The sequence below is a fragment of the Cynocephalus volans genome, chromosome 8, assembly GCF_027409185.1.
Source record: "Cynocephalus volans isolate mCynVol1 chromosome 8, mCynVol1.pri, whole genome shotgun sequence".
Classification (NCBI taxonomy): domain Eukaryota; kingdom Metazoa; phylum Chordata; class Mammalia; order Dermoptera; family Cynocephalidae; genus Cynocephalus; species Cynocephalus volans.
The window spans coordinates 25,041,605-25,111,251 of record NC_084467.1 but is presented as its reverse complement, the minus strand read 5'-3'; the positions used below and the strand labels follow the sequence as shown (position 1 = coordinate 25,111,251).

The 69,647-nt window shown below is 45.7% G+C and overlaps 1 protein-coding gene and 2 pseudogenes across 1 annotated transcript; 1 reads left to right on the top strand and 2 right to left on the bottom strand.

The window, feature by feature from the left end:
- Positions 1-11,079: 11,079 nt before the first annotated feature.
- On the bottom strand, positions 11,080-11,461 carry LOC134385013 (large ribosomal subunit protein eL31-like; annotated as a pseudogene).
- Positions 11,462-22,028: 10,567 nt separating this feature from the next.
- On the bottom strand, positions 22,029-31,945 carry TINAGL1 (tubulointerstitial nephritis antigen like 1). The gene is made up of 12 exons (XM_063105156.1): positions 31,879-31,945; positions 31,032-31,349; positions 30,065-30,128; positions 26,293-26,385; positions 25,985-26,099; positions 24,779-24,902; positions 24,543-24,693; positions 24,244-24,433; positions 24,096-24,141; positions 23,709-23,832; positions 22,679-22,724; positions 22,029-22,566 (listed from the first exon to the last, which is right to left on the bottom strand). The coding sequence occupies exons 2-12, from the start codon at positions 31,339-31,341 to the stop codon at positions 22,426-22,428; spliced, it is 1,404 nt and encodes a 467-aa protein (XP_062961226.1). The 5' UTR covers positions 31,342-31,349; positions 31,879-31,945; the 3' UTR covers positions 22,029-22,425.
- Positions 31,946-46,993: 15,048 nt separating this feature from the next.
- Positions 46,994-47,479, top strand: LOC134384099 (large ribosomal subunit protein eL29-like; annotated as a pseudogene).
- Positions 47,480-69,647: the final 22,168 nt, after the last annotated feature.

Below are 69,647 nucleotides of genomic sequence, written 5' to 3'. Positions count from 1 at the left end.
TTGAGTCTCTGAATTCAAGTAAGGGCTGTATGTGTCTAGGAAATCCAATGTATGACTGCGTGTTGGTGTCTGACTGTGCATATGGGTAGGGGACAGGCTGTGGGTTGATGACTGGGGTTACTCTGGGTGGGATGTGTCTATATAATTGTTGATTTGTCCCTGTTTTTGGTGTTTGTGTTTACGAGTAATGTGTGCGTGTGGGGGGGGGATGTCTCTCAGAGTGGGTCTGAATGTGCAACTGTGGTTTTGGCTAGGACTGGTCTCCCAGGGTCTGCTCCCATGGCAATGATTCATCCCTCACACAACCCCCCCCCCCATCTAGAGCTGCAACTGTTGGCTCTGTAGGGGCTGGGGAGGGGGCTGCAGCAGGTGGGGGCGATGAGAGGCAGATCATGTGGGGACATTCAAATGACAGCTGTGGCAAACAAGGTGCAGCCCGTGATGCAGAAGGTACAACAGTGTGTGTGTCTGCGTGGGTCGTGGGCCCCAGCTGAGCTCAATGCAACCCTTGCTTAGGACCCAGCCCAGAGCTCAGAGCTCCATAACCCAGGGCCTCCCAGACACCCTGGGTTGGGGTGAGCAAGGGGCTCCCCCGGTCCCCCCAGATCATTATACATGGGGTGCACGTGTCTGTGTAGGGAGGGAATCATGGCTGAGAATCCCCCTCACCACATTGTTTCACAGAGCCAGTCCCACCTCCCCTTACCAGGGATACCAATTCCAACCCTCCCTTTATCCCTTGGTACCCCAAAGATGGCTGCTCCCCAGGATCATGAGTGATTCCTTAAGGCAGCAGATCTCTCTTCATCCCCTATCAGACCCTGCTCAGGCAGGAGGCCCTGGGCCCCCAGATGCCTCTGGTCCTGAGTCTGGCCCACTCAGTGATGGCCTGAGAGTGGGAGAGGCCAGTTATTTGGCCTATATGGGCATGAGGGAGAGACCCTGGGTGTATGCTTAGAGGAAATACAGGGGGGTCAGTGAGCTCTGGAAGACCCACAAGGAGCTGTGGTTGTTTGGTCTTTGTGCAAAACAGCACTGGACTCTGGCAGCTCCTGGCAAAATGCCTGTCCCAGGAAAGGGACCCAGGGACCTCAGTTCCCCCATCTCCAGGCTGGGCCCTCAGCCCTGGTGCCTCTGACAAGAGAGGGCTGGCCTGAAGCCTTTGCTTTGCCCAAACTGTCTGTCAGCTTGTGCCCACATGACCTCTTTCCTGGAACCAGCCAGCCAGCCCCAGCCACGTTGATCTAATCTTGAGCCTCTGAGCCACAGGTCCCTGTCACATCCATCTTCAAGTGTCAGCTGGGCACTGGCCCCAGGTGCCACCTCCCCCTCCCTTCTGATTCTGATGTGACTTACAGTAACCTCTGTCTGGCTAGGACTAGAGTAATTGAAATGTAATTGGGTTTTCAACTTGCTGCTTCAGACCTGAGGGTTTGGATAGGAAAACTCTGGGCGGGGCAGAGGTGCTTTTTAGAAGAACGTTGATCAGAAAACAAGCAGAGGCATGGGGGGTAGGGGCGTGAGGGGAGCGCCAGCAGGGGCGGGGCTGTGGGCTCTGAAAGGGGGTTCCGAGGGCTGAGTCTAGGGAGGCCACTGAGGCAGCTGTGGTTTTTTGGTTCTTGTGCCAAATAGCACTGGCCTCTGGGAGGTCCTGGCAAAGAGCTCCTGGCCGCGGGAGGGACCCAGAGATTGCATGTCCTCTGTGTGCAGGCTGGGCCCTCGGCCCTTGTGCCTCTTCTCCTTGGGCAGGCCCCTTCCTTCAGGTTCTAGGTAGCTTGAAGAGGACCAGCATCCACTGGGAGGGTGGGGGCCCAGGGCCCAGAGCCAGGTATCCTTGGTGACTTCAAAAGCTAGAGAGCATCTTTGAGCCAGGGCACGAGCAAGGGAGGAAGGGCTGGAGACAACGGCTTTTGTCTGTTCACTCCCCAAGTACTCACCCAACACACATTGATGGCCAAGTAGGCTATGGAGATGGGCCCTCCTGGTTAGGCTGGGGAGACCCTCATGTTGACAAATGGACAGGGATGGTATGAAATGCAGTAGAGAGGCAAGGTGGAGGCAGGGTGGGGGGCAGAATGGGATTGGGACCAACAACAATAATGCACATGAACCCAAAGGAAAAACCAAGCAACACCCACAGTACGTTAAGTCTAGTATTGACAGGAGGTCAGGAGCACAGGCTTTGGGGCCAGAAAGACCCGGCTTAGACTCCCAGCTCTGCTGCTTACTGCCAGGTGATCTCAGGCTAGTCATTTTCTTTACCTCTGTGATAGGCTGAATAATGGTCCCTAAAGATGTCCACGTCCTAATTCCCAGAACCTGTGACTAGGTTCCATGGCAAAAGGGACTTTGTAGATGTGACCAAGTTAAGTATCTCGAGATGGGGATCCATCTGGATTGTTCAGGTGGGTCTAGGATAACCACAAGGGACTTTCCAAGAGTTATAAAGAGGAGATATGTTGATGGAAACAGATGTCAGAGTGATTCCAGTGCTGGAAGGGGCCACGGGCCAAGGAATGCAATGGCCTCTAGAAGTTGGAAAGAGCAAGGAATGGATGCTTCCCCAGCGCCTCCAGAAGGAACGCAGCCCTGCAGATTCCTGCTGATGTTAGCCCCATGAGACTCATTTTGGACTTTGAACTTCCAGCACTGTGAGAGAATAAACTTGTGTTATTTTAAGCCACTAAGTTGTGGTCATCTGTTATGGCAGCAATAGGAAAGTAATACACCCTCTCTGTGCCTCATCTCATTGGTTATGAGACTAACAGGAGCCTTTGTCCTCTATAGGGTTGTGTGAGAATTCATCAAGACTGGGCAAGTGTGCAGAGTAGCAGGTCTGGGGCACTATCAAGGCAGAGACACACAATCATACACCCAGTATTTTAAAAATAATTTAATATTTTTAAAAATCAAAGTGATCATCATGGGAAGAATTAGGACTTTGTTAGGTATCCTTATGCCTGACTTGTCACTGTTTTTATTTTGAGTCATGTATTGGTGCTAGGGGGCTGCTAAGGATCTAAATCTTAAAATAATCAACAATATTAGCAATAAACAATGATTGTAGTAAATGTGTGCTGGTGTGGTTATTTCAACACAGCAATACCTGTGGGAAAAGAAAAGAAAGAGAAAGAAAAAGAAGGAAAGCGAAAAGAAAAGAAGGAAACAAAAGAAAGGAGATGGAAAAGGAAAGGAGCGGCCTGATCTTCCTGGGAGAAGTGTGCGGGTGTGTGGCAGGAGAGGTGGGGCGCTGGGGGGTGTCTAACAATGACCTGGATCATCAAACGTTTGAGGAAAATCTCTAACAGGACAGAGAAAGACCAAGATAAACAGAAAAAAGTTCCATTCCATGGGCAACTCGGGATGGGTCTTGAGGAATGAATAGGAGTTCACAGATGCGCATTGAGTGAGACACTCTGGGCAGGAGTGGGAGAGGAGGAAGGGGCAGTATTTTGGGCAGAGGGGATGCACTGAGCACAGGCAAGGAGTGTGGTGCAGTTTGGATGTGTTGTCCCCTCCAAAACTCATGTGGAAATGTGATCCCCAATGTGGCAGTGTCGGAACTGATTGAGTCACGGGGTGGATCCCTCCTGAATGGATTAATGCTCTCCCTAGTTTGGGGGATTCATGAGTGTGTTCTCGCTCTGTAAGTTCCTGCAAGAGCTGGTTGTTTAAGAGACCCTGGCACCTCCTCTCTCTCTCTCTCTTGCTTCCTCTCGCCATGTGATGTGCTTGTATCCTCCGGCTCCCTGCCATTTTCCACCATGAGTAGAAGCAGCGTGAGGCCCGTGCCAGATGCAGCTGTCCCAGAATCGTAAGCCTAATAAACCTCTTTTCTTTGTAAATTACCCAGTCTCAGGTATTTCTATTATAGCAACACAAATGGACTAATACAGGTTGGCGTGGTGAAAGGCCTGTTCTGGGGCCACAAAACATGCTATTTTGGCTTGAGGGTGCGCCCATGAAGAGAAGCAACGAGAAGTAGAAAGATGGGTGAAGGGCTGGCCTTGAGTGCAGGCTGAGGAGCTTGGACTCAATCCATCCCAAAGGCAGTGTCCAGGAGGGTTTAAGCCAAGTGCAACTCAGACAGGTTGGCAGTCTTGCCTGCCAACTTAAACACATTTGATATTAATAAAGAATACATTTTCCTTGAAAATATTCCAACCACTCAGAAAATAAAATAAGATCGTTACTTTTAATTATGTAGAGGAGCTATTGACCCCTGTATTAGAATATAGCTACCGTAACAAAGACCCCCTCAAGTAACAGTGACTTAGAAAGATGAATATTTCTTTCTCTCTGCAGGACATCCAAGGCTGGTAAGGCAGCTCCACAGTCATCAGGAAGCCAGAATTCTGTCAGGATAGAAGAGCAGCAGGGTTATGTGCGGATTGTGGTGCCACGCTATCTGGGTTTAAACCATGAATCTGCCACTTATCAGCTGTGTGACCCTGGGCATTCTACTTACTTCTCTCTGCTTGGGTTTCATTACCTGTAAAATGGGTTTAATGTAATGCCAATCTGTGGTAGGGAGGATAATATTCCCCCAAAGATGTCTATGTCCTAATCCCTAGAATCTGTGAATGTTACCTTAAATGGCAAAAAGGACTTTGCAGAGTGGCTAAGAATTTTGAGATAGGGATATTATTCTGGATTGCTGGGATGGGACCAATGTAATCACATGGATTCTTATAAGAGGAAGGCAGGAAATTAGAGTAGTAATAGGAGATGTGATGATGGAAACACAAGATTGTAGTGATATGAGGAAGGGATCACAAGCCAATGAAAGCAGGTGACCACTAAAGCTGAAAAAAGCAAGGAAATGAATTCCCCCCTGAGTCTCCAGAAGGAAGTAGCCCCAGCCAACACATTGATTTTAGACGTTTGACCTTCAGAACTGTAAGAGAATAAATTTGTGTTGTTTTAAGCCACTAAGTTTGTGGTCATTTGTTACAGCAGCAACTACATATGCTAACTACATGTAATTAGCATATATAAGGGTTAGCTAGCATTATTTATGGCAAAACTCTTGGCCTGGGTCAGAAATGGCTGGTCACATCCATATTCCAGCTAATAGAAAAGCACATCACTTCTGCTTACATCCAGTTGGGCTGAATTTGGTCACCTGAGCACAAGTAGCTGGAAGGGAGATTAGAAAATATAATTTTTCTCTGGGTAGCCATTTCAGCTGGTGCCCAGCAGACATGTAAGGGTCCTATGACTAAAGGAAGAGGGGAGGAGGTTATTGAAGAACTGACAGTGTCTCGGCACAATTTCTACTGTGAAAGATGAACAGTTTAGCAAAGGTAACTTCCCTCCAGAGTTTGGTTAAATATGCATTTTTCCGGCTCTTCTTTCTCGTGCCGTTCACTTTATGCAATATCTCTTGACTCCCCACTGGGTAAGATGAGACATCCTTTATCACTCTTGCCTTCCCTCCTCCTAACTCGTCTTGCTAAACAACTACATTTGCATCTATTTCTGTACCCATAATTAAAGTGTTCTAGTTCTGTGTTGTCTATCTCTGAATTTCAAATGTTGAAAATCAATAATGTGTTTTTAAAAAATCTGGCTATGTAAACCTTATTCTCTGTGAAGCCAAGTAGCATCTTGGGTGTATTAGTCCGTTTTGTGTTGCTCTAACAGAATACCTGAGACTGGGTGATTTACAAAGGAAAACGAAATTTATTGCTGACAGTTTCTGAGGCTCGGAAGTCCAAAATCCATCTGGTGGTGGCAACAGTGACCCAGGGGTCTCACACTGCAAGATGGTGGAAACAGAGAGAGCAGAGAGACAGACAGACAGACAGACTCTCCTCTTCTTTGAAAGCCCTCAGAACCACGCCCCTGACCATTGTTTCTAATCCATTCACTACCGCACGGTCCTACAATCCAACCACGTCTTCAAGTCTCTACCTTTCAATTGCCATAATAGGATTTCCCACCCTCTTAACAGTCACAGTGGGGGCTAAGTTTCTAATACATAAAACTTGGGGGACACAATTCAAGCTTCGATCCACTCCATTGGGACCCATAGAGAAGGAATTATAATCTTCCCATTTAAATGCCACATGAAGAGAAATGCTCCAGGCTTCAAGTTCAAGTGTATTTTTCTACACTCCCTCAGATACTCAAAATCATGTTACATTTTAATTCACTTCATATTTAGACCATGACTTTCTCATGTGACTTTTTGGTATCCTGGAGTTTCTAATTTCTTTTCTCTTTTCTTCTTGAGAGAAGAAACATGTGCCATTTAAATCAGGTCATTAAAATCTTCCAGTTTCTTAATTACATTATTTGTTGAATGAAGCCCATTTTCTTCTTAAAGACATTCTTCTCCAAACCCTCTGACTTCCTGTTCTAATTTTGATTGATGGCTTTATGGACCTTTGGTATTTCTATTCATTGGTCTCCTGGGTTAATTCCACTCTTGTGAATCCGTTATGTCTCTTCCTTGGATTATGTCTCTGTTTTGTTGGAGTATATCTTCAAATAACATTTTTAAAAGGGGTGCATGGAAGGAAAGCTTTCTGAATCTTTGCATGTCTGAAAATGTCTTTAACTTGTCCTTATACTTACCAAGTGGGGAGAATCAACCAGCAGCCTTAAGTTTAGGGTACGTGTAAGGGGGACAGATAGGGAGACTCCCCAGGCTCCCACCCTGGGCCAAGATGAGGAGGGATTTTCTCTAGACACCAATGTTCTTGGGAGGAACTCTAGTCTTTATGAGAAAGATCACTCAATTCCTTTAGAAAGCAGCTCTCTCTCATTTTTGAATCTGTCCCCCTCTCTGTATGTTCCAGATGTGTGTGTGTGTGTGTGTGTGTGTGTGTGTGTGTGGTGGGGTGGGGGAGTTGGTGGCTGACACTAGATTGTTATTCACTAGATAGGCCTTTACTTGAGTATTTTCCAAATTCTGGTTATTCTCATACCTCATCTCAATTTTTGCCATATCTTCTTATTACCTTATTATTATTTATTTATGGTATTATTTTTCTTTAAATTGATTATCCTAGTCCTACACTATAATCTGCAAATTTGGAAGTTTGATGTTACATCTTTTATCATTCATAATTATATAGTTATATTTTAAAATCTGCACTAACACATATCTATTACGATAACAGAGGTTTATTTATCTACTCCTAAATATCAACCATAGCAAGGGGGCACAGTCACCTTATTTTGGGCAACATTTCTCTAATTATTTACCTTATTGATTACCCTCTCCTCAGTTGCCTGAATCTTCTCTCTGTATCAGCTTGTTTGGGGCTCCAGGGGGAGTCTCCTCTAAATAGTCCCTCTCCAGGGCCGGCCCGTGGCTCACTCGGGAGAGTGCGGTGCTGATAACACCAAGGCCGTGGGTTCGGATCCTATATACAGATGGCTGGTTGGCTCACTGGCTGAGCATGGTGCTGACAACACCAAGTCAAGGGTTAAGATCCCCTTACCAGTCATCTTTTAAAAATAAATAAATAAATAAATAAATAAAAAATAAATAAATAGTCCCTCTACTCCTTGCCCAGATTCTGACACACTAGGAAAGAAAGGAGTAGAAATAGAAGACAAAATATCACTTTTATTATTGATGACATAAAGTGGAAGGTCTCAGCTTGGGGTAAGAGCTATGGCATCTGCCACCTGAGCCTCTGTCATGCTTCACTGCCTGGTGAAGGGGTGGCTTGAAGTGGTCACATGGAGTGAATGCAGAGCCTCAGTCATGCCTCTCCCATCCACTCTCAGGGTCCTGGTATGTCTGGCCACATTGATGAAGTGGTTTATCCATGGTCATTCAAGATAACCAGCTCAATGGAGAGGTATAACTTGCTTGTAGAAGGAAAGATTCAGTTGTAAAGATGTCAGTTCTCAAAATAATCTATAAATTTATTTCAGTTTCAATAAAGGGTTAAATAAAGGGTCTTTAACAAATTAATGTTTTAGAAACGTGTCAAGCTTACCCTAGAGTTATATGAAAGAACAAATAGCCAAGAGTAGCCAAGGCAATTTTGAAGAAAATGAACAAAGTAAGAAGAATCACCCTCCACATATCAAGACTTATACAGGTAAAGTAATTAAGACAGGGAGGTCTTGGGAGGAGGATAGATGAATAAATGGTGGGGGCAGAGGGGTGCATAATCAAGAGCTCAGAAACAGAACTGTGCAGACCAGAAGTCGGCCCACGTCAGAGATAGCATTTAAATCAGCTCCCTCAAACAAACGGTGGTGAAAAACTGGCTTTCCGTGTGGGAAAAAGGTAAGGGCACCCCAGTGTCACCCTGTTAACAAAACTCCCAAGGAGTCACGCTGCCATGACTGAGAGCCAGTTAGAAACAATAAACCATAAATTTAGACCCCAAGGACTTCAGATATTGGAATTATCGGATATAGAACATAAAATAATTGTGTATGAAAAGTTTTAATAAATATGATGTAGAATTACAAAAATGAATAATCAACAAGATAATATAAAAAATGATCAGGTAGATACAAATACAACTAAATAGAGACACTAGAAAGGAAAATATCATGCCGAAATTTTAAAAAGAAAGAAAGAAAACTGAGTGACTGGGTTAAATATTGGGTTAGAAACAGCATAGTAATAGCCACAAGCTGGAAACAATCAGATGTCCATCAATAGGGGAATGTATAAGTAAATTGTGGTATTTATTCATGCAATGAAATAGTAAGCAGCAATGAAAACAAATAAATGATAGCTATCCATAATAATAAGTCTTAAAACACAATGTACAGTAAAAAAAAAAAAAAAGCATGACAAAAATAACACACACTATATTATCCTATTTATATAAAATCCAAAAACAAGTAAAAATAAATCTTTAGGCATGTACACATAGAGGGCAAAGCTACAAAGAAAGGCAAGGCAATGATTACCATAAATTGGGATAAAGGTTTCCTCTACAAGAGAAGGTAAGGGATTATGATGGGGGATATCCAGAGAGCTTCTGGAGTGCTGACTATCTACTTTATGACCTGGGGGGGTCACACGATGTTTGCTTTATAATTATTATTTAAGTTGTTTAATTATATTTTATGCATTTTCTCACGTGTGTCATATTTTGCAATAAAAAGATTTTTAAAATACAGATTAGATATAGTTGAAAAGAGAATTAGTGAGCTGGAAGAAAGACCTGAATAAATTACCCAGAACTCAATAGAGAGAGACAAGGAGATGTAAAATGGGAAAGAAAGTGATGTGATGAATAAAATAATAGGAGCTGACATATTATTATGTAGAGTTCCAGAAAGAGGGAATAGATAGAATGGAAGATGGATGAAAGACAAGAAGCATAGACATTTTTACCTAGACACATTGAATTGAAACTGGAAAACACCAAAGCTAAAGAAAAACTATTGATAGCCAGAGAGAAAATATAGATAACTACAAAGGAGTGGTGTTTAGGGTGGACAGCAGACTTTGCAACAATGCCACTGAAGCTAGAAGTCAGAGGAATACTTTCTCCAAAATTCCTAGAGAAATGGTTGACTTTGAAATGTGTACCCAGTAAAGACTATCATTCAAGAATGAGGACTAAAGTCATTTGCAGATTAAAAACACATAGGGTTATGACTTAGCAATTGCACTCTTGGGCATTTACTCCTGAGAAATGAAAAATTATGTTCACAGAAAACCTACACATGAATGTTCATAACAGCTTTATTTGTAATAGCCCCAAACTATGACAGCCACCGAAAATGTCCTCAATTGGTGAATGGTTAACAAACTGTGGTACATCCATATCGTGGAATACTACTCAGCAATGAAAAGGAAAGAGCTATGATACACATAACAGCTTGGATGAATCTCAAGGGAATTACGTTGAATGAAAAAAGCAAAAGCCAGTCTCAAAAGGTTATTTGTACTGTATGATTCCACTTATACAACATTCTTGATATGACAAAAATATCATTCTTGTAATGACCTCTAAGATCATAAAGTAGATGGAGAACAGATTAGTGGTTGCCAGGGGTGTAAATGTGGGGGAGGAGGGAAGTAGTTGTGGCTATAAAAAAAGTAGCCAGTTCCAGTGATAGACCTGTTTGTATCTTGACTGTGATGATAGTCGCCCATTCAACCTGTGCTAAAATTGTATAGAGCTAAACACACACACGCACACTCACACACACATATGTGCACATACATGAAACTGGTAAAATATAAATAAGATCAGTGAATTGCACCAAATGTCATTTTCCTGGTTGCTCTATTTTACTATATTTATGCAAAATGCTGCATTGGGAGAAACTGGAGACAAGGTATAAGAGACCTCTGTATCATTTCTTAAAATTGCATGTGAATCTGTAATTATCTCAATATAAACATTAAAAAAACACCGTATCCTCTGACTAAAATACAATTAAGAGTTAATAACAAAGAGATAAACAATTCCCACATGTTCAGAAATTTAAAAACATACTTCTGGAAGCAACCCAAATGTTCATCAACAGTCAAATAGATAAATAACTTGTATCATACATTCATACAATGGGATGCTACACACCAAGGTACATAACACACAGGCACAGCCATTGTAATAGGCAACAACATGGACAAAACTCACAGCCATAATGTCGAGTGAAAGAAGCCAGAAGGAATAAACACTCAGTAGCTCCATTTGTACGTGGTGACAGACTTCGGAATAGTGGTTACTTCTGGGGAGATGGGGGTGGCTATTGACTGGGGTGCTGAAAATATTCCATGTCTTGCTCTAACTTAGGAAATAAAAAAGAACAGTAGAATAAACTCAATGAAAGTCGAGCAAAGGAAATGATGAAGGTAAGAGTAAAAATAAAATAGAAATCAAAGATCCAATTGAGAGGATTAATGAGAAAAAGTTGGTTCTTTGAAAAGATTAATAAAATAGTTAAACCTCTGAGGCTAATTTTAAAGCACAAATTAATAACTATTAAGAATGAAAATAATATATCTTCAGGTCCAGGAGAAATCTAAAAAGTAAAATCAGAACAATCCGAGCAACAATTTCTCTAATGTTATTATTTATTTCTCATTTCCTTTTATTTTTTTGCTGTTTTATAACTTTATTTGACCATCAGCAGTTAGTTCTCATCCACAATGACTGTCTGCAGATGTTTGAAAGTGTAACAGGTACATTGGTAACCAAACTGCAGAGCTTGTTAGGGGAATCTCCGTTGTCATTACGTTTTCTAGACAACTGCAGGTGGATGTGGTATGGGACCTTCCTTGTTCCTTTGTCACAGACAGCTTTGGTGAGCCTGGTATCCACGTACACATCTGGAATACCCATGTCCTTGATGGCAAATCCCTGCATCTCTTTGAGTGCCCGAGGGGCATGCTTCTTGAAGCCCACGGTGTGGACACGATTGTGAACATTGGTGTTATATTCTCGGGTCACCACTGTGTTGACGGCAGACAGCCCTTCTCCTTGCTGCCCTTCTTGGAGGGAGCCATCCTGAGAGACCCAAGTTGGAAAGGAAGTCATTTCCATATCTTAAGTCAGTTTTGATGTTATATTTTACAGACACTTATTAATTACATATGCATTTTTGAATTGATTTGCAGAAATTTGTTTCTAATAATTAAAAAAAATCTATCTATAATTAAATCCTCCTTTTCATTCCTAATATTATTTGGCCTTCTCTTTTTTTCTTAATCAGTCTTATGGGAATTGTGTCTATTTTATTAGTCATATGTTTCATTGATCATCTCTATTGTTTATTTGCTATTTTATTGATTTTTCTCTTATTTTTATTATTTCTTGCTATTTGAGAGGGGGAGGGTATTATTATGTTGTATTTTCTTGATTTCCTAAGTTGGATGCTGAACTCATTAATGTGCAATCTTTATTGTTATCTCATTTACATATGTATTTAAGGATATACATATCCCCTCAAGGATTGTTTTATTTTCATTCAGATTTCACAATATAGTGCTTTCACTGTAAGCCAGTCCCTAATATTTTCTATTTTTCTTTGTCTTATTAAACATTTGCAGGTATAATTTTAGTTTTCAAACATTGGGATATCTTTTTGTTATGGTTTACTCATTTTATTGTATTGTGATCAGAGAAAGTGGCCTATAAAATATCAATTCTTCACTCTGTGGGCAGACTTGCTTTATGACCTTGAATATCATCAACTTTTGTGTTTCCTTATTGCATAAAAAGAATGTCAATTTTCTGATTGTTTGATCAAACTTCTTAACTTTGTTATTCAATTATTTTACATGTTTACTAAACTTATGGCTGCTTGGTTTAGTATCTATGGAGAGAAGAAAGATAAAATCCTTGGGAGGATTATGGATCCATCCTCTTTGGAATTGTCTCAAGTTTTGCTTTACATCAGGAGTCATCAAACTACAGTCTGTGGACCAAATTTGTAAATAAAGTTTTATTGGAACACAGCTACATTCTTTTGTTTATGTATTGTTATGACTGCTTTCTCACTACAGTGGCAAGGAGTAGTGGAGACAGACACTGTATGGCCTGCAAAGTCTAAAATATTTACTATCTGTCCTTTTTGCGGGAAGTTTGCTGTCTCTGTGTTATACAATCTGAGGGTTCTGCCAATAGCTTTAAAGAAGTTTAGGATTATGTCTTCCTTATAACATTTTCCTTGTTAATAATTTTTAATGATCCTCTTATTCATAATGATCCCTTTTGACTCAAAGTCTATTTTGTCTGATATTTAGAAAGTGACATCAGATTTCTTTTGCTTACATACGTCCATTGGGAATGCATTTTAGCCGCAAGTAACAAAAGCCAACTACAGTAGCTGAAACAAACTGAGATATATTTTCTTTAAATAACAAAAGTTCCAGAGTTAGGCAATTGTTGGCATTATTTTAGCTGCTCTGTGATGCTCTCAGGTATGCAGGCTTCCTCGGTATTTTCTCTTCATCAGCATTAGCTTGTGGACCTTTGTGCTCATATTTGTCATGTCAAGATTGCAAAAAAACAGCTGCACTTTCAGGTATTGTGTCCATGTACCCGGCTGGAGAAAGGGAAAATGAAGAAACACTTCCTAGAAGTTTTCCCTTTACATCTCAGTTTCCAGAACTGGGTCACATGAACACCTTTTCCCTAATCACTGACCAAAAGAAATGAGATTCCATGATTGGCCTAGACTAAATCATGCTTATTCTTTGGGGCTGGTACTTTTGCATTATGAAAAATAACCTGGGACTGAGATAGAGACACCCCTCCTGGGACCAACAGATTTCTGCCTGAAAAAAATCAGGATCCCGTAGCAGAGTGCAAAAGGTTTAGAGCTCACTGTTGGTCAGAAAATGGACATATTCTGTCATAGTTTTTATCTTTGCTTTCAATATGTCCATATTTTTGTTTTAGGTGTGTCTCTCATGAACGGCATATAGCTGGATTGTGTGTTTTCATTCACTTTGACAATCTGTTAACTGGTGAAATTGACCCATTTACATTTTTTGTGATCATCAGCATTTTAAATTTATTTCTACCATCTTATTTTGTGTTTTCCATTTATTACGTATATACTCAATAGTTATCTATTGCTGGGTAACAAATTACCCCCCAAACAACAAATATTTATTATATCACAGTTTCTTAGGGTCTAGAATCTGGGAGCTGTGTAGCTAGGTGGCTCTGGCTCAGACTCTTCTGGAGGTTGCAGTCAAGCTGCAGCCATCTGAAGGGTCTGCTGAGGATTTGCTTCCAAGTTCACTCACGTGGCTGGGGGCAGGAGGCTTCAGTTTCTCACCACATGGGCTTCTCTGTAAGGCAGCTCATCAAAGGGCTTCCCCTGTGATCCAAGATAGAGAGAGAGTGCAACCAAAATGGAAGCCACAGACCTTTTCTCTTTTTTTTCTTTTTTCTTTTTTTAATAAAAGATGACTGGTAAGGGGATCTTAACCCTTTGTGTGGTGTTGTCAGCACCACGCTCTCCCAAGTGAGCCACAGGCCGGCCCTGCCACAGACCTTTTCTAATATGGTCACCAGATTTAGCAAATAACAATACAGGATGCCCAGTTAAATTTGAATTTCAGAGAATATTTAAATATTTTGCATGGACACACATATTAAAAAATTATTCATTGCGAGGGCCAGCTCATGGCTCACTTGGGAGAGTGTGGTGCTGACAACACCAAGTCAAGGGTTGAGAACCCCTTATGGGTCATCTTTAAAAAAAAAAAAAAAATTGTTCATTGCTTATTTGAGATTCGATTCTGGCTGGGCTTTCTCTGTTTTATTTGATGTCTTAGTCCATTTTGTGCCACTATAACAGAATATCAGAGACTGGGTAATTTTTAATAAACAGAAATGTATTTGGCTCACAGTTCTGGAGGCTGGGAAGTCCAAGATCGAGAGGCCATATCTTGTGAGGGCCTTCTTCCTGTGTCCTAACAGGGCAGAAGGCATCACGTGGTGGCAGAGTGGGAGAGAGGGGGCCCAACTTGCTTTTATAACAAACCCACTCTCACAGTAATGAACCCACTACCAAGATAAGGACATTAACCCATTCATGAGGGGAGAGCCTGCATGACCTAATCACCTCCTAAAGGTCCCACTTCCCAACACTGTTGCATTGGGGATTAAGTTTCCAACCCATGAACTCTTGGGGACACATGAAAACCATAGCATCTGGTAACCTTATTTATAACCTAATCTTGGATGCAGGACTGACTACATAATTTGTGGTCAGTAAAAAATTATTAAGAATTTCAAGTCAGCAAGAATAAATCATTAAACCAAGCTTGGAGCACTTGTGAGGAGGTCACCTATAAAATCAGCCCTGCTTGCAAGTGACATACCATCACTTCTGCCATATTCTATTGGACAGAAACAAGTCAGTAAGTCCAGCTGGCACATTAGGGGCCTCTACACAACGACATGGGTCCCAGGAGGCAGGACCACTGGGATCATCTTGGAGACCGGTAACAGCACCAAGTTTTCCTTTGCTGCTTTTGTCGTTTCCTGCCTGGTGGTGGATTGATGGGATTTTCCTCATTCCCTTTGTTTCCGCTCTCCTGGTTTGGAAGACTTTCTATTTCTGTCCTTTCATTCATCATCCTTCAATTTTTAACACGCATACTTCAGTTGACAGAGTCAAGTTAATATCTTCTAGAACAATCACAGAATGCTTTTGACCTCCGATCATAGTCTCCTGCCTGGCAGTTTACTGTTTTCCAGTTTTTTAGTATTACCTTGTTTGTTTTTTTTTTTAACCAACCTTTAAAATTTTTTCTTATGAAGTCTGTTTGTTTGAATTTCTGACATTTAATAATTTTTTTGCTCTCTACTTCTTCTTGCAAGCTACTTCTTCCTTCTGAGTTTATTTCCTGGCTTTTTCCTAGTCATATTTTGCCAGAACCGGATGTCTCCGTGGTGTTTTCTAGAGATTTTTTAAAACCTTGACTGCATCTCTAGTTATTCTTTTTGTTCCCAATATTGTGTGTTTTGTGCGAATGGTTTATTTTATTAAGGCTTTTAAAAGGATTAACTGAACTTTGTGTTGTTTTCTGTATCATCATTTTCTGTTTTATCTTTATTATTTTCTGCCTTTTACTCTCTTTGGGTTTTATGATTGTCTCTTCCCAGTGCCTTGAATTGGATGCTTAATTCATTGGTTGCCAATTCTTCCTGTTCTTAATAAAGGCATTGAAGGCCACAATTTTTCCTTCAAGTTCCACTTTAGCTTATTACTATTCAGCTTTAAATATCTTGTAATTTCTATTATAATTTTCTCCCTAGCCATGAATTATTTAGAAATGAGTTAAGTTACTGAACATATTGGATTGCCTTGGCCAAGTTTTTATTGTTGATTTCTAATTTTATTATATTATGATTAGAGAATGTGACTGAATGATGTTGATTCTTTGAATAGATTTTAGACTTCCTTTATTGCCAAGTAGGCAGTATTTTATTTGTTTATTTGTTTATTTGTTTATTTATTTATTTATTTATTTTATTTTTTAGGGGATCGTAACCCTTGACTTGGTGTTGTCAGCACCACATTCTCCCAAGTGAGCCACAGGCTGGCCCTATAGGGGGTATTTTTTTAAAATGTTCCACATGAGCTTGAAAACAATGAGTATTCGGGGGGGGGGGGGGGGGGGGGAGGGTAAGGTTTATGTTTATCTATTAGATCAAGCTCCTTAATTAACATAATTACAAACTTCTATATCTTTACTAATGTTTTGCTACTTGATCCATTGGCTTTAAGAAAGTTTAATTAAAATTTCCCACTCTATTTATAGATTTGTAATTCTTTCCTTGCAATTCTGCCAGATTTGCTTAATAAGTTTCCCCAAAATAAATATGTGCTGCCGGTTACATATAAATTCATGATTATTATGTCTTCTTGGCAGATGTTTCCTGTTATGAGCGCATTGGTTAGGTTATGGGTTAGGCTGCTGTTACAAAAGACCCTGAAAAGCAGTGGTTTAAATAAGATAGAAATTTATTTCCTGTTCAAATGAAAGTCCGCCACCCAAGTTCCCTGCCCTCTAGCTTCTTGTGGAATTCGGTAAGTGGGGAGCCCTGCAGAAGATGAAAGGGAAGGAAGAGAGGGAGGTTGAGTTATTTATTCCCAGTTCCTTCACCAGCAGGCCACCTCTGCTTAAAATGACTCTCTCCTTCAGAGTTCTGGTGACCTCTCCCTCCCCATGGTTCTGCAGGCCTCAGGGAAGCAACAGCCATGCTGCTACTAGCCCCAAAGTCCTGCACTCTCTCCTGTGACCCACTCCCAACCCGCTACTGTTTGAAAATAAACTCTGCCCAAATTCTCCAAATTAGAGTTCACCATCTGTTTCCTATTGAGACCCTGAGTGATGCAGGCTGGCATCATGTTTTTAAAAGTCACTGATTCTGAATGCCTTTAGGCAAGGATGCATTCTCCAATACATGCTGGGCACAGACCTCCCTACTCCCTATTCTCTGGCACTCCTGGCCCACTCATGCATCTGCCTAGTCCCATAGGCATTTGAGGCTGAGTCCTGGGCTTATGGTCCCTAAGAGAGGCCCCCACATCCAGGTCTCCAGGGCACTGTCCTGCCATGGGGAAAGAAACTACTCAAAGTCCATCAGGATCACCCCCTGTGTCCATCTCAATACAAGGTTCGCTTGGCCACAGGTCTGATAGCCAGAGGTGCCTCTTTGGACAATATGCAGCATCTCAGAATCACAAGGACTCGTCTTTGTCCGTAGATCCTTTACTACTTTAGGTGGGTCAGTACTTTTGCCCTGGTGCCTGTCAGCTTCTCCAGGAGCCAGAGTAAGCCTGGCCCTTTAAGGGGACTGCCCATCTCTGCTCTCATGCATTGGGTACTGATTTTTTCAGTCTAATTCTCAGTGAGCAAGCTTGTTTCCTCATTCTTAGGGAATTTCTCATCTAAGGCAGCTCCCACACAGAAATAACAAAATAAATAACTATTCCCATTTTACAGACTGGGAAACTGAGGTTTGAGGTGCCAAGGGACCTTCAGAGTGTCCAGTGGAGCTGGAACTTGAACCTGGGTCTGTGTGGCTCTGAGGGACATGCTTTCTGAGGGAGGTGTCTGTGTTCCGGGTGGAGACGGGGAACCCAAATGGAGGCACGAGTGGAGGAGCGCTGTGTAAAACACACAGAGCACAGTAGGTGTTTAGTTCCAAGAATCTGCACAGGTGGCTTCTCTCTGTTCCTTCTGTCTGCTGCGGCGGGGTGAGATGTGGCTTCAGCCACCAGGGGGCACTGCTGCCACTGCTGTGAGAGTCCACATCTCATTTTCTCCATTCTCCAAACAAGGAGCTCAGGTGTCTTATCCGTATCAATACGTTTTAGGCAAAACTGAGAGCAGAGAGGGGGAGGCACAGCCCTGCTCTCAGGCAGGCTACGTCAGGAAGGGGCATATGGACAAGTGCAATGCTGGCCTGTGACTGAGGAGGGGGCGTGAGGGTGGGGGCTCAGAGGATGGATGATGACACTCCAGGGGAGTCAAAAAGGCTTCTCAGAGGACGAGGTTTTTGAACTTGACTGTACAGGGTTAGCAGTGATTTGACTCCTGTTCTGCAGACACTGACACCTCCCTGCGGCCCCAAGCCAAGCCCACCTGAGTGTTCTGTAACCCCTGCCACTCCCCTCCACCCAGGAGTGGGATCAGCTTGGTCACCAGCTTCTGTGAGCCCCAAACTTCAGGTCCAGGCTGTCTGTGCACAGAGTCGGAGGCCAAAGAGTCTGCCTGGGTCCAAGCTGAAGAGTGGCTGTGTGTGCACCTGAACACAGTTTAGGGAAAGCTCAGGCTTTGGAGTCCAAGAAACAAGGTTCCCCAACACTTCCTAGCCATATGTCCTTGGGCAAGTCCCTTCACCTCTCCCACCTCCACCCCCAGCCTCAGTTTCCTCCCTGTAAAGAGGGGGTAATAACAGCCCTTACGTAAGTGCTTGTCTTCAGTGCGGCTCACCTGGCACCCGTCTCTCTGCTCTATTAGCTGGCATATTCTGTTAACCATCTCATCCCATCCCATGGTGGGAACCACACTGCAGCCCCCGGGGGCAGGAAGCAGGATGCCCTCCTGGAAGGCCTGCTCAGACTCAACCTTGTTCTACCTTGGGAAGAGACTGCCTTGGATGTTGGTGTCAGAGCCACAGGATTTTTATGAGGTGGGGTCTGCATCTTAGCTCCAGCACTTCTCGGCTGTGTGACATGACAAGTCGCACCCCCCCACCCCACCCCCCGAGCCTCCACCTCCTTAGCTGTCAAATGGCCGTAATCGTAGTGGACACACCCCTAGCTGTTGTCCCCTAGCTGTTGTGGACACACCTCTGCTCTCTGTTCAGGATTCCTCCTTTCCCCTCGAACAGCAACCTCCCCTTCTTTGGGGATCTCCTCCTCCACCAAACACTGGTTCAGCAGAGCTATCTTGGCTTCTGTGACCCTGTCCCTTGGCCATAGGTGATTGGCCCCCAGGTGGACACCTGACTAGAGCCAGGCCAATCAGAAGACTTCCCTGTTTTGAATCAGAAAATGGCTGGGAAAGTGGCTGTGGGCTGGGAGGCTCAGGAGTCATTGGGCACATGTCCTTCCTCATGACAGAGTCTAGAGAGAAAGGCAGAAAACGGAGACGGAAAGACAAAGAGATGTGTCCTGGCAGTTTTGGGGTACCTGGCACCAGCTGTGCCTGGGCCCACTAGCCCTTCTTGCCATTGAAAGGTTCACCTCTCCCTTAGATTCTGGGAATTGCCTTGCTGGTTGGCATTGGGTTTGTAGAGATACACTTCTCCATGGGGATGTGGGTAGAATCCCATGGGCTAAAGTGCATGAAACGCTCAGTCCAAGGCCTGGCCCATTGCAGGCTCAGTAGGCATGAATTCCTTTCCCTTAATGGGCACCGGGCAAAGTTTGGCAAGATACCAGGAAGATGTGAGGCATCAGCACTGGTGAAGTGATGTAGCTTAGCAGCCCCTGGGAGATTAGAGTCAGGTGCCTTGGGACCCCGTGGAGCCCCTCAGGAGACCAGAATGAATGCCCAAGTGGAACATTTGATGGCCAGGAAAGGATGGGGCTGAGAAAAAAAAATCCCTTCCCCATCCATTTGTGGGAGGAGAAGTTGTCAACTGGCACACCCTTTGTGCCACGGATGTATGCTGGGGACCCTGGAGATCCAGAAGATGAGTGCCAGGAAAGGCTTTCCAGAGGGGGAATAACCTGAGCTGGGTTTTGAAAGATCTTTCCAGACAGGGAAAGGGCTTGAGAAGGGACACTGGACTATCACTCTCAATCTTAACTACTACCATTAGTACAGAGCTGATAGCATGAGGATTTTGCCTGTCCCAACCACCTATGCTGTTTGACCTTCGACAACTTATTTACTGCTTTCTCTCTGTTTTTCTCATCTGCAAAATAAGGCAATAGGGTTTTTGTTTGTTTTGGGGTTTTTTAATGCTTAAACAAGATGATATATGTAAAACACTCAGAACAGTAAGCTGGCAGAAACTGGTGGCTAATTGCTTAGTTCATTATGAAAAGCCTATACATTATCAAGTCCAAATGACCGTAGCTGTTACCATTTATTGGGCCCTTAATAAGTTCCAAGCACTGAGCTAAATGCTTAGCATGCTTTGACTCATTTAATCCTCCCACCAACCCCAGGAGGTAGGTGACTACTATTATCCCCATTAAAGATGAAAAAGCTGTCCAATATTACACACAGCCAGTGCCCATCCAACACAGCAGGGGGTCCAGCCCAGCTTTGTTTAACGACCCATGCATGCCCTTGGCCCAGAGAAAGGAGGGGACCAGCCCCAGGACACACAGCAAGGGCTAGGCTGCCAGGATTTCTTTATAGACCCATTCAAGGGCAGTCATCTGGTTGCGGGCGCTTGAGGTTTGCTCCACTCTTTGTAACAACACCCCCCATGAGCGACATCCGAGAGAGATCCAGGGGTGGCTGGCGGCGGTCGCTGGGCACCCGCTCAGGCCTCCCCACCCTCTCCCACTTGAGGGCGGGCCCGGGAACCAGGCTGAGGCAGGGCAGGGCCGGCGTCCCTGCAGGGCTCGAGACCGGCCGCGCCCCGTCCCCGGCCTTCCCCGCCCCCCACCGCGTCCGCCGAAGGTCCTTGGAGAAAATTCCAGCCTCGCCCGGCCGAGCAGCCCCTGGCCGGGGTTTTTCCAGCCGGCGCGGCCCGGGCCCGAGGGCTCCCCGCCCGGCCGCTTCCCGGGGCCGCCCGCTGGCCTGGGCTCCTCGGGGACGGGCGGGCCGGCCAGGGGAGCCGGGCTCGGGACGTCCTGGCAAACAGGAAACGAGACAAAGGCGGCCGCTTATCGGGTCGCCGCGCATTCCTTTCAGGTGATGTCCGCGCGCGGCCGCCGGGGGGGGACGCAGTCGGCGCTGAGGGCCTGCCAGGGTCCCCTGGGGGAGGACCTCCCGGCCGCCTCCCCTCAGTGACTCCTCCGGCCGCCCCTGCCTCCCTTGGCCGCTGGAAGTTGGGACGAGGAGGAGCCCTGCGCTCGGGGACACCCTCCCCAGGCACAGCCCCCTGGGCTCCTGGAAAGGAAGGCACCAGACTGGCCTCTGTGCCTAGAGGGACAGGCGGCTGGCGACTTGGGAAGGAGGTGCAGGGGGAAGAATGGGTCCACACGCTGGAAGGCCACCGTGTAGCAGCAGGGGATGCAGTGGGTACCAGGACTCACTAATGAACCAGACCCAGTGCCTGCCCTCAAAGAACTTCCAGCATGATGGGGGAGGCTGGTAGACACCCAGATAAGCGAAATACTGGGTGAAAGCACGGAGTGCATATGAGGTGAGGGAGGGGCAGAGGTGGTTTGGGGGAGCGTGGGTCCCCTGCACAGCACCTGGCACATCACTAGCCCTCCAAAGGTTAGCGTCTGGATAAAGGAACCTGGAGGTGGCTTTGAAATAGGAGTGGGTGGCATGGAAGGGCATCTGGACTGGGAACAGTGTGTGCAAATGCCTGGTGGCCTGTGGGTGTCCTGGACATTTGAGGAGCAGTGAGGACTCCAGAGTTGCCTGGCACAGGGTTTAGAAGCTGGTGAGGAGGCTGGTGGGGCAGGTGCTACTGGCCTTGAAAGGCAGACTGAGGCTGGGCTTCTTTGGCTGGCACTGGGAGCCTGGGGAGGTGGGTGGGGAGTGGGCTCAGCTTGGCCCAGGGGCAGGGGATGGAGAGGGGACCCCCTTGCCTCAGTGGCTTGGAGAGGCTGATCTGCAGAGACAGAGGCTCTAGCTTCTGTGGACCGTGCCCCCCTTGCCTGCTGGGCACTGGCTTCAGTTCTGCTGATTGGTGGGCTGGGCTGGCCCTTTAGGAGGTGCTGACTGACTCAGCGTCTGAGAGGTGGTTCCCACGGCTCATGTTTCTCCAGGGCCAAAGGCTGTGCCATCCATGCCCCGCCTCCAAGTGGGTCAGTGCCCAGGGCACTGATAATTAGGCTGAATGGAGGCTAAGATTTCTAGTCCACCTACGCCTGCCAATCAACAACGCCCCAGGCAGTCCTTTCTGCTGTCTGACCACGCGCCACCCCAACTCTGGCCCAGCTTTTCACTTCCGGTGGTTCCAGGGGACTGCAGTTATCAATACTTTGGTTTTATTTTAAAACAGTGAACACAAAAATAAATATCTTTGAAGAATAAGAATACAGGGGTCGGGTGGTGGGGCTGGAGACTTGAGGGCATCCCACCATCGATGGTCCTGGGATCCGGGGTCTGCAGGCCCTGCTCCTCCTGGGCCAGGCCCTGCCCTGTCCCCACTGGGAGGTCTGGGGGCTCCACCAGCCTCGCCTGCCCGCGGCTCCCAGGCCGGGCGCTGTGTCAGCGGAACCCACGCCGGGATTAGTGCACTGGCGCCTGCCTGTACCCCAGGCTCCGTTGGGTGGGGCGGGGGGCGCCATCCCGTGGGGGGCTCTTCCACTGGCCGCCCTCAGCCAGGACCCCGGGCTGGGCGTGGCATGGTGCCGGCAGCCTCAGTGGTGACCCATGTCCTCCATGCCCACGCGGCCCCAGACGCCCAGCACAAAGCTCTCGATGTCGCACTCGTTGGTGCCACGCAGGATACGGAAGTGGCCCTTCTCACCCCAGGCTGGGCCCCATGAGTTGGCAGCCGTCTGGGAATGAGGAGGGGCCGTGAGGAGAATGGGAGTGGGGTGAAGAGACGAGCAGACGAGCGGGCAGGGGAAAGGAGATAGCAGCCTCGGGGCACACTGCTGAGAGACTCACCCAGTATTTGAGCATCCTTCCATCAGGCAGCGTCTCCTCTCCCCACCTGTGGGCAGAGAGGGTGGAGGAAGGGTGCTGATTCTACCTGTTCTCAGGGGCTCTAACCCCTGGGGCCTTCCCCATCCAGGCCCTGCTGCCTTTGAAAACTTGGGTACACCTTTAGGACTTGGGCAAGTCTCTGTCCCTTTCTGCACCTCCCTCAGTCTCCACATCTGTGAGCCTGTGTACCTAAGCCTCACATGAGGAGAAAGCACCAGCTAAGAGGATAGGGGAGGGGGTGAGCAAAAGAGGAGGGACCCGCATGCTGGGAACGGTTCTGTGGGACCTCATACATCTGTCTGCCCTCCTTCACCTGGGGAGCCAGGGAGGCAGGGTGGTTGCCAAGAATCAGAAGGAAGAGACTCGGAGCATGTGGGTACCTTAGAGGCCCCAAATTCCCACTGCAAAATACATTTTATTGATTTCCATGAAATCAATGACTCTAACATCTCCTGTTATATCAGATGGGGAAACTGAGGTCTGTGGAAGTGACCTGCCCAGATCACTCGGTGAGTTAGTAAGAGGTGTCATGGGTGTGGAGATGCGCAGAGGTTGGGCAACTCTTGAATCCTTGTCTATATTTCATTGAGGTTGTGTTATCTTAATGTGTAAGGAAGGAACAGTTCCTAGAAAACCTTCAAAGGCTCCCAACTCCCTGTGTGACCCAGGGCAAGTCCCTCCTCTTTCTGAATCTTGGTTTCCTCCTTTTTGAAATGCAAGAGTGGCCTGCCAGTGGCTCACTTGGGAGAGTGCGGTGCTGATAACACCAAGGCCACAGGTTCGGATCCCTATATAGGGATGGCCGGTTAGCTCACTGGGTGAGCGTGGTGCTGACAACACCAAGTCAAGGGTTAAGATACCCTTACCGGTCATCTTTAAAAAAAAAAAAAATGAAATGGAAGAGCAACCCTGGCTTTGCAGAGAGCAGGCTCCAGATCCCCCAGTGCAAACCCTTTTGCTACCAACCCCCCTCTGCCCACAAGCCCCTTACCCTGTGATCTTGACAGAGTGGGTCCCGTGCCGGCGGTATTGCTCCGGCCTCCCAAGGCTCACTGGTGTGTGGCTGTAGATGCCGCCCTGGTACAGGAAGAAGTCTTCGTGCACCTCCATGAGGGCTGTAGGCAGAGGGTGAAATAGGGCCCACTCAGCCCATCAGCACAGGCACTGATGCCCGAGTCTGTTGACGTGCCCAGACACCAGGGCCTCTCCGTACTGAGACTCTAAGTGCCCCCTCCAGGTGCTGCCTGCAGGGAGGGGATGTGGTCCTCCCGGCTCCTGTCCCCACTAGACTTGCTGCTCAGTGCTGTACTTGTGCTGCTGTGCCCAGTCTCAAGTAGCACAAGCTTCTGGAACCGGGGGCAGGATGAGGGGCAGTTACCTTGGACGGGGCCATTCTCCATCAGCTCCTTCATGATCTCCTTCTCCTGGGGGTGAGGGATGGGGAAGAGCATCCATCAGGTGTGAGGCTCCAGCCTGTGGCCAAGCTAACTCCCCCACCTCAGCCCTCCACGCAAGTGCAGACTTACATCGGAGCCGAGACGGTAGGCGGGTGTGACCTGGTAGATGTCATTGGCATGGACATAGCTATTGGGGCAGCGGGCAGTGGCCTGGCGCTTGCCCCGGCCCATGGCCCGGCTGTGCATCATGCAGCGGGGCTCAGGGCCAGCCTCGTCCCTCTCCCGGCCCGAGAACGGGTAGCAGTGGTCAGACACAACCCTGGAGAGGCAGCGGGAGGGAGCAGGAATAGAGTGACTCAGTGCACCTGGCCCAGGCCCTGCCCACAGGGTGCCTTGCCCTCTTCCCTGCCCACACCCCTGCTGCATACCCTCGACGTCGCAGGAACCACCAGGCACCATCGAGACGCCCCCCGTGGCATCCCTGCTGATGGTGGGTGTCACAGGACAGCAGGTTCTGGGGTGACAGGACAGGCGTCATGTGTCCCAAGGAATGGATTGAGACACGATCGGATGCCACGGCTGGTAGGGGAGGCAGAGAGGCCATCAGGGGGCTCAGGCCTTGGCCCTTCCTTCCCAATGTGCCAGCCCTCGCCCTGGGACATACCTGCTGTGGAGAAGGCCCAGGAGCCTGCACAGTTGCCCTGGTCGAGAGGCTCGTGGATCATGTTGGGCCACTTTTCAGAGGCCTCGAAGGCCGTGGGCAGCACCTCCCCTGGGCCCAGCACTGTCTGCAAGGCAAAGGTTGCCCTGTCTGGCCTGCCCTGCCCCTACCTGCCTCTCAGGGGCCCGTTGGCACTGGAGGGCCACCCAGAGTCCAGGACCTTCTACTGCTGCGGGATTCCAGCTACCTCCAACTTTGACTTGAGTGGAAGAAACAAGCACCATTTAGTGCCTCCCAATATCACGTCAGAGGTGATCAGTCCTGTTTTACAGATGAGGCAACTGAGGCCAAGAACAGGGGAGTGGCTAGGCCAGGGTCACTCAGCTCTCCATTCTCAGCCCTGCCTCTTTCCTCTGTACCTTCTCATCTGCCACACCCTTCTTCTCGCCAAGGCCTTGGGCTTCAGGTCCCAAAGGACTGGGGCGGGAAGAGCAGTAGGGTCCCATGACCAGGCAGGCAGCCAAGGCAAACAGCAGGCGGCAGAAAAAAGCCAGAAGCCCAGGGGAGCAAGGGCAGGGGCTGGTCACCCCAGCTTTGGGCCAAAGTCGCTCTGCAGGGAGGGCCAGTCTTGCCAGCCTCTGCCTCCCCCTGCCTGTCACCGATGAGCAGATCCTCCAGCATGGGCCCCAGCCCAGCCCTGCCGAAGCAAATGTCCCTTCCTCACCCCTTCACTGTTCGGAGCTGGTTCCCTTTTCTCCCCCTAGAGGGTCCCAATGGTGGGAAGGGAGAAGTCCTCTTCTCCCTTGGGTTTCCACTGAGTCAGCATTTATTTCCGAGAATTACTGCTCTCTGGCTGAGCTGGAGGAGTGTCTGTCCCTCCCTTCCCAAAATACCAAGGTGACCTCCTGGCCCTTTGGGCCCTGACCCAGCTGTACTGGGACAAACAGCATTTTTCCCAGGCTGAGGAGGTCAGGAAGGCCTGATGTCAGGACCACAAAACTCTGAATCTGAGCATCAGTTCTTCCAGCGCAGCACATCTTGTTATAGGCAGGAAACAAAGGCCCAGAGAAGGTGAGTAACTTGCCCAGGGGCACACAGCCTTGGTAGGGGTGAGGTCCAGGCCCTTGGAGGAGCAGTGCACAGGGTGCAAGCGTCCTGAGGTTCTAAGCCACGGGGAGATGGTGGGATTGTGGGCAAGGATGGACTTACATAAATCTCATTCATGTTCATGACAGAGGAAGATGGGCGGATGGTGCCCAGGCGGTAACGAATGCCCTCATCCAGGGTCATGCCCCAGAAAGCGCTGTGGTTTCCAGCTCGCCACCTGAAGGAGAGGGGATGGAAGGAAGTCACAGACCTGCCAAGGCTGGGGGTCCTGGGGGTATGTGTGCATGTGGGTGAGAGAGACGCAGAGTGCATGTGAGTGCAGGACCTGCATCTCGTGCAGAGTGTATGAGTATGTGTGTACGTGCGTGCGTGCACACGTGCCTGCTGGGGGCATATCCAGGGCCTCTCACCCGTAGTTGCCCTGGTTGATGGTGTTGATCATGTCTGGGTCCACCAGGCATGGCTCCTGGTCACACTCCCACTGCCCTTTCTCCTGGCAGGTGCTGGTGAGAAAAGGAGGGAAGGAAGGGGTGAGTGGGGGAATGAGGACCCTCTGAAGGGATGAGAACTCAGAGGTCAGTATGGGCCTAGGATTCTATATCAGTGACTCTGGACTACCCTCTAGATGATTCCATCCAGATTGGTGGCTTTAAACATCAACTTCAAGTTCACGATTCTCATGTTTCCATCTGCCACCCAGATCTCTGCTGAACTCCAGAGTCAAGGATCTCATGCTAATCAACATCACCACTGGGGTGTCTAAGAATAGGTCAAATTTAACACAACCCAAACCAAATTCCCAATCACCATCACTCCCATGCTTGCCAGAAAGCGGCAACTTCATCTTTCCTGGAGCTCAGGCCAGAAACCTAGGACTCGTCCTTGAATTTCTCTCATACACCAACCCAATTCATCAGTAAATCTGGTTGGGTCCACCTTAAAACACATCCAGGTTCTAAACCGTGCCTCACTCTCTCCTGCAGCCACCACAGTCCAATCCCCTTCCACCTGGTTTACTGCTGTAGCCTCCTCAAAGTCCTCCCACATCTGCCCTGCGCCCCCTCCCCCCCTAGTATATTTTTAACGCAGCTGCAGAGTGACCCGGCTAAACCTAAGTCATATCATGTCATTCCTCTGCCCAGAACCCTCCACGGGCTTCACATCACAGAATAAGAGCCAAAGTCTTTATGGTGATGGTGACAACAAGGCCCTGCGTGATCTGTCCTCTTGTCCCCTCTCTGACCCCCTCCTCCTAGTCCTGGTTTCCAGGCTGCAGCTAGGCTGGCCCCCTGGAGGTGCACACCAGCCACGCTCCTGCCCCAGGGACCTTGAGCTGCTCTTCCTCCACATCTCGTGGCTCACTCTCACTTCTTCCAAGACTTTATTCAAAGGTCACCTTCTCAGGGAGCCCTCCTCTGGCCACCCTATCTTAAAATTCAACATCCTCCACACTTTCTGTCCTGTGTTCCTGTTTTGTTTTGTTTTGTTTTCCTAGCATGTCATCACTGTCTGACATACTCCATATTTAGTTATTTATGTCGTTTGTACCTGTTTTCTCATAGACTCTAAGTTCCTTGAGGGCAGGTATTGTTTGGTATCTTCAGTGCCTAAGAAAATAAAATTTAGCACATAGTAGGCACCCAGTAAATATCGGTTGAATGAATGAATGGCTGAGGCAGCATAGTCAAGTGACTAAGAGCATGGTTCTGGAATTCAAACCCTAGGTTCCAATCCTAGCCAACTACTCGTGTGACCTTAGGAAAGTTATTTAAAACTCTCCCTCAGTGTCCTTGTCAGTAAAATGAGGATAATAATAGTACCCCTTTCTAGGGATTAAATGGCAAGCTTGTAAAGCATTTAGCATCGGGCCTGGTCCATTGTTAAGTGCTCAGGATCGGTATCTAATACTATTGTTCTTGTTACAGGAACCCCAGACCCCCCTTCTTGTGACCTGCTGACACCCCTGGATGTGCAAAAGGCATCTCAAACTTAAAATAGCCCAAACGGCCTTCCCCCAAACCGACTCCTCCCTAACGTCCTCAGCTCGGAAAATGGCACCAGTTGCTCTCATCAGAACACTGTCAGGTCTGTGGTGTCCCCCCATGTGTCCCCCTTCAGCAGGCCTGGCGGTGGCACATCATGAATCCGTCAGCCTCTCACCCCTCCACTGCCCCCTCCCCAAGTCCCTCGTCACCTCTCACCTGGACCACGGCAATGGCTTTCTAATCAAGTTCCCTACCTCCCTGTGATTCTTCACCCCCACCCAACAATCCATTCTCTACCTGCACTACAGCCAGAGAGACCTTTGAACAATGGAAATCAACTGTGTGCTCTCTATGTGGCTTCCTATGACACTTAGAATGAAATACAAAATCCTCGGCACAGCTTATAAGACCCGTGGCATGTGGCCCGCACCTCCTCAGGGCCTCCCCTCCCCAGATGTCGCCTAAACGAGCTTGGTGGTCCCACCCCAAGCTGTGTCCTAGGCCTGGGTCTGGTCGCTCGCCTCTCTTCTATTCATGTCCTTAGTATTGGCATAAATGTCCCCCCCTCAAAGTGGCCTCCCCTCACCTCCTCCCCACTCTGAACTAGGCTCCCCCATTTTCCTCTCTTTTCCCCTCTAACACCTATAGCAGCTTGAAACGACAGATTTGTTTGTTGTTTTTCCATGTCTTTCACCCTTAGGCTAGAAGCTCCAGTGGGACAAGGACTGTGTCTGTCGAGTGGTGGCTGTGTCTCCTGGGCCCTGCACAATGCCTATTACACAAGAGAGTTTTAACAAATAGATGTCGACAGAAGGGCTGAATTCATTGAATTCTATGAATTCTACGTTGCTTTTACAAGCTCATAACTCTGCTATTACAAGATGCTAAACTGCCTCCTTCTGAGCTGGCCCGAGGCTCCCGCCTCCAATGTTGCCTTTTAAGGAGCCTCAAGGGCAGCAAACACCCAGTATGGCTGGGTCCTTGCTCCAGGAGCGGGCGGGGCACTCTCAGGGAGGGCGGGAGGAGTCTGCAGGGGGAGGGGACGTTCTCTTTGTCCTTCCTTTCACCCTCTGCACTCTGGGCACCGACTAGACTCTCTCCAAGCATCCCTCGAGGGCTCCCACGCCCTGGAAGGTGCACACGCTCTACTCATGTGTCAATGTACAGGGAACACAGCCACCCAGAGCTGTCCTGAGGAGAGGGCAGTGGGTTGTTCAGTCCTTTCCCGCCACCTCCTCCTTTTCCCCCAAGCTACCCAAAGTCTAGACAGGGCTGGTGGCAGCAGGTCCCAGCATCCCAGATGCAGGAACAGGAGTGGGAGAGAGTGTTAATCCCTCAAGGACTGAGGCATCCCTCTAGGACTCACAGACCCAGGCAGGCACACTCCTTCTGAACACGCACACAGTGGCACACACACACTCATGCCGCACACATTCTCACCCAGACACACGCCCAAACGCACCAGGCCCGCCTCTCACTGTGACCCAGGCACGCCTCGCCCCGGCGAGGCAATGGAAACAGCTTATGGGCAACGCATTCCACAAAGTGTCCTTCTCCCTGGGACCTCTCAGTCCCAAGCAAGAGGAAATGGGGGTGGAGTGGGTGCAGGGCCTCCCTCCAAGGTGCAGTGTCCCCATTATTTCCATTAAGGCGTTCAAGGCTTTCTACCCAAGCCTTCCCCACTGCCCATCTCCGTTGCGTAGGAGGGCACCCATGGCCCCTTCCTCCTCCTGCTGGGAATGGTGGGGGGGAGGGGCCGCATTCCAGGGAAGGCCCTGCCACAGGCTGGCTGGCCGCCAGCTCGGCTATCCCTGACCCTGATCCGGCCCAGGGCAGCGGATGCTGCAGTCAGAGGTTTCCTTCCTGGCGCCCCCTTCTCGGACTCTCCGGTGACAGCAAGAACAGTGGGAGGGGCAGTAGCCCAGACCATGCCGGCAGTGGCAGAGAAGGACTTCCAGCTCAGAGGTGGCACCTGGCCCAGGCGTCCATGGCTGACCACTCCCGGGGAATGTTGTCAGAATGTTGTTATATAAATTGACATGGTCAGTGTTAAAATTCCCATGTTACAAATGAGGAAACTGAGGCTCAGAGAAGGGAAGACTTGTCCCCAGAATATGAGTGGCAGTGATAGGATTGGAACCAAGTCTGTCGGCCACAAAGCCCACAAGGCAACCCCCTCCAGGACCCAAACACTCACCAACGGTTACAGTTGTCCTGGTAGGTTCCCAAGACTGGATAGACGCGACCCCCATGCATACATCCTGGTGAGGGGGAAGAGGAGAGGAGCGGAGTGAGGGCCAGAGAGGATGGGCTGAGATGGCCAGATCCAGGGCCACCTCAGTCACACACATGCACACACGCACGCACGCACGCACCCCTGCCTTCACTGAAACTAAAGCCAAACTATAACTTAAGACATCTCCTGCAGGGTGACACACCGACTGCTACTTGCTTGGGAAGTTCTTCACTGATTTTAACTTGGATCCCTCTTGCTTCACTTGGATGCCAGCCACAACATTCCTAGGATCCTTTGTCATTTAAATGAGGTGGGGCTTGGAGATCCGGAGTAGGAGGGGCATGGGGAAGGTGAAGCCCAGGGAAGGTAAGAGACTCCCCTGAAATAACAGCACTTGGGTGTGACACCTCAGGTATCAGTCTCCTAGCCCAAAGCTCCGCAGAACTGTGGGAAGGATTCTCCTACAGGACGGAGGCAGCAAGTGCATGGAGAAGGAAGGGATGAGGGCTGAAGGCAGGAACAGACTTGACCCACCTCCCAGGTGTGACCAGCCATCTCAGAGAGACAGAATCCAGAGCAAAGGCAGAAGAATGGCTAAGATGACCCTGACCAACCCCCGTGTGCTTTATCAGCCTGAGGGTGAGTCAGCAGGTGGGGCCAGGATCAGAATGGAGACAGGACTGGGAGAAAGGGCGGGAGGCTGCCCCTCCCCTGAGCCAGCCTAGAGTCCCAACCAAGGATCTCTCTTTCAGTCTTGCTGGAGAGAGTCAAGTTAGGGCACAGCAGGGATCTCCCCTTGGGGAAGGGTCTCTTTCCCAGATCCTACAAAGCCTCCCCTGGCAATATTAATGCATCAGCTTTGCTCCTGAGCCTTGATGAGTCGGGGGAAGATGAAGCGACCCGCCTTCCTGACCCTCTTGGTGCCCACCTTGAATGGGGGGGAAGGGAGGAGGCACGCCGAGGCAGAAGTCCCAGAAGTCAGGGCAGCAGTCGGAGACGGTGCGGTTGCAGAAGAGGTCACAGTAACAGGTGGCGCCCAGGTAGGGCAGGGCGCAGTCGTCAGCACGGCCGCGGCAGCACAGGTCCTGCTCCTGGCAGTACCGGCCACCCGCATCCCGGATGCCCCGCAGGTGCAGACCCGGTGCTAGCTCCCGGCGCCCACGACCTCGCCAGGCACCCAGGGCCACCTGGCCAGGCAGCAGCAACAACAGCAGCAGTCCCGGTGGACATCGCCACATGGTGCCTCCTGGGCCCAGGGAGGGCAGAGGTCAGGGGTCAGAAGTTGTGGGGAGCAGAGAGTCTTTGGCACACCAAGGACAGACCTCCCAGCTTCTTGGAGCTGTGAGTCCAAGGGGGTCCAGTAGGGTGGGAGACCCCAATTCCTGAGTCCTCAAGCAGGACACAGGCAGAGGAGCCACAATTTGTATGCCCTGGTTAATAGACGGAAGGGGACTAGGCAGAAATGGAGCCCCTCCCTGACCTGTGCAGGGACCTTCAAGGACAGGAAATGGGGACTGGGGCATTCTTGGTGCCCCCTGCCCAGCACCCATCCTTTGGACCCAAGGTCTCTCCTGTCCTGGGTCCTTCCTCCCCTCCATGCTCTCCTGTCTCCCAAGTCTTTCCTGTCCTCCTCTCTTCTCTTCCTCTCTGTGTCCCTCTGCTCCCCTCCACTGTCCCTCTCTCTGCCATCCGTTTGGTCCCTCTGCCTGCCCCCTCCTCCTCTCTGCTCCTTCTCTGGCTGCACCCTCTGCCCTCTGAGCAGAGAAGCTCCCTACCTGGTGAGGGGTGTGGGCTGGGCCCGGGCTGCACCAGCGCCTCCGCCTCCTGGCTCCGCCAGCGACCGCTGGACACTCAAAGTCAAGTCAGGAAAGCAGGGCGGGACGGCTTTTTGTACCGCCCCGCCTGTCCCCACGCCGCCCCGGGCTGCGGGAGGGAGGGGCCGGCTCATTCGCACCTGGAGCAGCCCTAACTCAGGACTGGGACTTGGGGGGGGAGGCGGGGGACGAGCACGTGATTGTCCTCCCTGGGTCTTGCGGCGGAAGCCGTTCCCTTAGGGGGCACCCAAGCAGAACTGGCCTGACACCGGGAAGGGCTTTCTAGTGGGCTTCACCGTGGGGCTAAGAGGCTCTCCTAGAGATCGGGAGGTAGGGGGCAGCCGAGCTCCGAGTTTAGGACTAGAGTTTGGGAAATGATGGGAAGGGAGTACAAAAATCTCTAAGCCCCCTCTAACTCCTCAGTAATGAACAGAGCCATGCACACCCCTCTTCACAGTGCCCTCCAGACTTGGGGCCGCCCTAAGCTGCCTCAGCTCCCAGGAATGATTGGAATCCAAGGAGGATGGTTTAGGACCCTGCGGAAGCCCAGGCAGCTCATGGGCAGGAGGTGGGTGTGTGTGGGGGGCATCCTCTATGCTGTGCGACCCCTCGTTGGGTCTGACCTCCCCAGTCTGCTTGGGCACCTCACCCGCCAAGCACTGCCCCCTCTATTAAACCCAAGGACATCCTGCTTGGCAGCTGTCCCCTCTGAGGGCCCAAAGGCAAGAGCCCTGCCAGCTGGCGCCCCCTGCAGAGCCCCCCCTTCCTGCCCCAGGCATAAACCCTTCCTTTGCCCAGGCTGGCCTGGGCCCCAAACAATGGGGCTTCTGTCATGCCAGGCCTGCCGTCACCTTTTACCTCCCATTGCACAATCCCCTCTTCCAACAGGTTGGGCCCAGGCCAGAGGACTCTACCAGCAGGGAGGATGAAAGAGACTACACCTGGACAGACCCCTGTCCCCGGCTCACATGCCACACCTGGGGGAGGCATGGGGATTCCCTTTGTCCTCCCAGTGACCTCCGTGCACCCCTCCCCCAGACTAGGAGTATCCTCAGCTGGCCAACCCCTGGGGGAGAGGGGAGAGACGAGGGCAATGGGCACCTGTCTGAGTTACTCCTGCCACGGGGCATTGGGCAGTGAGTCTCCAAGGGGATCCTGCCCTGGTGCTGGGGGTAGATGGGGGTGGAATTATTCCTAGGGCCCCAGCGTTGGCACTAACACACCCAGGAGTTGCTCTCTGCTCCCTGCAGGGACCTGGGAGGACAAAGTCTAGGTGGGATACTGACCCTCAGAAGAACAGACGTGCTTGAAGTCACACAGCCCAACCACAGCCTCCCTATCTGCTACCAGCCCACTCCTTTCCCCCCATTCACGCTTAGTCACCTACTACAGGTCTCAACACGCTCCTGGTTGGGAAGTCCCTTTTCATATCTAACCTCCATTCATCTTACTGCAAGATGGGCTTCCCAGTATTGGTAAATGTCATGTGCTCAGGGTAAGAGATGGAAGCTGCCATCAGAAGAGCTCATGCCCAGGGTGCCTACTTCCATAGATCAGTTTCATGGTTCTGGGGCTGGAGGCTGGCCCAGGGGAATCTAGCTTGTCTTTTGCCCAAAGTCACCCCCTTTAGGCTACCTGCATGAGTCTGTATGTGCTCTGTGTATCTGGGTAGCTGTGTTTCTGAGGGTTCTGGCTTGAGTCTGTCTATCTGTATCTGCTTGTCTCTCTGTTTACCTGCTATGTGTCTGTGTATCTCTGTGTCTGGATGTTTTGGCTGTTTGCCTATTCTTGTCTGTCTGTGTCTGTCCATTTACCTGTCAGTCTGCCATGAGCCTGTGTATCTGTGTGTCTGTGTATCTGTCTGGCTGTTGTCTCTGTGTCGGTCATGGGTCTGTCTGTCAGCATACTGTTTGCCTGTGTTTGTGTGCTTTTGGGCTTGTATGTCTGTGCGTAGCTGTGTGTCAGTCCCTGTCTGTGTCAGTGGTCTTGCTAGGTGTCTTGTGTCTGTTGGGTTTTGACTGTCTGCCTGTCATTGTCTGTCTGTCTGTGCATAGGAGGCAGTAGCACAGAGCAGGAGCAGTGAGCAGAGCCAAGAGTGTCCCCTGTCACTGCTATGCCTGGCCTTGAGCCCACCCCAATGGAATCTCGTGACTCACTGGGTTCCTTAGCCAAGGAGGAGAGGAAAAGGGCAGGGCCGGGGGCTGCTGGACACCCCACTTTCCTTTTCCATGACCCTCTCCCTCCTGGTGACTCAGTCTCTTAGTCTTGCCCAGAGTGGGGCCTCGTCAAGGGCCTGGGACAGAGCACTAGGTAAGGAGCTAGCAGCAAGACATCCCCTGAGCCCTTCAGCCTTCTTAACAGGCAGGTGACCTGGGCCTCAGTGGTAATTCTGTCCTCTCCCACTTAGGACAGTAGTCAGCACAGCCCCTCTCCGGGCCTTGGTTTCCTGTCTGTACTCAGAGGCTCCCTAGAGACCTCTGGTGCTCTCTTGTTTCTACAAGCGGAGGTGAAGCCAGAGAGGGGCAGTGACACGCCTGAGGACACTCAGCAGAGCAGAGGCCCAGGCCGCTCTTCTCTTCCTAGAGGTCCAGCTCCCGCGACCCGGGAAACCCTCACAGCTGCTCTGGTACTCAGAATAGACCATTCTCCCCTGGAGGCTGAGCAGGGCCTTCTGGGAAGACAAAGACCCATTGTCTGCTGCACCCGGGTCCCTGGCTGAGGACCCACACTACTTGAGGACTGAGGGTTTAGATGCTTGTGTCCCAAACAGCTCTCCAGCCAAGGCTGGGGGTTCCTTGTAGCCCCCTGTGATCAGCCGGACTTGTCTGGAGCTTGGAGCAGTGATACTGGGCCAGGCCTAATGTTGTAGCAGGTTAGGCCGTGTTGTGATACGCTGGGCTTCCTGGGGCCTGCTGGATTGTGTTGTGAAGAGCACCCCACGAGTGCCGGGTGACAGGCAGAATGTTGTGCGGTCACAGCATGCTGCGGCTTGCGGTAGATAAGAGTCTGGGCGGCGTGGATGCTGTTGCGCGGTGCCATGGGAGGCTTCGCTGTCTGACTTTCTCCTTCATTCTGCAAACATTTGTTGAGCATTTACTATGTGCCAGGCCAGATGGTGAGTGTTCAGTGTTGAACCAAACAGACATGGGTCCTGGTGTTGTGAAGTTTGTAATCTAATGTGAAGAGAGACAAATGAGTAAGCGAAAAACAGATCAAGAAGTCATTCCAAACTGTGAAGTGCCAAGCAGATATGCACATAGCGTAAGAATCTGAAGTGATGTGATGGACAAAGCAGTCTCAGAGAGGAAATAATGCCTGAGACCTGAAGGATGAGAGGAGGCAGACACTCCTGGAGTCCAGGGTGGGTGTGCCAGGAAGCCAGATCGGCATGAGCAAAAGCCCTGATACCTGGCACAAGTCAGTCCCTTTGAGACACAGAAGAGAACCCAGAGCTAAGGACTACCAGAGGGAGGGGGGCAGAAAGGCTGGATCTCATAGGACCCTCGGGCTGTAGTAAGGAGCTTGAATTGTCTTCTGAGCACTGAAGAGATTTAAACATGAGCGTGAAATAATCTGATTTACATGTGCAAAAGTCCTCTGTGGCTGCTCTGTAGAGAACAGATTATTATAGGGTGAAAGCTGATTCAGAGAGTCCAGAGAGGAGGCAAGGATGTAATCAGACTGGCGATGCAGGGGCTTGAACCAGGCTGGTGGCAGTGGCGATCAGGAGAAGTGGAGCAGTGAGACATGTTCTGGAGGTGCAACTGCCACGACTTGCTGAAGGATCAGACCTGGTGGGTGAGAGAGAGGAGAAATCAAGGCAGGCTTGTGGGTTTCCAGCCTGGCGGGTTTAGCATGGCTGCAAATTCTCTGCTCCTCCTCCCATTGACAAGCAGAAACTATTAACCCTCCCTTTGAATCTGTGCAGACTCAGGGCTGCTTTGATTAATGGAGCATGTGTGACCTCTGTTAATTTCCATCAAACTGGAAGAGAGGAAGGACGACCGAGGCTTGGAGGCTCCCATATTAGAAGTTTGGCAGAGAGTAGGGAGAAGTAAAATAAACTGAGCAGGAATTGCCAAGGAGGTAGGGGGAAGCCTATGTTCTCTAGTGAGAACAGTAGCGAGAAGCCAGTGGAAGAGAGTGTTTCCAGAAGGAAGGAGAGACGATCTGCGAGGACTGCTGACGAAAGGTCAAGGAAGATGAGGACAGAGAAATGTCCACTGGATCTGGCAACCAGGAGGTCGGGGCAGCCTTAGCGGAAGAGTGAGGAAAAAGCTGGATTGCAAAGGATGGAACAGCAAATGGGAGCCAATGCACTGGGGAGAACAACCACAGGCAACTTTCCAGAGAGTTTTAGTGCAAAGGGAAGCAGACAAATGGGCTGTTGGCTGGAAGGCAACAGGTCAAGGGAGGGCTTTGTCCAAATGTGGAAGATACAAAACTGAGCTGATGGGAACAACCTGCAGAAGGAGAGGGACTGATGATACAAAGAGACAAACAAAGTCCTTGATAAAGTAGGAGAGGAGGGGTCTGGAGCACAGAACGATGGAACTGGTCTCTGACAGGAGCAGGGACAATCATCTGAGAGACAGAAAAAGGAAGAGGAGATGAGCTTGTAGAAGTAGCCGTGCAAAGACCAGAGACCTTCCCAATCATGCTTTCAATTTTTCCAATGCAGTTTGAACACATTACAGCCAGTGAGGCTGGAAAAGAGGAGAAGGGGATGCAGGGTCGAAGACCGGACGTGAAATAGTTATCACTATCAAGCCCACTAGAGAAACAACAGTACGATTTCTGGCAGAACAGGGTGACCCTTTGAGGCTGCTGACCATGACATTGTCATGACCCGGCCGGCCAGTCTGTTTGATCGTGTGTTATCTACCATGTACCAAGCATGGGCCTTATCCCAGGTAACTCTATATCTCCATTTTACAGATGAAAAAGTCAAGACTCAGAAAGACTCTGGCTTGGCCAAGGTCACACAGAGTTAGGGACAGAATAGGAGCTCGATCCCAAGCCCTGAGGGCCTCCACACACTTCGTCTGCTGGTGCCACAGTTGTCCAAGAAGTAAGTTGGCTTGTTTGTGGTCCTTAGCTGTGGGCGGAAACAGGGAAATGCAGAAAAGAGAAACACAGCTTTCCCTTTTCTGTAATGTCTCTGTATTGTTGGTGTTTGGAGCCAATTGAGCACAAAGCCCTGAGTGCTGCTTGCTTGTGAAGTCTATGTGCTGGGTGATGGCATCATTTCTCCATTTCTGTCATATCTAGATCACTGTCTTCTTTCGAACCCCGTGCAGGAAGTACTGGGATGTTTGGGGTTAACGGCTCCCCCTCACCTCTTAATTACCTGCCCTCCTTCAGTTCGGCATCACTTCCATCACTTTCACTGAAGAAAGCTCCTCCAGGAATAGTACGCTGGGTGCTATCACCAGCAAACATGTTCAAAAGCTGGTGCTATCCATGAGTCCTGTTTACAGAAACATTTCCCCATCTCACTTGATGTTTCCAGGAAGTCCTGATCTTTCCAGCCAGGAATATTAATGAAGGGGTCCTAAAGAATGCAAGAGGCTCTTCCATGGCTGCAAGCACATTCAACACCTTTCCCTTTTGATCCCTAAGCAGAAAGGGATAAAACCTCAAATAGTTGGGTGAACACAAATCCAACAGGAGGGATCACTTTTAAGAGCTGGGTCCTCAGGAGGAAATACTGTGGAGTGGCCTTCATGGTTGTGATGGGTTGAATGGAGGTCCCCAAAAGATATGTCCGTGTCCTAATCCTGAACTTATGTATGTTACCTTATTTGGAAAAAGAATCCTTGCAGCTGTAATTAAGTTAAGGATCTTGAGATGAAGAGATCCTGGATTATCTGGGGGGCCCTAAATCCACGGACAAGTGTCCTTATAAGATGTGCAGTGCACACAGAGAGAAGAGGAGGAGGCCATGTGGCCACAGAGGGAGAGGTCAGAGTATTGTGGCTACAAGTCAAGGAATACCAGGAGCCACCAGAAGCTGGAAGAAGAAAGAGCAGATTCTCCCCTAGAGCCTCCAAAGGGAGAACAGCCCTGCCAACACCTTGATTTTGGACTTCTGACCTCCATATAAGTGTGAGAAAATAATTTCAGCTAAGTTTGTAACAGCAGCCCTGGAAAATTAACACAGTGGTCTTCCATTTCAAGGATCCACAAGGCCTGAGATCTGTGTGTTGACTGGAATGTGCCAAAAACAAGGCCATGTGCACATCAAGCCAGCACAAAGCAGCCCAGGCTGGCAAAAGCAGAACAAACTGGCTCAGACAATATCAGATCGACTTGAAGAGGCTCACTCACGCTGCAGTAAGGGAGCATACTATGGAGCTTGAGAGCACAAACTCAGTAGGAGATGAAGTAGGTTCAAACCCTGGCTCCACCACTCAGTAACTAACCCTAACCCTGGGGCAAGTTTCTTAAACTCTCTGTGCCTCAGTTTCTCCATGTGTAAAATGAGGACACAACAGTCCCCACCTGCAGGATAGTCATGAGGATTGTATGAACTCATACATGTGAAGCACTTGGAATCAACAATGTTGACATGTCATGAGTGTAAGATAAGTGTCTACTATTGTTAAACTAACCCAAACCAAAATGGACACAAATGAAATCAAAAATAGTCAAGTAGACTTAAATGTGCCCAAACTGATATGAAGTGAGCCTACTAGTTAAAACTAGCTGAAACTAGCATGAACCAGCTTGAACCTCTTGGGTCAACCCGAGCTAAAACCAGATTAAATCAGTCAAAACAGGATTAGAATAGTCAGTCTGGAATCTGCACACGCACGCTTGCACATGCAAGGGGTCTCTCTACCCTCAGCTTGAAGAGTAACAAACGGCCCCACATCTCCCGAGAGCGAACGGGGAAGCAGGCAGAGAGGGCCACCGCCGCCCACTCCTAACATAGACAGACGGATTTCCCTGCCGGAAACACAATCGGCAGCAATTGACTGCTAAAAGAAACACTCAAATTCCTTCTGTCATGTCCAGGCTCAAATATCAGAAATCAACTTCACACTAATTAAACAAGCGATGGAATATGTGGTCTAGGATCCTGAGCCGCTCAGGAAACCTGGGAGGATCTGGAAGGTTGTCAGAGACCAAGGCCTTCCCCTTCCCCAGGAAGGGGAAGTAACTCCCTCAAAGCCAGGAGCCCACTGAGCAACAGGGCGGGGTGGCAGGTGGGGAGCTTCAGGTGACAGGCTAGAAGTCAGAGGCTGTTGTGGGGCAGCTCGCTCTAGTGGATGCAAAAGCCCCAACTTGGGGTACTTGGAAGTCTTAGCCTTTCACTGGCTCCACCCTACTCCTGGGGTGCCCTCTTCACCCCGCCCCCAAATGCATTTGTGTCACTCTTTGCCTCCTAGTGGGGTCAGATGCTGTAGAGGGACCGGGGGAGACATCTGGCTGATGGGGCAACCACCTTCTGTAGTAACAATCAGAACTTGGGAAGATAAGGAGTCTTCCCTGCGTCCCCGCATGGCTGCCTGGACACAAATGTACTTGGGCCGAGAGAGGTGTGCAGGTCATGGAGCTGGCTGGGGGTCAGGGGTCTCAATTCCGGCCCTGGCTCTGTGTCTGACATGCCATATGACCTTGAGCAGGTCGCCACCTCTTCTGGGCCTTGCTAACCCATATCTGAAATGAGAAGGTGTCCTCCATGGTCACAGAGGGTTCTAAATTCATATAAATCAGAGAGAGCTCATTCATTCAGTCCAGTCCTCTCACTGGCAACTGAAGGAACAGAGGCAGACAGCGTTGCGTGGGAAGCGAAGGGAGCTGCCCTTCTCATCCATCATGCTCGATAAACTCCCTCTGCGTGGAAGGGCCTTCCCTGTGTCCCAGCCAGCACGAGTGCTGTGAGCATCACCTATGGACTGGCTACCTTCTAAGGGCTGGTCACATGACGTGGGTTATTTCATTTAATCCCCCAACAAGTCTACAAGGTATTATCATCCCCATTTCACAGATGGGAAAACTGAATCCCAGCTATTTGAATCTGTGTCTCTAGTTCCCCTAGGGCAGCAGGGGACGTGGGGGAGTGGGGATGCCAGAGGTCAAGGGTTCCATGGAGGACATACCCCAGGATCAACTGAGGAGGCAGGGCAAGGGAGCAGGTGCAGGTCCCAGAAGAGGCTGGGAGGACGGCACCCACTGATTAATTTTGAAACAACCATTTTTATTTGATTTTTCATTCATTAGAATGGTCTCATGGTTCAAAAATATATATCAAAAAAGTCTCACTCTGACCTATGTGCCTCATTTGCCCTATTCTGGCTCCTTGTCTCCACCTCCGATAGGTCACCACTTTTTGTTAGTATCTCATGTGTTCTTTTGGAATTTCTTTACACAAGCACAAAAACGATTGTATATTCTTTATGCCCGTTTCCATGTAAAAGGTAACAAATTACCTACACCATGCTGTACCTTTTCTGAATTTGCTACTCACACATCTTAGAGATCTATATCAGTAATTGGAGGACTTTCTGGATCTTTTATATCACTGCATACTATTCTACTATATAGATTGAAATAATTCACTTAACCATTTCCCTATGGATGAACATTTGAGTTGTTTCTAGTTTTTTTTTGTATCATAAACAGAGCTGCAATAAATAATCATATACATACACTGTTTCATACGTGTGCCAGTATATTTGCAGGAAAAATTCCCAAAAGTGGCTCTCAGGGTTAAAAGCATTGTATTAGTTTTCTATTGTCACACAGCAATATACAAACTCAGCAGCTTAAAACAACACCCACTGATTAGCTCATAGCCTGCAGGTCAGAAGTCTGATGAGGTATGGCTGGGTCCTCTGTTCAGAGTAAAATCAAGGTGTCAGCAAGGCTTCGTTCTCATGTGGAGGCTCTGGGGACTTCAGAGAAGTGCAGAATTTGGTTCCTTGTGGTTGTAGAACTGAGTCTCTGGTTTCTCACTGGCTCTCATCTGGGCCTCCCTCAGCTCCCAGAGGACACCCACAGTCCTCGCCATGTGGCTCCCTCCAACTTCAAGCCAGAAATGCGTTGATAAATCATTCTCATGCTTTGAATCTCTGACTTCTTCTGCCAGAGAAAACTCTCTGCTTTTAAAGGGCTTACCTGATCAGGTTCAGCCCTATTTTAAGGTCAACAGACTTGGGACCTTACTTACATCTGAAAAATCCCTGTTGCATATAATGGAATGTAATCTTTGAGTTCCACGGACAGGCAAGGGCAGGGGATCACATAGGGGTGAAGGCCAGTGAGGGCCACCTTAGAATTCTGCCTAACACTGGTGATTCTGTAACTTAAAAAAATTTTTTTTACTACTTACTTGTACATATTTGTGGAGTACAGTGGGTTGTTTCAATACATGTGTTTATGGCACAATGATTCACTTAGGGTAGATAGCATACTTTTGTACCCATAGTCCTGATTTTGTAATTTTGATAGACATTGCCCCATTGTCCCCCACAGGGGTTGTGCGGAAGGAGCTCCACCCCACCCCAGCAATACCTCACATACCTGCTTTTCTCCATGGTGCCACCTAAACAATGCTACTAAACCTTTAGGTTTCTGCCAATCTGATAGATGAAAAGTGGAATCTCAATGTATTTTAAATTCATGATTATCTTTTTATGAATGAGGCTGAGCCTTATTCAAAAGTGTAAGAGCCATTTATTTTTATTTTTTTATTTTTAACTTCTCAATATACATTGTAGTTGGTTTTTGTGTCCCTTTACCCGTTCTTCTTCCCCCCGTCTCTCTCTCCCCTTCCCTCCCCCACTACATCATATCTGTTCACTTGTGTAAGAGCCATTTATATTTCTTTTTCTTTATGGCTTGTGGTTTTGAGGCATAGAAAGGTCTCTCTAACTCCGAAGTTAATCAAAACCCTCCTCTGTTTTCTTATGGTGCTTTTATGGTTTCTTTTCCTTTTTTTTTTTTTTTTTATCCACTGATTCTTGGAGCTGGAAGTGTCTCTTGTCATTCTCTCTGCAATGATTGCAATGCTGGACCCCAAAAGGCTTGGGGTTCGGGGCAGAGAAAGGAGTTGCCATGGGGGAGTCGTCTTGATGCTGGCTCTGACCTCCTTCAGCCCTGCCAGAAATCCCTTCCAGCAGATCTCCTTTCCTCTTCCCTTCCTCCAGCACTCATTGTATTTAGGCTGGCACAGGGGCTCCCGAGTTGAGAGGGACCCTGCCCTGCCTGGGGAGCTTCCAGCCTGCAGGGTGAGACAAGCACAAGGCCAGAACGGAATTCGAGCCGTGCGTGCGACAGATACAGAACCAGGGCTGGGAGCACATGGGCAAGAGGAGGGAATATTTTAAAAATTATTATTTTCTTTATTTTAAAACTTTTTTATTCATTATTATTTTTTTACATTCTAAGATGTTGCGGAGCAGTTTGGGGGGAGTGGGGAAGGGGAAGGGGGCGGGATATAGGGTGGGAGGAGGAGGAAGGAGCGGGGCGTGGTCGAGGCATGTGGCACCAAGAGGGGGGATTCTAATGGGGGAGTTTGGGAGGTTCCAGTGGGGAGCTGGCATCTCAGCTGAGCCCTAAGGATGAGGGGAAATGGAATGGCAGTAAAGGGAAGAGGAGACACTTCAGTGTAGCAACAGCAGGAGCAAAGACAGGGCGGTGGGAAAATCAGCCTGAATCCCAGCCTGGAGAGGATTTCGTGGATCATAGGTCCTCAAGGACAGGGACAGGGTATGACTTACCTCCACGCCCCTTCTCTGTGCCAGAGGAGGCATTAGCCACAGTTTGACGAATGAAACGAAGCAGAAGGACACCGAGCTTAGAGTCCAGGCAAAATCATTTTCTCTACTCTGACGGCAAGAAGCAAAGACCCCCACCAAGCCTGGGCAGTCGCTGCACACCACTGCCCCCTTGTGGCTGACCTAGGAATTCTCTGTGACTGGCCTCAGGTGTCAGGTCTAAGCAGAGCAAGACCCTGAACCAAAGGGGACGAGAAGGCTAAGTAGGTCTCAGAGAATTGAAAAACTACGAAAACTGATCTGAGAATGTCTGGGTCTAATGGGCCCTCAGAGGCCATCTGGTATGGCTTCGTTATTACATATGGAGAAATCAAGTCACAAAGACGGTACTGGCAGGAAGTGGAGAAGGGAACACTAGATTTGGTGTAAGACAGCCCTCAGTTTGCAGCCTGGCTCTATTCCCTACTGGTTGTAGGACCTTGGGCAGCTGGCCTCAAGTCTCTGAGCGACAGTTTCCATGTCTGTAAAATGAGGCCTGACATCTGCCAGATTTCTCTTTTCTGGTAATGTTAGGCTAAGTTACTCAGATCAATTTTTCTTTTGAAAACAACTAAACATGCTGGTATATGAGGGTACTTCAAAAAGCTCATGGGAAGGGCCGGCCTGTGGCTCACTCGGGAGAGTGCTGTGCTGATAACACCAAGGCCCCGGGTTCGGATCCCATATACGGATGGCCGGTTCACTCACTGGCTGAGTGTGGTGCTGACAACACCAAGTCAAGGGTTAAGATCCCCTTACCGGTCATCTTTTAAAAAAATAAAAATTAAAAAAAAAAAAAAAAAAAAAAAAACTCATGGGAAGGTTTGTATTATCTTTTAATTTTATTTTTCCACAAACTTTTTGAAGTACCCTCATACTGGTATAACCAGAGGGTAAGGAGTTACCAGAACAAAATTAAAGGTAAACAGAGACTCAAACAGATAAACCAAGCAGGAAATTCACTTTTGCTCTGAGAGCATTTCCTGATTCTGGCCAATTTGAACTGTTGTTTTGATGACTTCCCTGGCCAAGGGGCACAAATAAAAGTCTAGAGCACATGGTGGAATATCAAATAGAGGACCATCCCCAGAATAAGTTGGGATCCCAAGGAGCTGTACTCTCAGAAGGAAACCAGCCCTGGTATGGACTTGTGGCCCTAGTTTGTATCTCCTAGGTGGTCTGTATTAACAATCCTTGAACTTGCGCTGAGGTGACTTCAGAATATTTGTGCCTCAGCCTCCTGGAAGAAGCAAATGGAAATCTTCTTTGGAGGGGAATACCTTCAGCCTAGGCTCCAAACTAGTCACACAAATACATTTTCAAGTATAAATGGCAAGCACATGGTAAAAGATAATCAGGCACACAAGTAAATGAGACCCCATGGCAAGAACCAAAAGAAAGAAGAGACAATAAGAACATACCCATAAAGAATTCAAATAGTGGAATTATTTTATGTAGAATAGAAAACAACTATGTTTAAATAAACAAAAGACTAGCTTGAAAACATTTGCATTAATCAGGGAAAGTATAAAAGCAACAGTAGATTTGAAAAATAGATTCGATAAATTTATTTGAAAAATAATTTGCTAAATTGAACTTGTAGAGATGAATAATATAATAACTAAAATTAAAAAGTCAACATCAAGTTTAAAGCAGATTGGACACTGCTGAAAAGAGAATTGGTGAATTAGAAGAAAGGTCAGAAGAAACTATCCAGAATGAGCATAGGGAGACATAAAGATTTAAAAATGATACAGAACAAAAAGCAAAAGACATGGAGAATAAGTGAGAAACATGTAACATGTATTTAATTGGAACTTCAGGAAGGGAGAAGAGACAGTTGGTTAGAGCATGATGTTATAACAGCAAGGGTTCAGATCTCCTTGCTGGCCAGCTGCAAAAAACAAACAAACAAACAAAAAATGGAGAGAAGAGAGACAATGAGGAAGAAGGGTCAATGACTGAAAATTTCCCAGAACCGATTAAAGACATTAATTTACAGATTCAAAAAACCCAATCAATCTCAAGCAGGATAATTCAAAAAATTTTTTTCACCTAGAAAAGGCTATGTAATGTATGATTCCAACTACATGACATTCTAGGAAAGGCAAAACCATGAAGACAGTAAAAAGATCAGTAATTGCCAGAGGCTTGGGAGGAATGAAGATGAACAGGTTAGCACATAGGAATTTTTAGGACGGTGAAACTATTTTGTATGATACTGTAATGGCATATTTATATATATATATATATATATATAAAATTATAAATTGTCAAATCCCATAGAATATACAACACAAAGAGTGAACCTTAATGTAAACTATGGACTTTGGTTGATGATGATAATTGTGGTTCATTAGTTGTAACAAACATACTACACCGATGTAGATGTTGATGTTGAGGGAGGCTGTGTGGGGGAGAGGGAGAGAGCATGTGAGAACTCTCTGTACTTTCTACTTGATTTCACTGTGAACCTAAAACTGCTCTAAAAAAGGAAGTCTATTAATTTTTTTTAAATTGCACTTGGACATATGATGGTGAAACGGCAGAATACCAAAGATAAAGAGAAAAATCTTAAACTTTTCCAGGAAAAAAAAAGAGAAAGACAGATTATCTTCAAAGGAGCAAGATAGGCTGAGAGTTGACTTCTCAAAAGCAACAATAAAAAGCAGAAGACAGCAGAAGTATTATCTTCAATGTGCTAAAAGAAAATAACTGCCAGGCTAGAATTTTATGAAGATGAAATAAAGACATTTTCAGACAAACAAAAACTGTAAGATTATGCCACTAGCAGTCTTCAGGTGGAAAGAAAGAGTCCAGATGGAAGGTCAGAAATGTTAAAAAGAATAAAGAGTAATTAAATGGCAAATATGCGGGTAAATCTAAACAAAACTTGACTATATATATAAAAATGTATTGTGGTTAAAATAGAAAACAATATAGAATTCAAATATATGACAAAAATAATAAATAAGTCAGGAGGTGGGAATTAAACTGCTGTAAGGTCTTTACATTGTCTAGGAGTACAGTAAATGTGTTGATTAACTCTAGACCTGAACAAGTTAAGTATGTGTATTATAACTCCTAGGATAACCAGTAAAACAATAAAAACAGAGAATATTATTTCCAAATAAGTTAATGGGAGCAGAGGTCTCCTCGGGGTGAGGTCTACTAACAACAACAACGATGACATTAATATCAGTCAAAGTGAACTTTAAGGCAAGAAGTACTATTAGGACTAGAGAGGATCACTGTATAATAATAAATGGATCAAGTCATCAGGAAGATATATCAATTTATATACACCTACACATCAATAAGAAAAAAGACAACCTAATAAAATAATACCTGAACAGGCACTTCACAAAAGAGAAAAACCAAATATCAATAAACATATGAAAAGGTGTTCAACTTCACTAGTAATCAGAGAAATGCGAATTGTGATCAAAATAAGATGCTCATATACACTTATCATATTCAGATCATTTACAATTTTAACAATGTCATGTCTTAGAGATTGCTAGACCTACAAATAGGCAAGAAAATCTGAGTGATGACCAAGAGAAAAAATAGACGATAGCATCAAAGCCACAGTTTAGTAGACAAGAACTTTAAAATAATTGATTAATATGTTAAAAAAAATAGATGAAAAGATTGACAACAGCATGAAAAATAGGGATTCAATAGAGTAGAATATATTTAAAAAATCAACTGTTCAAAAAAAATCAAATATTCTTGAACTGAGAAATACAAAATTATATATTTATTTGATGTGTTTAACAGAAAACAGGATATAGAAGAAGTACAGCAGAAGGATGAAAAATAAGATTAGTATTTTGAAGACAGGTCAATAGAAAACGTAAAGCATAAGCTTTGTGGGACACAGGCAGAAGGTCTAATATTTGTGTAATTAGAATTCCATAAGATGAGAAAAGAAATAATTTAGGCAGAAGCAATATTTGAAGTGATATGGCTGACAATTTTCCCAAACTGTTGAAATATATCAACCCACAAATTCAAGAAGCTTAGTAAACCCAAGGAGGATAAAAACAACATATCACTGTCAACAACTGACAATTGAAACAAGAAAACCTTAAAAGCAGCTAATTAAAGAAGACACATTGTCTTTAAAGCAACAACAATAAGACTGATGCCTACATTTCAACAGAAGCTATGGAATCCAAAAGACAATGGAAAGACTTTTTTAAAGTTCAGAAATGGAAAAAAAAATTCCTGATAACCTATAATTCTATACAAGAAAAAAAAACCTTAAGAATTAAGGTGAGGGAGCCATGGGTTACTGTGCAGACATGGCCAAGTCCGAGAACCACACCACACACAACCAATCCTGGAAATGGCACAGAAATGGCACTGAGAAATCTCTTCACAAAGATATGAATCTCTTAAGGGGGTGAACCCCAAATTCCTGAGGGACATGCACTTTTCCAAGAAGCACAACAAGAAAGTCCTGAAGAAAATGCAGGCCACACCAAGGCCGTGAGTGCACGTGCTGAGGCTATCAAGGCCCTCATAAAGCCCAAGAGATCAAGCCCAAGATTTTAAAGGGCACCAGCTACAAGCCTGATTAGCTTGCCTACATTGCCCACCCCAAGCTCAGGAATTGTGCTCATGCCCACATTGCCAAGGGTCTCAGGCTCTGCCAGCCAAAGGCCAAGGCCAAGGCTCAAACTAAGGCCCAGGACATGGCTTCAGCTGCAGCTCTGGCTCTAGCTTCAGTTTCAGCTCCAGCTCAGGCTCCCAAAAGTGCTCAGGCCTTCATGAAGACTCCTGGGTAGAGGCCTCTGTCTGCCAATGTGAGGACAGAAGGACTGGTGTGACCCCTGGGCTGTCATCTGCATGGGGCTGATGTCCTCCTGTGCTGCTTGTATGAATAAACCTGAGGCAGGATAAAAAATAAATAAGAATTAAGGTGAAACAAAGACATCTTTGCACACACACACAAAATAGGCTGAGAAAATGCATTGCTAACAGACCTGTACTACAAGAAATATTAAAGTAAATTCTCAGGCTGAAGTAAAATGATCCCAAATGAAGCACAGACCTTCAGGAAATAATAAAGGGCACTAGAAAGGACAAATATGTGAATAAACATGAATGTATTAACTAATAAAACAAATATATAAATGCCTTGTAGGGGGGGCCGGCCCGTGGCTCACTTGGGAGAGTGCGGTGCTGATAACACCAAGGCCGCGGGTTTGGATCCCTATATAGGGATGGCCGGTTCGCTCGCTGGCTGAGTGTGGTGCTGACAACACCAAGTCAAGGGTTGAGATCCCCTTACCGGTCATCTTTTAGAAAAAAAAAAAAAAAAATGCCTTGTAGGGCTTATAACATATGTAAAATATACAATAATAGCACAAAGTCTAGAGGGGGGGTGAATGGAGTTGAATTGTTGTAAGGTTCTTGCTTTGTTAAAACAGTGGGAAACATTAGCTTAGTACTACAATAAATCTGTAGTACTGTAATAGGTGAAAGATGCATACTTAAATCTCTAGAGTAATCACTGAAAGAAGTTCACAAAAATGTATGAATAGAACCTAATAGCAGGGGAAAAAATGAAATAATGAAAACAACTTGATTATCCAAAAGAAGAAAATAATGGAAGAATAAATAAACAAAGAACAGAAAAAATAGAAAAACAAATAGGAAGATGGTAGACCTGAATACAACTTATATCCATAATTACATTAAATGTACATGGCTTAAGCAAACTAAAAGACAGATATTGTTAGAATGGATTTTTTTTCAAAACCCAATTATATTTCATTTATAAGAAACACATTTTGAGTGTAAAAACACAGACAGGTGAAACAAAAGGCTAAGAAAAAGAAAACATCATTCAAACACTAACTTTTATTTATTTTTTATTTATTTATTAAAAAGATGACCGGTAAGGGGATCTCAACCCTTGGCTTGGTGTTGTCAGCACCACGCTCAGCCAGTGAGCTAACCGGCCATCCCTATATAGGATCTGAACCTGTGGCCTTGGTGTTATCAGCACCGCACTCTACCGAGTGAGCCACGGGCCGGCCCTAAACACTAACTTTTAAAAAGCTGGTATCAGTATATTAATATCAGATAAAATAGGCTTAAGGCAAAAAAATTACTAGAGATAAAAGTGGACATTATAAAGTGATAAAAAATCAATTCTACAAGAAGATATAACAATTCTAAATTTGTATGCACCAAATAACACAGCTTAAAAATATGTAAAGCAAGAGTTTTTGAGACTAAAAGGAGAAATTGACAAATACATAGCCACAGTTGGAGATTTTAACATGTTTCTCAGAAAATCAAACAAAAAATCAACAAGGAGCTATATCAATAATAATATATAATTAATAATGTGTATTATATGGTATATTATTAATATATAATAATTAATAATATAACAATAATCTATATCAAAACTCAATAAGGATGATTTGAAAAAAGTGGTTAGCTAACTTGACTCAAGTGACATATATAGCATATATATGCAGAACACACATGATTTTCTTTCTTTCTTTTGTTTTGCTTTTTTTTTTTGCAGCTGGCCAGTATGGGATCTCAACCCTTGACCTTCATGTTACCACACCATGCTGTAACTAACTGAGCTAGCCATCTAGCCCCCGAATACACATGATTTTCAAGTTCATATGAATGATTTACCAAAATTGACCATACTCTGGGCCATATAGCAAGTCTTAACAAGTTTTGAAGGATTGAAATCATACACTTATAATATTGATAACAATTTGATTAAACTAGAGAACAATAAGAGATACTAAAAAAAAAAAAAATCACCAAATGTTTGGAAGTTAAACAACATACTGCTAAGTAACCCATGAGTCAAAGAAGAAGTCAGAAGAGAAATTAGAAAATACGTTGAATTGAATGATAATTAGGACCAAATATATCAAAATTTATGGATGCAGTAAAGCAGTGCTCATAGGGAAATGTGTGGGTGTAAATATATTAGAAAAGAAGAAAGATGAAAAATCAATGAAAAGGCTGAAAGAAGAGCAAATTAAACCTTGAGTAAGTAGAAAGAAGGAAATAAAAAATAGAATACAGCCAAATGGTAGAAAACAATAAAAAGATAAAACCTGGTTCTTTGAAAAGAGTAATCAAATGGACAAACCCCTATCAAGAATGAAAAGAGAAAAAAGCCAAATATTACCAATATCAGGATGTAAGAGACAGCATCACTCCAGATCCTACACATAAAAAGGATAATAAGGGATTATTATGAACTACTTTATGTAAATAGATTCAACAACTTAGATAAAATGGACAAATTCTTGAAACAAACAATTTAGCAAACTAACATGAAAGAGATGGAACATCTAAATAGCCCTATGGCAATTAAATAAATTGAATTTGAAATTTAAAAAAAAATTCTAATAATGATTACTAAAGGTCAGCTCAAATAGCTTTATGGTAGATTCTATGTAGAATTTAAGGAAAAAATAAGACCTCACTTACACAAACTCTATCAGAAAATAGAGGAAGAGGGACCACTTTCCAACATATCTTATAAGGCCAGCATAAGTCTAATGCCAAAATCAGATAGACACTACCAAAAAAACCACAGACTGATAGCTTTCATGAACATAGTCACAGATATGTTAACAAAATACTAGCAAATATTGCAATATATAAAAAGGATAAAACATCATGACCAATTGTTGTTTATTCCAGAAATATAAGACTGGTTTAACATTCAAAAACCAATTACTGTAATTACTATATTAATATACAAAAAGATAAAAAATCATAATATAATCTCCAATAAATCCAGAAAACATTTTACAAAAATTAACACCCACTCATTATTATAAAACAAGAGCTTCAGTGGCACAACTGGTTAGCGCACAGTACTTATACAGCAGTACATTATTAAAAAGCAAAACAAACACACACATAAAACAAAAATCCTCAGCAAGCTGGGAATAGGTCACTTCTGATAAAATGCATTTATAAAAAGTCTACAGCAAAAAATGAAAAAAAAGACTAAATAAATAAATACATTAGTCCATTTCTGTTGCTCATAACAAAATACCCAGAACTGGGTAATTTACAAGAAAACAAAATTTCTTGTTTCAGAAGCTGGGAAGTCCAAAGTCTAGGGAACACACCTGATGAGAGCATTCTTTGGTGGTGACTTCAGAGACAAAGGTATCACAGTGTGAAATGGTGGAGCAGAGAGAGAGACTCTCATTCCCCTTTTAAAGCCCTCAGCGCCACACCCTTGACCACCATTAAACCATCAACTTAATCACCTGTTCAAAGCCCCAGTTTTCAATTATCGTAACAGGATTTCTCTCCCTCAAAAGTTACAGTGGGGATTAGACTTCTCACACATAAAACTTGGGGGACACAATTCTATCCATATCGGTAAATAGAAGCAAAAAAATTTTTAACAATGTTAAAAAAGAAAAATATCTACAGCTAACATCAAACTTAATGATGAAACATTTAATAGGTTTTTGCTAAGAGTCCCTCAGGCAAACATTTTTTTCTTATCACTTCTATTCAACTTACTGGAAAGTCCTAGCTAGTTCCATAAAGCAAGAAAAGGAAACAAAAGATATAAAGACTAGGAAAATAAGTGAAATTGTCATCGTTCCACACCACATGATTGTATACACAGTAAACCCTAGGGGATCCACTTCCTCTACCCACCCACTCCGCTCCAAAATAACCTACTAAAATTAAAAGTGAATTTATCAAGGTCACAGAATACAAAGTTAATATACAAAAATCAATTCTTTTTGTATACTAGCCACAATCAATTGGAAAATAAAAGAAAAATACTGTTTATAGAAATACTGCCATTTGCAACAACATGGATGGACCTTGAGAGAATTATATTAAGTGAAACAAGTCAGGCACAGAAAGAGAAATACCACATGTTCTCACTTATTGGTGGGAGATAAAAATAAATAAATAAATTCACGCACACACACACACACACACACACACACACACACACACACAAAACGGTGGGGGGGAGAAGAAGACATAACAATTACAATTCCTTGAAGTTGACATGACAAGCATACAGAAAGGACATTGTTGGGTGGGAGGGGGGAGAGGGAGGAGGGAGGGAGTTTTTGGTAATGGGCCACAATAATCAACCACATTGTATATTGACAAAATAAAATTTTAAAAAAATACTATTTATAACAGTAAATATAGAGTCAATAAGTTTTTCACCAAGGTGCCAAGTTAATTCAATGGGGGAAAGAAAAGACTTAATACGTGGTGCTGGAGCCACTGCGCATCCATACGGAAAAAAATGAATATCACAGAAGGAAACAGAATATTTTCATGGAGTTGGCAAAAGTTTCTTAGAACCCCAATTTTTTTCATAAAAGAAAAAAATTTATAACTTGGACTTCATCAAAATTAAAACTGTGTTCTCTTAAGAGACACCTTTAAGAAAATGAATAGGCAAGAAACAGACTTGGAAAGAATACTTCATGGTATTTATATCTTACAAAGGACTTGTATTCAGAGTATATAAAGAGCTAATGCGATCTGAAAAAGACAATCCATGTAGAAATGGACAGAAAGTTTGTGGTAGACTGACACTGGTGGGCCCCAGCGAACTATGCTTCCTGGTATTCACGTCCTTGTATGATCCCTTCCTGCATTGACTCTGGGCTTGGACGTGTGATTTATACTGGCCTGTGGAGCATTAGCTAGCATGAGGCAGGAAGACAAACTCGTGCACACTGGGCTTTGTCCACTTTGAATGCTCCATTTGGAACCCTGAGCCACCACGTAAAGTGATCTGGCTACCTTGATGGGGGACCAGGAGGAAAGAGATACTTGGCCAGCCTCCAGCCGTTCCAGCCATCCCAGCTGAGGCACCAGACATGCATCTTAAACCACCACTGACTGTCAGCCCCTGTTGAGCCTTCAAATGACTACAGTTAACATCACATGGAGGGAAAGAACAGGCTAGATATGACCAATTCAGATCATAGAACAGTGAGCAAATTAAATGGTTTTGTCTTAAGCCACTAATTTTTGTAGTGGTATATTACACATTAATAGATAATTGAAATGAGACTTGGGAAGATATTTCACAAAAGAAGATACACAAATGGCCAATAAGCACCTGAAAAGGTATTCAACATCATTAGTTGTCAGGAAACTACAAATTAACTTCAAATTAAACCACAATGAAATAGCATTTCATACCACTAGAATGACTAAAATTTTTAAAAAGATTAACAATGCTAAACACTGGCGAAGATCTGGAGTCATCGGAGCTTTCACGCATTGTTGGTGGGAGTGTAGATAAGAAAGCTGTTTGACAAGGGCTGGCCCTTAGCTCACTTGGGAGAGCGTGGTGCTGACAACACCAAGTCAAGGGTTAGGATCCCCTTACCAGTCATCTTTTTAAAAAAAAGAAAGAAAGAAAACTGTTTGACAGATTCTTTGAGTGTGAAATTTTTATTGCTGTAGATTGAATGTCCCCCCAAAACTCACTGAAATTTCATCTCCATTGTAACATAGTTAAAAGAGGGTGGGAAATCAGACCATGACAGGGTTGAAAGGTGATTGAATCTTGAAGACTATGCCCTTGTGAATGGATTAATCCACTCACAGAGTAATGTATTAATGGTTTAGTGGGTTGTCACAGGAGTGACACTTGTGGCTTTAATAGGAGAGCATGTGAAAGAGCTCTTGCCCTTCTAACCATATGACTCCCTGCATTGCTGTAGAAAATCACTACCAAGAAGAAGGCCCTTACCAGATGCACCCCTTAGACCATGGATTTCCCAGCCTCCAAATATGTAAGAAATAAATTTTGTTTTCTTATAAATTACCCAATTTCAGGTATTCTGTTGTAAGTGACAGAAAACGGACTAATACATTTATCCACATTACGAACAAGCAATTCCACTCCTATGTATTTCCCCCAAGACATCTGAGCTGATTTCAGATCTGGGGCGAAGCGATGTCCAAGATGAGAGAGAGAACCCAATGATATGAGTCTCCTGGGGATGAACACACACCGCCTAGAAAAGTAGGATTGCCAAAAAAAATCAAACATGAATTTGATTAAGCCTCCAGATCCAACTACCCATAAACAGGAAATTCAGGGGGAGAAGAATATGCTACCTACACAATGGGGATGCATTTAGCAATGACCTTGGGAAACTGTTAAGACAGATGACCGGGTTTCACTAATAAATGAATTACAAGATGAAAAAAGATGGAAAGGAAACCGAAGATTAAACAAGATTTAAAGACACATCAAAACAAACAAAAAACAGGCAAAGCAAAACCAGACAAAAACAAAACCATACAAATAAAACACAGGGAAAGCGAACGTCAGGATGAGGGCTGCTCTGGGATGTTGAGGGGAGGAGAGTGGGCTTAGCACTGGGAGGAGCATGAGGGGAGTTTCTGGGGTGGGTGGAGTCCGTACCTCGGACGGGGTGGTGGTTGTAGGGGTATTTGCCTTGTGATGGTTCATTAATCTGTACAGACATTTATTTTATGTGGTTTTCAGTATTTGTGTTGTATAAATACTGAAAAGTTAAAATATAAAAAAGAGTCATCCAGACAACTTGTTAAATATGCAGATTCCTAGGCTACAACTCCCAGAGATTCTGATTCATTACATCTGGATGAGCCCCCAAATTGCCACCTTTGAGAAATTCCCAGATGTTTTGATGTAACAAATTGAGGATGCTTTTTGAGAAATATTGGTGATGATGTGGGGGACCAGGGAAGGATTTTGCACAGAGGAACAACAGGCTGAGTTTTCACTTCAGAATGATCCCTCTAGAGGGCTGGCCCGTGGCTCACTTGGGAGAGTGTGGTGCTGACAACACCAAGTCAAGGGTTAAGATCCCCTTACCAGTCGTCTTTAAAAAAAAAAAAAAAAAGAAAGATCCCTCTGGGCGGCGTGGAGGAAGATGGATTTTAGGAAAGCCTGGAGGCTGACTCACAAGGTCGGAAAAGAAATGACAAAGGTCTGGTAGTTAGGACAGTGGCCTTGGGGATGGGATGGGATGCAGACTTGAGAGATGTTGTTTACAGAGGTACAACTTCAGAAAGTGTTTCCAAATTTTCAACAAATACTAATCTTTGGGATTTGGGTATGAGAAATCGGAATTCCAGGAAACTCTCAGGAATTCCTAAAATAGTACATTAGCCCGTATTTCTCCTATGTGTTTTGGAAAAATAGTGATTGACCCTAACAATAAATAGTGAACATTTTCCTGTGAGAGAGTTACACTAAAAATTTCAGAGGCTTTCTGTTAAAAAAAAAAAATCTGATAATACATGCATGATTTATTATTACATGAGCCAATATACTATGACAAGATGATATATCTCAATAACATGTAAAAATGACCTCCACCCTATAGAGATATTTAATAACAGAAAACATTAAAAGAAGGAAATATTAACTCAAGGTAAATGCCAAATAAAAATCAAAATGGAATGATCATATCACAGACGCTTACTATTTAAAAGTTATTCCTAAAATGAAAATTTAAAACACACAAAGTATTAATTGCCCCATCCAATAGTCTTAATCTTTGTTTTTATGATAAGTATTTCATATGTAGGAATGTTTATTTCATTTTTAACTGAGGCTGATTGAATTAAGAGTGTGTCCAAACACATCTTCAAGCTGGGTATTAGGATACATGTTCCTTCATTTAACTTCTCTTTTTTTTTTTTAAAGATGACTGGTAAGGGGATCTTAACCTTTGACTTGGTGTTGTCAGCACCACACTCTCCCAAGTGAGCTAACCAGCCATCCCTACACAGGGATCCGAACCTGTGGCCTTAGTGTTATCAACACCACACTCTCCCAAGTGAGCCACGGGCCAGCCCTTAACTTCTCTTTTTTAAGGATGAAAATATTTTGCTTTACAGAGAACTATAGCCTATAGCAAATATTCATGTGCTGGAAAATGCCAACCAACATAATTGGGTAATATTTGAGTAACATGTTGAAAATTGCCAATTTAGGGATATATTTTGCTTCCATGACTTATTTCATGGAACACCACTCATAGGATTTGAATAAAGCATACTTATACTATGTATATAAACTTATAAATATTCATTTTATTTGCAAGAATTGCTCACCATTAGCAGCAGACAGAGCCACAAATGCACACTTAAAAATGTGGCAACGGCTACAAGCAAGACTGATTCTATCTCCACTAATTCTCTGCTATGTGTTCCTGTCCCTCCCAGTCCTGGAAATGTGTTTTTGTTTTTGTTTTTGTTTGGCGGCTGCTCAGTACAGGGATCTAAACCCTTGACCTTGGTATTACAACACCGTGCTCTAACCTAACTGGCCAGCCAAATATCTTTTTTTTTTCTTTCTTTTGCTGCTGGTTGTTGCAGGGATCTGAACCCTTGACCTTGGTGTTACAACACCACGCTCTAACCAACGGAACTAACTGGCCAGCCCCCCAGTCCTGGAAATGCGGACCTTGACATTTGACTCTGCGTGCTAGTATTTCCTGCTCTAGCTTTTGGCATAATTTCAATGGGTTCCTTCGAACTATTTAGCTCAGTTGGTTAGAGGGCAGCCTTATAATACCAATGTCATGGGTTCAGATCCCTATGCTGGCCAGCCGCCAAAAACAAAAAACAAAAAACCTCAGTAACGTCTCTGTGTCAATTAAGCTTTAACTTTCACAGGTGAATATTAATTGTTTTCCTACCACTGGAGGTTGGTGTCACACAAGCCAGGAGAGGAGAGGGATTGCAAGGACGGAGGAGGCAGCTGTGTGGGGACTGAGAGGAGGCTGCGGACCGACTGACAGAGGTCAATGGCATGACCCTCTAAGAGAACATTCTACCGGGATCTCCACACATTCTACACTGATAGCTGGGCTGCCCTCCTGTTCCTGGAACCCGCCCAAACCGGTCAGCCGCTCAGGGTCTCCTTGCGGCTGCTCCCTCTTCCTGGGGTGTTTTCCCCTAACCCTCTCACCTGTCTGGTCTCCTCTCCAGTGTGACTTCCTGACGACCTTCCCCAGACACTCTCCAGATTGCTTCAGGGCACCCATCACACTCTATCCTTTTCTTGTTTATTTACTTGTTTATTATCTGTCCCCTCCTCCCCTCACCTAGAATGTCAGCGCTGCAACAGCAATGGTCTCTCCTGTCTTATTTCCTGCTGAATCCCAGCACCTAGAACAGTGTCTGGCATGTAATGGATGTTCAGTAAATATTTACTGAATGAATGAACAAATGACTGGATTGAGTAGGTGCGTGTAGATGGCTGTTTAAAGTCACCACTCTGGATCCCCACTTCCTCTTTTGTCAGAGAGTGGTAAGAACATGATCCTGTCCAGCCTTTTTCAACCAAGCATTGTTAGACCCAGACTGAGCAAATCCTACGTGATTCCATCTGGGTGCAACACTGATAGAAGCCAGTGGGTGGCAGCAAGCGACTGTGGTTGCACCAAGACAAAGCCTAGACCAACAGTGTGCAAAATACCTGAAGTTTAATTCCCCCAGGAACCAACACTTGTTTACTTTCACCGCATGGGATGCAAGGCTTTTTAAAACATAGTGTGCATGCCCCTGCTGCCCTGAATGGAGAACAAAGAACCGACGTTTGAATTCAAATCCAGCCTCTGCCACTTACTGGCTAGGTGACCCAGGTTAATAGTTTTTTTATGTGTGGCTGGCCAGTAAGGGGATTCAAATCCTTAACCTTCGTGTCAGCACCACACTCTCCCAAGTGAGCTAACTGGCCATTCCTATATAGGGATCCGAATCCGTGGCCTTGGTGCTGTCAGCACCACACTCTCCCAAGTGAGCCACAGGCCGGCCCTACAAATCATAATTATTCTTTATGCCCCTTGTCCAATCTCTCCCCATCCCCCTCTCCCTCCCCCATCCCCCCTAATTCTCCAAGATTTCTTCTCTCCCTCTGAAAGAATAATGGTTACTCTGTTGACTTGTTGCCTAGATGATCTGTCCAATGCTGAGAGGTGTGATCAGGTCCCCCAATATTATCATAGAGCAGATGCTTCTTCTGTCACTCTGAAATGGGCTTTGTGGAGAGAGACATCTTCTTTCTTTATCTCTTCTGGTGACTCTCCTTGTGTCAATGCATTCCAGTGGCTGGTGGACCATCTGCATGGTGGCTGTGGTGTCTAGCCGCTTTCACAGACATGGTTATGGTGGTGGCTGTGGTGGGCCACCCACATGGAGGTGATGTTTTTGGCATGCTCCTTGGCACTGGCGCTGTGCCTGGTTGTGGGGAGTGTCTGGTCCCCAACTCCATGCCTCAGGTCCCCAGGCGGGCACCGAGCAGCCTCACTCTTAAGGTGACCCCACAGAGCTCAAGTGGGCCCTGCGTTTCTGGCAACCTGACCACGGTTCCCAGCTCTAACCACTTCCCCACCCTTGCTGTGACTTTCACACCTCTTCCCCTCTCCTCAAAGCACCATGACCCCCTCCTGCCTCCTCACTTTCAGTGGTGACTTTGCTTCTTATTTCACTGAGAAAAGAGAGTTGGAAGAAAACGCTGTGCCTGCCTGTCACCATGGATGCGGATGCTCTGTCTGCACTCCATCTGCACACCCTCCACTCCCGCACAGGGTGCCAAGCCCTCTCACCCACCCAAAGGTTTCGCTCCTGCAAGCCTTACCTCTCTCTTCTGCATCTTAGTGTCTTCCCTCTATCAATCGTTCCCATCAGCCTAAAAACAAGCCATGATATTTCTCATCTTAAAATAAACCCTCCATTGACCCCACATCCCCTCTTTCCAGCCACCCTACCATTTCTTTGCCCTCATTCACAGCACAAGCCCCTGGAAGAGGTGCCCACGCTCCACCCCCTCCAATCCTCCCTGGACCCCACTTCAGTCCACCTTCTGGTTAAGATCCTCAGTGACCTCTGTTTTCCCAGTTCTGTTCTCAGCCCTCACCTCACGCACCTCCTGGCAGCACTGACACAGTTGAGTGTTCCCTTCTTCTTGAAACATTTCTTCTCTTAGTTCATGTGACTTTGTCTCTTCTCTATCTATGTCACTTGGTGGCTGATCCCACTGGCCCCAGGAATTTAAAGTACATCTAATACTGATCACTCCTGCATGTATCTCTCATCCTGATCTCTCCCTGCAAACCAGATTCTTGTATCTGCCCCATGTCTAATAGGCTTCTCAAACATAACTTGTCCAAAACGGAGTTCACAATTTTAACCCCTCCTAACCTCTTTTCCCCCAGCATGCCCATCTGTGGAAAGGCAGCTCTGGCCCACAACCCTGGGGTTGCCCTTGACTCTTCTCTGCCTCATACCCCATATCTAAGCCCTCAGCAAATCCTCTTGGTTCAATCTTTAAAATCTACACTGAGCCCAACAGCCTCTCCACCTCCGCTACAGCCCCCAACGCCAGGGCCCCCTCGGTTTGGCTGGGACAGGCAGCAGCCACCTCACTGGTCTCACCCACTGTCTGCACTCGCCTGCTCAGAACCAAGTCAAGTCCTGACTTAGCTCAAGACTTGGCCAGATCAGCCCAGGAACCTTCTCCTGCCTCACCCCCTTGGACCCTCCCCTGCCCCCTCACTCTGCTCACCCACATGGGTCTCCTTGCCTTGTCTGAACATTCTCCACCCCGGCCTTGGAACTTGCTGTTTCCAATGTCTGGAACCCTCTGACCTGGCTAACCACGCGGCTCCTACCTCCCTCGAGTCCTTCAGGTCTCTCCGCTCACATGTCCCCTCCTCAGAGGGACCTCCCTCGACCCCTGCAGCAAAAATAGCACCAGCCTCTGCCGTTTGCTGCCCTCTTGCCCTGTTTCCTTTCCCTTCACAGCACTTACGCTTCCATCCGTCTTCTTGTCTCTCCACGTGTTCGTTGTGCTCGGTCTGCTCTTGTCTGCGCAGTAGGTGGGGTGCACGGACGGATGCCCACCATCCAACAGGGCAGCAGCCACAGAGCCAACCAAACACACCAGCACCTCTTGTCCCTGAATAAACTCTAGGTTTTCTCTCAAACCCACTCATATTTGTACTTCCCAACACCTCAGAGGGACGGGGTGGACGTTTCCATCCTCGACCTGCAGGCTCTGGGAGGAGACGAGTGAGAAACCCATTGTCCTGTGGGTACCAGAGACCATTGGCTTCCAAGGGTGGCACCTGTGGCCCACTCGTTCTCCTCAGATGTCTGGGGGAGAACATTCTTCAGCCCAAAGATGCTGGGAGATTCCTTCTGGCCCTGACCAAGCTGAGGAGGCAGTGGCAGGACTGGTGGGGCAGAGGCTGTGGGTCAGAAGACACCCTCATCAGGCCAGGCTTCAACGAGGAACAGGAGGTGGGTGGTTTGGGCCTGGGGGTCCCCTCCCCCTCCCTCGCTGCAGGAAAGTGGCTGGTCACGTTGACGTGCTCCCACCCCACCTCTGCCAACGTCCTGTCCTGTAGGGCACATTCTCTTTCTGAGCTCAGAACTCCCCAAATATTGTTTTTAAAGTTTGAAAGTGCCTGGGGGATACAGCAACATCTGCCCTACTTTAAACTTGGCCATATCCACCTCTCATCCATCCAACCTTCCACCCTGGGGGTTTCTCGAGGCCAAGACCAGGTCTGAGGCACCTGTGCCTGCCCATCAGCTGTGTGGCCAAGGTCTGTGAATGCTCCCTGGGGATGCCCAGACCAAGGGCCAGGGATGGTCTCTGAGAGGGTCAGGCCCAGGATCAGGGCCAGCCAGAGGCAGGGCCTGGACATGGAATGACTTGAGCAAAGATTTGCATTGTCTGACTTAATCATCCCCACAACCCTCTGAGGGAGTACTAATATCATCCACACTTCATAGATGGGGACACTGAGGCTCTGACCATACTGCTAGTTGTGGAGAAAGACAAAGTCAAGCTCAAAGTCATAACTTATTGACACAAGATGCCAGAGAATCAGGAACTTTCCATGACTGAACTATTAAGAGTCTCTCATCTCTTGCAGGTGAAGAAATAAAGGAGCCAATAATCAAAATTTAAGTTAGAGCCTACAAGTTGTCATATTACGATGTCAGTTACATTGACAGCCGTACTTCACACATACACACGAAGATCCAAATGGCTGACAAGCATATGAAAAAGTGTTCAGCATCATCAGTTATCAAAGAAATGCAAATTAAACCACAGTGCAAAACTACAACCCTCACCAGTATGGCTAAAATTAAAGAGACTGGCAACATCAAGTGCTTTGGAGGTTGTAGAGTAACTGGAACTGTCATTCCTTCTGGTGGGATTGTAAATTGTTAAAACCACTTTGGAAAATTTCTGACAATACTAAAGCCAAACTTACACTACCCTATGACTCAGCAATCCCACTCCTGAGTATGCACCCAATAGAAATAAGTGCATGTATCCACCAAAAGACTTGTACAAAACATTCATGGCAAGTTTATTTAGAATATCCCCAAACTGAAAACAATACAAAAAGCCATCAACCATAGAACTGATAAGTAAATTATGGTATATTCCATGGAATACTATACAGCAATGAAAAAGAACAAACTAGCACTAAATGTAAAGACATGAGTGAATCTCACAGACACAATTTGAATAAAAGAAGCCAGACCCCAAATAATAATACACATCGTATGATTCCATTTACATGAGGTTCAAAAACAAGCAAAATTAATCTATGCTGACAGCAGTAGGACGAGTCATTATCTCTGGGTAGGAAGCTATTGACTGGGAGGGGGCACAAGAGAGACTGGGGTGCTGGAAATGTTCTATGTTTTATATCTTGTTTTGAATATATATTCATTCAGCTGAAAACTTAAGATTAAAAATTTTGTAGCTGTATCAGTTCTTGTATGTGGTCTTGTATAAGAAGGAAGGACTGACTCACGAGGAGGGACAATGAGGACAAATGGGAAGATTTCTATATCTCAGAGTACCTCAGATCTGCAGACTACATCAAGCCCCTCTTGTCAGCATGATTAACCCTTCTTTCTTGGGCTGGTGAGGCCATGTCATAAACTTGCAAAGAGTTATAAGTGACAGCCAACTTTCTCCATCCTTCACCCCATGATCCCTCATTGCCTCGAGATCTATAACAGCACACGCCAAGGTAACAATTACCAAGTCAAACCCTGGAGGAGAAAACTGACATAAAAAAATAATTGCAAGTTTTAGCTAATTTACTTTATAGAGCCTGTAGAATCTGTATGGAAATAAATTCTGAGGGGGCTAGCCCCAGAAGGGAGGAACAAGATTTTAGATCATACCAATTTATCCATATGGGTTCACTTATCTGTAATTGCCAAGTGCTAGTCAAGCATCTGGGAGTAGTTCTAAACGTTTCCTCAGTTGATTAGGTAAATCTGACCTCAGTAGAAGCCTGGGGTGTGTGATTTTAATGCCATGAATTCCCTAGTAGGAAGGAATCCAGAGATTTAGGGAGAATATGCAAATAGTCCACTACCACCTATGTTCAGAGGAACATACCACCTGTGTTCTCTACAGAGATTCAGAAGAACACATCTTCTCCAAGGATTGAGAAATGCATGGAGAATGACATCAGTAAAGGGGGCCCTAGCATCTTTGAAAAGCAGTCTGAAGCATATAAAGGAGGGAAATTCTGCTATCGAAATGGGCTTTCTGATTTCAAAGGGAAGGTGAGGTTCTGGAGTATAGCAGAGGCCAAGTAATGACACTTGTTCCCCAGAGACAAGGCAAGAATGGTTACCATAATGGACAGAGAGCTCAAGTAGAATCAGGATGTCAGATCTTCAGGGATCTTTGGTGTGGCCAATTGACCATGGACTCTCCAGGACAAAAATAAATGTTCAGCCTACTAAGATCCCATTCGGTCTGTTTAACCCAAAAGGAAACTCTAGGCTTACCCAATAATTTTTAAAATAAAAGGCAAAAGACAATAAACCACATTTTGTAGTCATAGTAAAGAAAGAACTGATTGTTGGGTTTTTTTTCCCAGCTTTATTGAGGTATAACTGACAAATACAAATTGCTTATATTTAAGGTGTACAGTGTGATGTTTTGACACATATACATTGTGAAATGATCACTATCAAGCTACATAACATATCCAGCACCTCACATACTTATCTTTTGTGTATGAGTGTGTGGTAAAAACATTTAAGATCTACTCTCTTAGCAAATTACAAGTATACAATGAAGTATTGTTAACTATAGTTACTATGCTGTACATTAGATCTCTGAAATTTGTTCATCCTGTATAACCAGAAGTTTGTACCCTTTGACCAACATCTCCCTAACTCCCCCAACCCTTGGCCCCTGGCACCCACCTTTGTTTCTATAAGTTTGACTCTTTTAGATCCCACATATAAGTGAAATCATGCTGTATTTGTCTTTCTTTGTTTGACTTATTTCACTTAGCATAATGCCCTCAAGTTTCAGCCATGTCACAAATGACAGGACTTCCTTCTTTTTTAAAGCTGAATAATATTCCACTTAGTAAATATACCACATTTTTCTTATCCATTCATCCATTGATAGACAATTAGTTTGTTTCCATATCTTGGCTATTGCTAATAATGCTGCAATAAACTTCAAGACACTAATTTCATTTTCTTTGGAAATATACACAGAAGTGGGACTGCTGGATCACATGGGAGTTCAGTTTTTAATTTTTTGATGCACTTGCCTACTGTTTTCCAAAATGGCTGTACTAATTTATATTCCCACCAACAATGTATAAAGTTTCTCTTCACATCCTCAAGAACACTCGTTATCTTTTGACTTTTCGGTAATAGCCATCCTAACAGGTGTGAGGTGATATTTCATTGTAGTTTTGATTTGTATTTGTCTGATGATTAGTAATGTTGAACATTTTTTCATATAACTGACGGCCATTTGCATGTCTTCTTTTGAGAAATATCTATTTATGTTCTTTGCCCATTTTTAAAAAATCTGCTTATTTGTTTTTTACTGATTTTTTTTTTTTTTAAGTGGCTGGCTGACATGGGGATCTGAACCCTAGACCTTGGTGTTACAACACTGTGCTCTAACCAGCTGAGCTAACTGGCCAGCCCTGATTATTAATTTAACTAAAATTGTAATCAAATAGACTAGGAGAACTGAAGAAAGGAAGTAGGGAGATATAAAAGAACTAAAGACCGTACCTCATATAGAAAGTCAGTGTATGATGTTTAAAGCAATAAGTCACTAAATAGCATCACAAGCTTGTTATTTGGAAATATTGAGATAAGTACCAGAAGAAATAGAGTTCAAAGTGATGGCTACTGGAGGCAAATCCAGGAGGTGAGGAGACATGCTCAGGAGTCTGTTTCTTTTTATTGTTTTTTAAAATTTATTTACTTATTATTATTATTAGTCTTACATTCTTTTTTTTTTTTTTTTTTTGTGACGGGCCGCACCGTGCTCAGCCAGTGAGTGCACCGGCCATCCCTATATAGGATCCGAACCTGCAGCGGGAGCGCTGCTGCGCTCCCAGCGCCGCACTCTCCCGAGTGCGCCACGGGGTTGGCCCATTAGTCTTACATTCTAAGATGTTGTGGAGCAGTAGGGAGTTAGGGGAGTAGGTGGACAAAGGCGGGGATTGCGGAGCGGGGCTCTCCCTTGGCCAGCTTTGCTGGCCTGGTTGTGGATGGGGGTGTGTGGCTGAGGCCCATGGACGTGGGGGACCCCACTCTGGCTTGAGAGCCTGGGGGTTTCTGGTGGTGGCTATGTTGTCCCCGGGCTGAATGTGACAGTCGTGGGACATGGTTGAGGCCCTTGGCACCCCCCAGCTTGGGAGGCTCGGGGGGGCTTCTGTCAGCCATGTGGTTGTCTCTGGGCTGGATGCAGAAATCTGTTTCCGATAAACCTCAACTGTGCCATGCATCATTTAGATTAGAAATTTTTGAAAAGTCAAAAATTTTTTAAAAATTATAAAGGCCTTGCAGAGCTACGTCTTCCTCACAAATCCCCCTCCCCAGTCTGCAGACAGGGCACGCACAGCCCAAGTTAGCTCTTCTCAAGGCCAAATGCCCTCAGTTCCCTTTGGCCTGTCCTCTTCCATCTCACGTGGTTATGTAACTTGCCCAGTGTCACAAAGGCAGTGGCTGTCACAGTTTAGAGTCACAGCTGAGGGCTCCTTTGACATACAACAGAATAGAGAACCGTCAGGGTGGGGCCTGTGAGTTTCCTTGTGCTATGACTCAGTTCCCTGGGTGACCCCACAGGAGGCTGAAGAGAGAGTCATCCCACAGGCATCATCCCATACTCACTCCCACCTGAGGACACCCCTTCTGGGCAGAGCCGGCCCTTCCTGCCCCACCCCAAGCAGGACTTGTGTCCTGTTCTTTCTGGGGTGTGTTCCTATAAGTTGCAATGTCAGCAAATACGTATTACCGTGTACATGGCCAGTGGGGAAGATAGGAGGTTATTATCCCCATTTTGTGGATGAGGAAGTTGAAGTTAAGAAAGGGCAAACGACTTACTCAGGGCATGCCACTGGCACAGTGCTGATTTGGACCGAGGCCTGGTTTCAGCACCTGTGTTCTTTGTCACTGGGGTTAAGCACATTGACTCTGGTTGTAAAATTTGAGCCAAATAACAACTGCTTCACTAGTTTCTTGTGAAGGTCAAATGAGACTGGGTGTATATAGAGTCCTGGGGACAGTTGTTGGCACGTCACAACCGCCTCACACATTTTGGCTCATGATACTGATGATGAAGTCAGAGCCGGGAAGGCTGGAAGGATGCTCCAAATTGGGGGTTCAGGATCAACCTGTTGAGGCTCCTTTGAGAACCTAATGAAAGACCCTCTCTTCTGAAGTCAGCCTCAAGACAGTGTTTTGCACATTAAGAACCTCCAAGGTGTTCTAACACCTTCAGTTTTCATAGAGGAGGAAATGAGGCATTGAATTGCTATTTCCCTCAGTGTCTTCAAGCTTGGGAAGATCTTCTGTAGATTCTGAAGCAGGTGTCCAGAGCCTGTAACTGACCATCTGCCTCCTGGGAAAGGGGAAAGACCTCTGATTACCTTCCAGAAAGAAGAGAGAAAGTGCCTGTCTCCTCTGTGGCCTGCCTGACTGTACACAGCAAGATAAAATTACTTCTGGAAGCCACTGGGGAATAGAGAATGAACTGGAGATCAGTCTGTCCTAAGGCATGAAAACATTTTCAGGTGCCTCCCCTGGTTCAGGCTGGACCCCTCCGCCACACCAGGCCTCACAGTGGGGTGGAAGCTCAGGGGTCAGGAAGGAGAAGGGCTGGCTGCTTTCAACACTTTTATGATAAAACCACAAAAGCAAAACCATGGAGAGAAGCACTTGCCTGTTAATCCATCTACCAAACATTACAGAGCACCTACCGCGTGCTAGGCACAGGGTGGGGCGGCAGATGGGCAAACAGAATCTCCATGGGAAGTGGCAAGTGAAGTTCTTGCCGTTCTCATAAAATGCTGTGGGAAAGGAGACCCACTCTACTTGAGGGAGCCGGGGAGAAGTTCCATTGCAACTGGACCAGGAAGGAGACTGAGGCTTGTCAAAACAGATAATAATAGAAGTGTCTGCTGTGCTTAAGGAATGATACCAGGCACTTTACGTTCCTATATCAATGTTTCCCAGAGTGATCTCATGAACTTTACCCCCAAATTGACCTCTGGCAGCTTTCCCATCCCAGTGAAATTTACCACCATCCAATACAGTTACAAAAGCCGAGAAATCTGGATTCACCCCCCAACACTCTCGGTCTCCATATACACATCCCAATCCTTGTTGACTTCTCTCTATCCCTGGTCGTCCACTCCTCTCCACCTCTGCCACCTGTTTCAGAAGGTTTTCCTCTGGTCTGCCCTCCAGTCCATTCTCTGCACTGCAGTCACAGTGACCCCTTCCAAGAACAGATAGGATCAGAGTTCCTCCCTTTTGGAAAACTTTCAGTGGTTTGGGATTCCCCTCATGGCTTACAAGGCCATGCTTCGTCTTGGTCCCACCTTCCTGTCTTGCCTCTGTCTGCATCACGGCCCTTCTCACCACCGACTCCTCGGCAGTGCCAGCCTTCTTTTAACAAGGTGAGTCCTTCATGCTCTCTCTCATCTCACCATCTCTGCAGATGTTCTTCCTCTCTCTGTCCAGGCCAGTTTCTCTTTCCCTCTTTGCCTGGTTGGTGCCTCTCATTGTTTATCTTTTGGCTGCCTAGACACCAATTCATAAGAGGTGCTAAAACCTGAGAAAGTAAAGAAAACATTGGAAGGATTATTTGACAAGTGGCTGGGAAGGTGAGGCCCAGGAGGCCTCAGTGAAAATCGCTGGGGTGAGCTACCTTCCCAGAAGGTTGGGTCTGGGTAACTACTGGGTTTCTGCTTTGCTAACGAGGGTGAGCAAAGTTGGGCCAGGACAGGAAAGGGGAGCCAAGGACTGTTGACAGAAGTCTTCCTTTTTCTAAATTCCTCCATGCAGTGCTGTTTCTCCTCCAAATAAATGTTAAATTAGCTTTAGTTGAAATCAAGAGCAAAACCCACATATTATAAAAAGGAAGTCAGGAGAAACAGAAAAATTGCAAAGAACAGATGAATGTGTTAGAAAAATAATAGATGTTAGAAGTATAAAACATCCTATGTTTTCTATGGAAAAGAAATAGAGAAAAAGAAATCTCTTTGAAATTAAACTGTGATAGCTGTTTAGTCAGGATAGGTTAAATGATGTAACAAACCATCACAATTTCAGTGGCTTATAACCATGAAAGTTTATTTCTTATTTCGTCACAATCCCATTCTTCCCTAAGTCACAGGGAGGAATCAGCTCCATGCAGTCATTCAGGGACCCAGACAACTCCTCCATGAGGCCTTGCCACCTTCTAGGGCTTTGAAGTGCTCCACTGGCTCTTCCATATCCAGCCATTAGGTGAGAGAGGAGAAGAGGAGGAGAAATTTAGAAAGAAAATAAAAGTTCTTTGACACCACTGGGGAAGTTAGGATACCAACTCATTTCTCTGAAAATTGGTAATTAAAGGAAAAGAATTAAGCATTTTTCATGCTTAACTGCATCTTATGGTAATTAAATAACCAAAATTAATGAAGAAAAGCTCTTCTGTAAAGAATTCCAGCTACTAAATGCAGAAAGAAATAGAATTAGAAAGTCACCATTTTTCAACCTCTAATGATTCAGGCAATAGTTTTCAATGGATGGCAAAATCACTAAGTAAAAGATTGATGGAGAACTTTTCAGTAAAGGGGTATAGGCTGGCTGGCTAGCTCAGCTGGTTAAAGCATGGCCTTGTAACGCCAAGGTCAAAGGTTCTGTTTCCCGTACTGGCCAGTGCCAAAAAACGTCAAACAATGAAAGGGTAAGGTTGTCACTGCCTGAACGTACAGACAGATAATTGCATCATTAAAAGCAATACATCCAGACACCCCATAACCTTCTGGTGTGATGTAGTAGGGATTTACAAGTTTCTCCATGAAGAATTCTTTAGCTCTATCTTCCAATTTACAGGAAATAAGAGGAGTAAAATATCAAGTCATACCACACCATAAGACAACATGAAGAAGCAAGTGGCCATATCCAGAATGTAAAACTCTACAGGAAAATGGACCCAACTTCTTCGGCAAGTCAATAACATTGAGAAAAATACAGGGAGAGGGATTAATTTATATTAAAAGAGAGTTAAAGAGAATTAGAAATCATAAGACTAAATACCAGGAATGAACTTTATTTGGATACTGATTCAAACAAACCAACTGTAAAAAGACATTTTCTTAGATAAGGAAATTAAGATATGGATTAGGTGTTGAATTACATTAGGCACCTTTTAATCTTGTTGGGTGTGATAATTGCATTATGGTTATGTAAGAAAATATCTTTTGTCAAAGCTACACTTGAAGGTATTTAGGGTGAAATAACATCTTCAACTTACTGTAAAATGTTCCAGCAAAAAATAAAATAAAGCATGTGTGGGAAAGTGGATAGATGAAATAAGATTGGCAAACTGTATGGTTGTCAAAAATGAATGATGGGTGTTGGCTGGTTAGCTCAGTTGGTTAGAGTGTGGTGTTATAACACCAAGGTCAAGTGTTCAGATCCCTGTCCTGGCCAGCCACCCCCACAAAAAAAGATGGGTTCATAAAGGTTCAGTATAAACTCTACTTTTGTATATGTTTGGAAATCTTCATAATAAAGAGTTTAAAATCAATAAATAAGATAAAGGTTAAATACAGACATTTCAAAAAAAAAAAAAGCTGTGATAATTTATCGCCAGCAGGCCCCACACTAAAGGAAATAAGGGTATATTTCAGGCAGAAGAAAAACGGTCCCTGATAGAAAGTCAAGGGTACAAAATGAAATTAAGAGGAATAAAAGTGGTAAATGTGTGCATAAATCTGGATGAATATTAATTTAGGGGAAAGGATAGTTTAAGCAGTTAAAAGTGTTCTAAGATCTTGTATTATAAGAAAGAAGATAAAATAACCATTTTATATTAGACTTTGATACACCAAGGATATAATATAATCTCCAGAGTAAGCCCTAACAAAATAATAAAAGGCTATAAAACTTCCAAGTTAATGGAGGGAGAGGAGAATTGAAATAATAAAACATAATCAATCCAAAGGAAGGCAAAAAAGGAGAGAGAAAGGAATACAAGGCAGGCAAAACACATTTATTTATTTATTTATTATTATTATTTTTTAAAAGATGACTGGTAAGGGGATCTTAACCCTTGACTTGGTGTTGTCAGCACCACGCTCTCCCAAGTGAACTAACCGGCCATCCCTATATAGGGATCTGAACCCGTGGCCTTGGTGTTATCAGCACCGCATTGTCCCAAGTGAGCAATGGGCCAGCCCTAGGCAAGACAAATTTAAAACACTAGGTAATATGGTAGGTTTAGCTGGTTAGCTCACTTGGGAGAGCATGGTACTGACAACACCAAGTCAAGGGTTAAGATCCCCTTACTGGTCATCTTTAAAAAAAAAAAAGATGGTAGGTTTAAGTACAATGTACAAGTCATTACATTAA

Bases quoted from the DNA above. Each gene is read 5' to 3' on its own strand.
- TINAGL1 (XM_063105156.1), bottom strand. From the start codon at position 31,341: ATGTGGCGATGTCCACCGGGACTGCTGCTGTTGTTGCTGCTGCCTGGC. The intron at 24,694-24,778 runs GTATGTCCCAGG...CTCCCCTACCAG, and splicing joins CTGGGCCTTCTCCACAGCAG to CCGTGGCATCCGATCGTGTC. The intron at 24,434-24,542 runs GTATGCAGCAGG...CTGCCTCTCCAG, and splicing joins TGGTTCCTGCGACGTCGAGG to GGTTGTGTCTGACCACTGCT.